The sequence below is a fragment of the Phodopus roborovskii genome, unplaced genomic scaffold (assembly GCF_943737965.1).
Source record: "Phodopus roborovskii unplaced genomic scaffold, PHOROB, whole genome shotgun sequence".
Taxonomy (NCBI): Eukaryota; Metazoa; Chordata; class Mammalia; order Rodentia; family Cricetidae; genus Phodopus; species Phodopus roborovskii.
In genome coordinates this window covers 1,017-72,634 of record NW_026126486.1, presented here as the reverse complement: position 1 = coordinate 72,634, position 71,618 = coordinate 1,017, and the positions used below count along the sequence as shown (strand labels likewise).

The 71,618-nt window shown below is 44.9% G+C and overlaps 1 protein-coding gene across 1 annotated transcript; it reads left to right on the top strand.

Moving 5' to 3' along the window:
* Window positions 1–21,171: 21,171 nt before the first annotated feature.
* LOC127229972 (NEDD4-binding protein 1) lies at window positions 21,172–64,228 on the top strand. The gene is made up of 7 exons (XM_051195066.1): window positions 21,172–21,606; window positions 45,312–47,005; window positions 56,099–56,229; window positions 57,739–57,835; window positions 60,749–60,856; window positions 62,302–62,410; window positions 64,195–64,228. Exons 1-6 carry the CDS (start codon window positions 21,409–21,411, stop codon window positions 62,408–62,410), a joined length of 2,337 nt encoding a protein of 778 aa, XP_051051023.1. The 5' UTR covers window positions 21,172–21,408; the 3' UTR covers window positions 64,195–64,228.
* Window positions 64,229–71,618: the final 7,390 nt, after the last annotated feature.

The following is a 71,618-nucleotide window of genomic DNA, read 5'->3' as shown; positions in this document are numbered from 1 at the left end:
TGTGTACATATGTGTGTGTGTTCCTGTGCGTGTGTATTCCTATGTGTGTGTATACATATCTGTGTGTTCGTGTGTGTGCACGTGTGTGTGTGTGTGTGTGTGTGTGTGTGTTCCTGTGTGTGTGTGTTGCTAGGGAACAAACCCAGAACCTTATGCTCCATGTACTGTGCTGCTAGGCTATACCCCTAGCCCTTGGCTTTTTGAAATAGGAACTCTATATATAGACCGGGCTACCCTTGAACTCACTATCCTTCTGCCTCAGCTTCTGGAATTCTGTGGTTCCAGACACATGTTAGCATGCCCATTTGCATTGCTTGTTTTTAACCTAATTTTTGTTTATCATTGAAGGACATCCTGCAATGGTTTGTTTTTAACCTAATTTTTGCTTATCATTGGAGAACATCCTGCAATGGTATACAGTTAGAGGTCAGAGGTTAACTTTATGGAGTGGTTCTCCTTCCCCCTTTCTGTAGGTTACAGGGATTGAGCACCAAGCTCTTTTCCCATGAGCTATCTCACAGGCCTTGGATTGCTCATCCTCAGAAAGAAATCTAAGTCTGGGCTGGTGAAATGGATCATCAGGAAAACACTTGCTGAGCAAGCCTGGTGACTCGAGTTCAAGACCCAGAAACCACAGTGAGGGAAGGCACTCTACTACAGAAAGTTGTCCTCTGACCCCCACATGTGAACTGTGGCATTCGCACACACTCACACACGCACACACTCATACATTTTATACACACACACACGCATATTAATAATAAATAAAAATTAAATGGAAATGTTAAATTCATTTTTCATAAATAATACATCCTTGATTTCTGCCTCCGTGAGTGGAAAGGGTGATGTTGGGAAGATGAGGATAGCGAAAGGGCAAAGAGTGGCAGTGAAGGGAAGAAAAATAGGACTCGGCAGGAGGGTGGGGGAAGGGGAGAAGGAGCAGTTTTGAAATCAGATTGGCATGGATAAAATTCTCCCCTTGTCCTTAGGAAAGTCAAATAGCTTCTCGAAGCTTTAGCCTCCCCTTTCTTTAAAACACACACACACACACACACACACACACACACACACACACACCTCTCAAGGACCTTCAAGCAACACCGATGAGTTTCAGACCTTAGACAGTTCGGCTGGAGGCTGCTTCCTACGATCTTGGACAGAGTTGAGGGAGGGGTGCTTCTAAGCCTGGGGATTCTTCCTCTCCTTTAGAGGCCCAGTCAATGGGTGAGGGTTACAAAGGCTGCCCAGGCCCCACCCTAAACCAGAATCTATTGAGTGAGGCTGGTCGTTAGCTGGGGCATAGTTGCCCCGAGCTCTGGGCTGCCTCAAAACAGAATTCTCCTCTGATACCCTGTCTCACAGCTCCACCAAGTCCTCTGTCACTGACGCGAAGTGAAGTTCCTCAAAGCTCTCCCCTCCCCCCAGGGTGTGGGGAAAGGAGAAATCACACTGACTCTGGTGGTCTTTTTGCTTGCAGCAGCAGAGTGCCACCTCTAAATTGGATCTACGGCGGAAGAGAGGGTGCCCGTGTAGACCAAAGGTGTCGAAAACCCTGAATCTGGAGTTAAAGGTGGTTGTATACTGCCTGGCATGCGTGCTGGGAATGAACTCGGTTCCTCTGCAAGGTCAGCAAGTACCCTTAGCTTCTGAGCCATTTCTTCAGCCTCCTACCTGGGCCAGCAACTCTCTTCATTCCCAAGAGAACAGTGAGGACCAGCCCCGGTGTGAGGAGCTGCAGGAAAGAAGGCATGGCTCACCAAATTTCTCCAGCTTGGCTCAGAAGCCAGGCCTGAGTTCTCAGGATCAGAGCTGCATTGGAGCGATGAGAACAGCAGGTGGCGCCAAGGGCGTAGGTGATTCCAAGCAGAAGCGTCTCGCTCAGTTGCCCTTCAGTAACTGTGACAAGTGAGCCACAGTGTACAAACACCCGTGAGAGGTTCTCTTTGTCCATGATCGCCGAATCTGAGCACCACATTCTCAGGAGGGAGAAAGAGGAAGGGGGCTGAAATATCCTCCTTGAAGAAATTGTCAGACAAACGTAGTAGCTCATGCCTGTAAACACACTTCTCCACCAGCATGAACTATCTAGTGAGTTCCAGTCCAGCCTGGACTATAGAAGAAAACCTAGCCTAAAGCGCGCGCGTGTGCGCGTGCACACACACACACACACACACACACACACACACACACACACACACACAGTAAAAAACAGAAATAAGAGGTTTAGCTTGGTCTGGCCCAACTACCCACACCACAGGATAGACAGAGCCAAGCCTCATACCATGCCAAGGCTTTGCCAGTGCAGGGTGGCATTTTCAAAGTTTGCACTATAAGCACAAGTGCTCATATTGCACAAGATATTGAAGCACCAAGCATGGTGCTTGTTCCCACATTTAAGCCATTTACATTCTTCTCTATGACGCTGGGCCTATCCACATGCCCCCTGAACACTTAACACAGTTCTTAAACTTATTGTAAGTTAAATATGATTACAAGGGAAATAGCTTCTTGCTATAATAGCTCTTCCCAAAACAGAAAAAAGCAAAAACTAAATACACAGTAGTTAGGACTTTTTTCAGTCTGTTTGCCTCTGACTTATCTGACTCATCATCAGCGATGTGTTTCCACACTGTAGGGCCAAGTGGAGTCTAGGAAGCCTTGTCTGAATAAAAAGAGGCCAGAGGTGATGAAGGTGAGACAGAGAGAGAGGTGGGAACACTCAACCCTATCCGTTGCAAAACAATCCCGGTGGTAGCCGGGAAGCTCCTAGCTTGGCCTTCCTGCTGCATGTGAATGATTCCGGAAGCAATGGTTATTTTTTACTAGGAAGCCAGAGGGGAAGGGTGGAGTCCCAGCTTCCTGTGAGCCTCCCTGACCCTGGAATCTTAGATCAAGTGTTCAAACATCTGCAGAAAGCCTGATCCTTACCACCACCCTCCCCCCAATGTCTGCCTCTCCCACATCCCCCCACCTCTCTGCGTGCTGCTGTGGAAATGGTCTGTGGGTGGAGCAGGGCCAGGACAACAGGAAAGACAGTGTCTTGGGAAGGAAGGAGGTGCCAGTGACCCTTCACTAAACAACCTCCTGAGCCTGTGTGTGCTTGGGGAGCCCCGGCCAAGCAAGGTTAGGTATAGGGAAAGGACCCCTGGGCTAGGAGAAGCTCACTTCACTCCAGTCTCGGTTTCTCAGCGGAACAGCGGTCAGATGAAATTCTGCAGTAAGTCCTAATGCAAGCTCCTCCACAGCCCCAGACTCAGGGCTACTGTAGGGAGACTACAGCCTCTTCCATGAACAGCTGGGTTCTGTTGTCTGTGTCTGGTGACCAAGGAATGTAGAAGGGCCGTGTGGCTCCTTGTCCTACAGATCACAGGTCTCGGAGTTCTAGGGAACAAAGGAACAGCTACCTCTCCAGTTCTGCAGGGAAGTCTTGAATATAGCTATATGACTTGCCAGTTCTGACCCTGTCATGTCCTAGTGGTGAAGGGTCTGTCCAGATGAGGTACTTGATCTCTTTAAGCCTTAATTTCTTTGTCTGTAAGATGGGCACAACCCCTCCTTCTAAGAGATGGTGGGACCAGATGAGCTCACTCAGATACGGTTATGGCTGCTGGTATATACTCAGCCCCTCCCCTTAGACAACGCCTCCTATCCAGAAGTGCCTTCCATTGCTGTGATAGACACCATGACGAAAAGCAAGTGGGGAGGAAAGGCTTTATTTCATCCTGAACCTCCCAAGTCGTACTCCATCACTGGGGAAGTCAGGGCAGGAACTGAGGCCGAGACCATGGAGGATGCTGCTTTTCCTCTTGCTCCCCTGGTTTGCTCAGCCCACATTACATCCATCCATCCTATACATCCCAGGACCACCTGCCCCATGGGTGACACTGCCCACACAGGCTGGGCCCTCCCTGTCAATCACTAATCAAGAAATTAACCCACAGACTTGTCCAATCTGATGGAGAAATTTTCCTCAACTGAAGTTCCCTCTTCCCAGATGACCCTGGCTTGTATCAAGTTAGGGGGGAAAAAAACAAAGAAATAAGCAAACAAAAAACTAAACAATGGTTGTCTCCCTATCTGGGGTGAACAGACAGGTGCAGCATTTGCTCAGGAAAAGCTTTGCCACACATCAGGCAAGCTTTCTGCACCTCCCACACCATATAGTGTGTTCTACCTTCTATTTTATGGACATTGTTCTCCTGCTCCCCTTCCAAGAAGGTAAGATCAAACAGTGCAGGTGCCCGTCCATCGTGAGCCATCTCACCTGTTGAGGTTTTTTTTTTTTTTTTTTTTTTTTTTTTTTTTTTTTTTTTTTTTTTTGTAGTTAAATAATTTGCAGTGGGGTGACCCACCCTAAATCCAGATCTTTTGAGGTAGGAAGAGCCACTTTAAATCCAGGCCAGACTTTCTTCTGTCTCAAAAACAAATCTTTAAGCCAGGAATGGTGGTGCACACCTTTAATTCCACCACTCAAGGGACAGAGGCAAGTGGATGTCTATTAGTTCAAGGTCATCCTGGTCTGCATAGCAAGTTCCAGGCCAGCTAAAGTTACATAAAGAGATCCTGTCTCAAAAACCAAACAAATAAGCAAAAAAAAAAAAAATAAATAAATAAAAAAATAAAAACTACATCAAAGCACAACCAAAAGCACAAATATTTTTAAAAATACATTGTTATGATTTTATCAACCATGTTGAAAAATCAGTCAACTTGGTGTCATACATAGGAACACAGGAACAAAGTGAAAGTAATTTTAACAAGGCTATTTCTCTTTTTGCAAAAAGAGTACACTACAACTCAAATGGAGCTAGTGAACTCTCTCACCTAAAAGACTGGCTTTTATCCCTGCCCTGGTTGGTGACTGTCTCATCCCACTGATGGGAGCCAGACATCACAATCTGATGTTACTGGGTAACTTGTGCACAGTGAGAGGGGAGAGGCTAACTACCTTTGATAGAATAGGAGAGAGAGAAAGAGAAAGAGAGAGAGAGAGAAGAAAAGAAAGTTATTCTCATAGGTAGCACCCCAAACAAGAAGTTTGTCTATAAAGACACAGTCCCTTACAGATCCATGACTTGGAGACCTGTGCTAGTTTGAATGTAATTGCCCCCCCACCCCCATCATCTCCTAGGGAGTGGCACTATTAGGAAGTATGGCTTTGTTGGAAGAAGTGTGTCACTGTGGGGGCAAGCTTTGAGTTTTCCTATGCTTAGGACACCTCCCAGTGTGTCAGTTGACTTCCTGTGGCCTGCATATCAAGACGTAGCAATAACCACACCTGCCTGAACCCTGCCACATTCTCCATCACATTGATAACAGACTGAACCTCTGAAACTGTAAGCTGACACCTCAAGTAAATATTTTCTTTATAAGAGCTGCCATGGTCATGGTGTCTCTTCACAGCAATAGAAACCCTAGGTAAGGCAAGACTCTTTTTATCAGTGAGTGACTGTCTATCCCAGGATGGTACCCAAGGCCCACGGCTCTGGTCTCTGCCCACCTCTCAATACCCCTTGCTCTCCTTCCTCTCTCACCCAGTGGCAGGTTCAGGCCTCCTTGCTGCTCTTCAAGCACACTTGGACCATCACACTCGTGCCAGTCTGCCTCACTGCTCCTCTCCAGATGTCCAGCCTGTCCACCAGCAGCACCATGAAGGTCCCTTTCCTGAACAAGATATGCCAGGAGCAGGTGAACAGTTTGTGTCTTCCCACAAAGTCAGAATTCCCTGACTAACAATCAATTTCCAAGGTGCCGTGGGTTTAACAGCAATTTGCCAGATAATCCCCCTACTTTGGTAATCTGTCCTGGTGAACACTTAATTCCTGATGTTAGCGTTCATATCACACAGCACACTGTAAATACATCTCCTTGTCTTTCTATGTGTATATGTGGTTGAAGAATAAATACAAATTAAAAAGGCTGCTGCAGAGTTCAAGACTTTTCAGAGGTCAGCTGATAGGAATGCAAATAGAGTCTGTATTGATTGGGCTAGGAATCCAAACAGGGCAGCTGGAAGAAAGTGTTGCTGTGGATTCAGACTGCAGGAGGGCTTGGCAGTAAAGTTATCCTTGCTGCAGGGACAAAAGGACACACCTAAGCTGCAGTAGGAACCCTAGGTCTGGGTCCAAATGATCAAGCAGGTAGTAGGCCTCAACAACAGCTGGGACCAAGCTGAGTAAAGCCCTGGGACAGTTCCCTCCCTATCAGTCCTTGTCAGGCGACAGATTTGTGGGGCTGTTGTCACCCCAGTGCTAGGTATTGTATGGGGTCCAGACCAGAGCTGCACCCTCTCCTCCAGCCAAGTGTCTGGTAAGTCCTTGGGCTTGTTTTCCCCCCCCCGATGTGATTGTAATATGCCCATGTCCCTGCAATCTTAGTTCACCCTGATGTTTGTACAGGTGGCACCTTTCTACTCATTTCTTAGTCTATACTGCATGGGTGGTGCCAGATAATGCTGTTTGTGGGTCCACCCTCAAAATGGAGGCAAAAGTTACTTATAAACTGGGCAAGGCACAGTCTGAAAAGCCACTGTTTGAACATGGTACACTGTGAGCACATAGAGTTCCAGGGGTAGGGCACAGCCAGGTTTTGGTGGTACCATCCGTTAAAGCTCTTATACTGTAAGCGTAGCCAGTCTCCCCGCATTTGGTCTGTGGAACAGCACCTAGCATGCCTCTGGTGGGCCCTCTCCTCTCCTGGCAGCACCCCCACTCCTGGGACGGCTGACATATTTAGTGCATGGGCTCCACAAAAGGATGACAGACTCAGCCGCCTCCCTCTGAGAAACCAGCCTGCCTGCACATAACAGACTCCTTTGCATTCTGTTCATTGAAGGGTTTAGGGTTTTCCCATTTGCCTAGGGGGACAGTGGGAAAGAAGAAGTCTGAGGGTATCCATCATTTCTCTCTCTGATTCACAAAGCCACTTTAAAGCCACGCCCTCTACCTTTACCAGTTAGATAGATGTTACCTGTCTGCGCTCTGTGTCAGTCTCTCAATATATGATGAGTTTGTGTTAAGTTTTTCTTTGTCATTTTCAAACAAAAGATCTTTGATAGTGCTGCCCATAACGGGCAGTGGTGGTCCTCGCCTTTAACCACAGCACTTAAGGGGCAGAGACAGGTGGACCTCTGTGAAGTCAAAGCCAGCCTGGTCTACAGAGAGAGTTCCAGGACAGACTCTAAAGCTACACAGAAAAACCCTGTCTGGAAAAACCAAAATGATAAGGAGAAGGAGGAAGAAGAGGAGGAGGATGGCCACAGCAAGGATCTGAATGCAGAGAGTTTCAGGCCCACCAGATAAAGGAAGCCCCCACTCTCAAACAGGGGATTTCCTATACCATAAGGGAGCAGGCTTAGCTAACATGTGACCTGTGCTACCTGGCCTTCATAAAAGGGGTCACAGAGATGCTGGGTAGGGGAGCAGGGCTATTAATGTGTGACCACAGTCAAACCACGTTGCACCTTGGTTGGCAGGGTGGTTGGGCTGCCCCATGAAAGGTCTCAGTTGGAGCTCAAGTGGGACAGGGCTGTCCTTTTGGGTAAGAGATTTAAGAAGATTTACTAATACCCAAGAGAGGTGGCATAGTAGAGGCCCTGAGGAGAATGTGAGGGCCCATGAGGCAGAGTGGGGTCCCCTCTTACAAGTTGCACAAGAGGGTGGGGTTTCTGTGCCATGGAGGTGATGGGTCCTTAGCACTGCTTGCAGTCAGACTGTCTCTGGTCCCTGGGTGGCAAAGGAACAGGAGTTCTTACATAGGAAGGAATCACACTAATGGTGACTTAGAGGCCTGGCTTGATGACACACAGGTATCTCTTTAGAATGTGTTCGTTCATTCTGCCAGGCAGGCCAGTAATGCTACTAGGGAATGTTAGCAACTTGATTATTACCACAGACCTAGTGAACACCTCTATTCTACTCAATTAGTTGCCATGGATACTTGGTCAGAGTATTCTCTACTCAAAGATGATTGAAGGGAATTATACTACCATACCAAAAATGAAGTCTAAGCAACCACGTAGAGGGAGATGAAGACCCACAGATGACAGGCTCCACTGAGCTCCTCTTCATGGTGGGAAGCATGGCAGAGTGAAGGCAGACATGGTGCTGGAGAGGCAGCTGAGAGTTCCACATCTGGATCAGCAGACCAGAAAGTGACACTGACACATGGGCCAGGCTTGAGCTGAGATCTCAAAGTCCACCCTAGTGGCACTTCCTCCAGCAAGGCCACACCTACTCCAGCAAAGCCATGCTTCCTAATAGTGTCAGGCTCTACGGGCCTATGGGGGCCTTTTCCTTTCAAATCACATTCCACTCCCTGGCCCCCACAGGCTTGAAGCTATATTATAATGCAGAAATAAAGCTAGTCCAACTTCAAATTTCCCTATAGTCTATAACAGGTTCAAACTTACTTAAAAGTCCAAAGTCTCTTCAGAGACTCATGCAATCTCTTAACTGTAACACCCTGTATAATCAAAATGAAAAGCAGATCACATACTTCCAACATACAAAGGCAGTTTATACTTTATCATTCCAAAAGGGGGCATAGTGAGGAAATACTGGATCAAAGCAAGTCCAAAAACCAGCTGGGCAGACTCCAAACTCTACATCTCATGTCTGATGTCAAAGCTCTCTTCAGATCTCCAATTCCTTTCAGCTTAGTGGATTGCAACACACTTCTTTCTCATGGGCAGGTTCTACTCTGTAATGAGCATAGTTATATATATAAAAAAATGCCTTTTAGACATGTAAAATTAGCTTAGTCAGGAAATCCACCATACCCAGGTGCACCCCAGAACCCTGTAATATCACTCACTTCTTAGAACCCCATGATGCCCACTGGGCAGTATGATGAGCAGATACCAAGAGCAATGCTTTGCTCTGCACATCTGGAGAGACACCACCCTGATCTTCCCTGCTGTAGGACAGTCTCCTCAGGGTCCTGATCCAGTCTTGAATCATAGACTTCTGACAGAGACTAGACCTGCCCTTCAGCTCCCAGAGATCCTGAAGCCATGTCCCATTTGAGCAGAACTGTAAATTACTTACTGTAATAATAATGATGGGTGGGTGGATACTCTGGTAAGCATTCCATCAGCCTCCTTGCCCCCTCCTGAAAAGGAAGGTCAAACAGTCAACAAGCCAAGTGATAGTGGTCATGGTAGTGTTCTTCAGTGGTGGAAGTGGTGGTGGTGGTGATCTTCATGGAACATTCTTAGTTGAACTCCTGAAGTTGGCAATAGCTTGGAGGATAGCCCATCTAACAGGCATTGTCAGGGAATCCTTTTTATTGTTGTCACACTAGGGGGCTGGTTGTTGCTTACATCTGGTAGGCCAGAGCAAGGCTGCTGCAAAACAATTCACAGGGTGGGCACACTTGCAACAGAGTGTTAACAGGCTCAAATCATCAGCAGTGCAACAGATGAGAAGTTTGTGGAGAGCATGCTGGGAAACTGCTGTGAACTGGAGGCATCTAGGAACTGGCAGGCAATCCCTGTGGGACACTTGTCTCAGTACCTATGTCCCCATGAGCATTTACAGCTTCAACAATATGGTTAATAAGGTGTAGAACTGTGATGAAATGCCTACCTAGCATGTGCAAGGCCAAGAAATTTGAGAGTCCCACCTGGGGTCCATATTTACTTGGGAAATTGGGCTCTCTTTGGGGATTCTTTCTTTTTTTCCTCTTAGGCAGGTTGCTCTGACTGTCCTGGAACTCGCTCTGTAGACCAGGCCTGAAACTCATGGAAATCCTCCTGACTCTGCCTCCCCACTGCTAACATCAAAGGCGTGGGCTAGCATCATCTGGCTCTTTTGGGAGTTCTTAGTCTTGTTAGTAAAATAATTTAAGAACAGACTCAGAAGGAAGCATAGGGATAATTTTATTAAAGTTAAAAAATAAAAAACAAAACAGAAACCAAACCAAAGCCTGCAGGGCAGTGAGCTGTCAATCTTGGCAGCTTCCCAGGAGGCACAGAAGGGTAAAGGCGTAGCTACGAGTGGCAACCACAGGGCATTAGTGGGCGGAATAACTTCCTAGAAAAGCATAGGTCAGAGTGTCGGGAAGAGTATGACCAAGCTTTGGCAAATATTCAAGAGAAGGAAAAAGAAGGAAAAAGGGGAAAGCCACATTTTATTGGGTTATTTAGGAAAGCAGGTGGCCTTAACCCAATCATCATCGTTTTCTGTTCCTTTTCTTTCTTTCTCTTCCTTCCTTCTTTCCTTTCTTTTTCTTTTCTTTAGACCAGGCTGACCATGAACTCACTAAGATCTGCCTGCCTCTGCTTCCCAAGTGCTGGGATTAAAGATGTGAGCACGCCACTGCCAGGCCATAAATGCCCGTGCTGGGGATTTCTGGGGGAAAAAATAGATTATCTCATTAAAGGGATTACTATCTCATAAAGAGGGAATTATTCCACCCTTCTCTTCAACATGGCATTGGTGAATCTGCCTTCACAAAGGGCAGTCTCTTAGCCAGGCAATTGCACGGCCCAGGGGACTCTTGTATTTTGGGTTCCTTGCAATGTTAGTGCTTTTATTGTTTTTCCTCTTTTACTCTTTTTTTGGGGGGTGCCATCAATTCCCAAATAAATTACACACATGGAGGCTTGTTATTACTTATAAACAGTTCAGCCTTAGTTTGGCTTGTTTCTAGCCAGCTTTTCTTAAATTACCCCATCTATCTTATACCTCTGGACTTTTATCTTTCTCTATTTCTGTATAACTTTCTTACTCTGCTGCTAGTTGTGTAGCTGGATGGCTGGCCCCTTCTTTTCTTGCTCCTTGGTCTCTCTTTCTTCCCCATCCCTCTTTTTTCTCTTCTATTTATTCTCTCTGCCTGCCAGCCCCACCTCTCCTTTCTCCTGCCTCGATATTGGCCATTCAGCTCTTTATTAAACCAATCAGGTGTTTTAGACAGGCCAAGTATCACAGCTTCACAGAGTTAAACCAACGCAACATAAAAGAATGCAACACATCTTTGCATCATTAAACAAATATTCCACAGCATAAACAAATGTAACACATCTTAAAACAATACTCTACAACATAGTACCCCACCTAGGGCAGACAGACAGCATTCCCTTGACCAGAAGGGAATATCTTTAACGGACCTCCAATGCTATTCCAATGTCTCCCCTCATTTAGGGAATGGGGTGATGCATAGAATCCACCTCCCTGTGAAAATCTAAAGGTCTATTTTAAAGCAGTTCTCCAGAAAGGATTAGTGTCTGGCCTGGATCTTCAGTCTCACTGTCACGTACCCTACCTAGGCAGCGCTGCTCACTGAACAGGAGAGTTCCCTGGCATGCCTGGATGGAGATGGACTTCAGGAACTGCCACTCTCAGGGGCCCTTCCCAAAGTGTGTCAGCCTAGCTTGCTTCTATTCCCTGCTTTCAATCCATAGCACTGAAAGGGAAAAGGAAAATGAAAGATGAGAGAGAGAGAGAGAGAGAGAGAGAGAGAGAGAGAGAGAGAGGGGAGAGAGGGCATTTTGCGTTTTAACACAGAGACACTGTCTGTCCCCTTTGGCTTCAGACCACTGAGACAATAGACACCAAGCATTGGACTTTCCCCAGGAAATTGTCAAACCTTACAGGAGAGCCTGGAGCTGAGACATTGCTAATGAGTGGGACCACACCTTAACTAGGACTGCTTGTTTATGCATACCTCTCTCTCTTTTTTTAAAAAAAAAATAAATAAGAGATTTTTATTGCTTTTTCTGGTATGGGAGTTTTGCCTGCTTGTGTGTTTACACACCACTTGTGTGCCTAGTACACTGGGAAGCCGCAATAAAATTGTCAGATCCCCTGGAACTGGAATCACAATTGTGAGCTGCCATGTGGCTGCTGGCAGTTAAACCTGGGTCCTCTGGAAGAATAGAGTTGTTTTTGTTTGTTTGTTAGTCTTGAGACAAGGTTTCTCTGTGTAGCTTTGGAGCCTGTGCTGGAACTGGCTCTTTAGACAAACTGAGTGATTAAAGGCATGTGCCACTCAGCTTGACTCCAGTTTTCCAGACAGATTAATTATTACAGGGATAAAGCTTTACCTAGCCACCTATGTGCTTAAGGCAGGTAACTAAGGACAAATTGTGTCTACTGAGATATACTAAACAGACAGACAGCCCTCAAATGCTCAGAGATCTAGAGAATATGGCATTTAAAATGTTTCATTAAAAAGCTTTTATAACAGAGAGACAGGCCAGCTGCTGGCACCACCCATTCCCTCCAAAAAAGACTGCACACTAAAACTCCACCCACGAAAGTGGCAACACTAGCCACTGAGCAATTCTGCCTTTTACCTCAGCTGCTGCAAAGGACTCTAAGGACTGTGGACAAGAGGGCAGTGGAATTGATTTTTCCATGTTCCTTGGGCCAACAGAAGGTAAGCCTTCCAAAAAGCTCCTAATCCACAGATCTCATGCTATCAGCAGAAGTCGGATGTCCTTAAAGCCTCTGACCTCAACAACCGTGGAGGACCTGGGGATGGCTGTCCAAGCTGCCAGCTAGTAAGTCCCTGTTACTCTCTAATCATTCATTCAGGTAAAATTTTATCCTTCTCAAGAACTCTGATGCCTTTGATGACTAGTACCTTTGCCAGCTTAAAGCAGCAGCCAAGGCTCCAACTATTACAAAACAGGTTTCAGGAACGGGTGTTTTAAGGTTTATCTATATAAGATAGGAAAGTGTAAGGTGTATGAAGGTCTAAGAATGTACATTATGAAGGTCTGAGAATGGGAAGGTCTAACAAGATGGATAAATGTCAGTTATGAAGGTCTGAGGATGGAAAGGTCTAAGGTGATTAAGTAAGGTATATGAATTCAAGTTATGAAGGTCTGAGGAGAAAAAGGCTTACGTGATGACAGAAAAGTGATTTGAGACATTCAAATGAATGAAGCATGTCCCAGATTTCTCTCTCTCTCATTATGCTACTGTTCATGTCTTAACATAGATCTGTAAATGCTTATTGAGCTAATAATCCAATGTACTAACACCATACTATGTCACTATAGATCTATAGAACTATAGATCTATAGAACTATAACTAGAAGCTCAAAATTAAGGTGCTTTTCATTGTCCTAAAGGTATCTGTCAGTTTTAAAAGTGTTAATTCTTTCAGCCAAGACATTTCTGACATGAGTATACTGCTAATGTGCCTAATATTTATGTTTTCACAAACTCAAAGGATTCTTGTAATTTCCAGGGAGACAAATTGGACCCACCCAAACAGGTCAGATTTACTCCAAATAAATATTATTCAACCTTTCCCTGGTCCTAGGACCCCTTTGGGGACCCCTCCCTCATCTTACAATTCTCCCCTCAAGTACCAGGACCTAAGAAAATTTTTTTTCTAAACTTAACCTTGTTCTCAGTTCTGCCAACATCTTGCCATGTCTAAGAGGTGCCAGAGAGTTCCATACAGTCTGGACTGAGAAAAAACTACCAGCTACCCCAGGACATGGCAGCACCCCAGCTTTCTCAGGTCCCCCAAAGATGACCAATGCCCCCCAGGTCAGCAGGAAGTAGTCTTGAGAACTCAATGTCCTTATTCCCTAATCTGCCATGCACAACTCCTCACTTTTTAATAATAGGTAAAGGTGGGAATGTAAGGATCCAGGCATTATGCTGGCCTGCCCCTGTTACCTGGCAGAGCACTCAGGCAGTACTCTGGTCAGCCCAGGGTTCCATGAGTACTAGTCTGCAGGTAGGTGTAAAGAACCCCTTTAAAAGACAGAGCCCCAACCACTTTCACTCTCTTTGCTCTCTTTCTGGCTCTTTTCTCTCTCTGTTCTCTCTCTCTCTCTCTCTCTCTCTCTCTCTCTCTCTCTCTCTCTCTCTCTCTCTCTCCTATTCCCGGGGTCTCTAAGCCTTTTTTTCTCTTCCCTTTCCCCTCACTCCCCTTTCTAAATAAACTCACTCAAGCTTTGTCTGCCTGGCGTGTTATTCCCTCCACCTCAGTCACCCTCACCTGCTGTGGAACCTGCTATGCTCTCCCACGAGGTCCCTTACCTTGGGATTCCCACTCAGGACACCCCCCCACCTCCAGCTTTATCTTATAACTGTAACAAAAGAACAACATTAACCACTGAGCTATGTTTCCAGCTCCTTTCTTTCTGTTTAAACTTAAACTTGGGGAATGGGGCTAGAGCGGTGGTTAAGAGTGTTGGCTTTGCTGGCAGGAGGCCTGAGTGGGCCACACTATAAGCCCAGCACTGGGGAAGAAGAGACAGGCAGGAGGATATTGCAGAGCTGGAAAAAGTATGAGCTCTTGGCTGAGTTCGTGAATGCTGCCTCAAAGAAACAAAGCCCCCCACGGACCTATGCCATGCTCTGCACAGCTTCGGGAATTGGCCTAACTGGGGCAATGAGGAAATGAGGAAGAAAGGACAGACACCCAGACACATATACAGAAAAACAGAGATTGTATGGACCATGCTCTGTGATGGAGACTAAACAACAACCCAGAAATTCAACATGTTTGTTTTACACACATGAATCAAGGAGACAGGTTTGTTACACAGGGCTGAACAGGGACACAGGTTTGTATGTGGACTTTTCTTTCCCACCCATCTGTTCCCAAATAACCGACACAGCCAATAGCTCAGGCTTGTTACTGGCTAACTCTTACATCGAAACTAACCTGTATTTCTTATCTATGCTCTGCCACATGGCTTGGCATCTTTCCTTAGAATGGCATGCTCATTTTGCTTTTCCCTGGCAACTCCTTGACTCCACTCTTCTTCATCCCAGCATTCTTAGTTTAGTTGTCCCACCTATACTTCCTACTTGGCTACCCACCAGTCAGTTCTTTATTTACCAATGAGAGTAATATGTATTCACAGTGTGCAGAGAATTATTCCACAGCACAGGTTTATGGTAGGTACACAGTTGAACAGCAGGGAGGTTTAGCCAGTCTCAGTAGGAGGTCTCTGTAGGAGAACAGTCTCAGGCTGCAGTCATCCCAAAGGAGGAAGCTGTGGTTGCTGGTTCCTGCATACACTGTCAACATTCTCACTCAGACCAGGGGAAGGCTTTGTCAGCATCCCTCTGAGCCTCACCCTGGGGAATTTTTTTTTTTTTTTTTTGCTACTCCTATGGGACTGTGGCATTGGGGTCCTTGACATGGCTGTGCTTATATCAGCAATACACATTCACTTACGACTTCCCCCAGCCCCCACGGGCCTATAACATATAAGCCAACCCACTTAAACCCCAAAGGACTTGGAGGGTATGTGTTGGGGTGGAGAAGTCACTGCACTCCATCATCCCTTTCCCAGGATGCCATATTTAGGAACTCTCCTCTGCTTTTAGCTACTACTTGTTTCTTTAGCTACTGAACCTGGTGGCTGAGCCTCACTTGCTGAGGCTGCCCAGGCTTTGCTCTGATCCTAACGATTTCAGTGACAAAAACCCAAGGCAAGGAGCCTGGCTGACCAGAATGTTAGCCAAACCCTAATTTGTTTTCACTCTGTGGTGGTTCCAGGGCTGGGGATTGAGCCCAAGGTCTGATGCCTGTTAGGCAAACATGCAAACCCTGAGCTACAGCCCATTTCAAAGGCCAACACTTCTCTTAAATAAAAGTGTCTATCTACCATTACAGATGCTGACCAGACGGGGACTGAGTCCAGGTTAAGTTCCTTAATTACTGGTAATAGATAGGGCCGGTGCAAGCTGGGTAAAGTTCTATCAGTGAGATATATCCCTGGGGCCAGATTGTTTTGTACAGCAGAAAGCTTCTTGGTGTGATAAAATTTGCCATAGAGCAGCCCATCCGCAGAAAGGATAATTCATGACAAAATCTGTCACCTTTCACCTTTCCAGTGAGTTCATCTTCCCTAGCTGATGAGTTTTCCTGGGGACAAGGAACATGACAACTAAGTTCCTTGTTTGAAGTTTATCTTTAGGCTGACAAACTTCAGAGAAAGTGCTTCTCTCAGATGGGAGGGGAATGAGCAGAGACCTAGGTCTATATCAGTGGTTGTCAACCTTCCTAATGCTGTGACCCTTTAGTACAGTTCCTCATGTTGTGATGACGCCCAACCATAATATTATTTTATTGCTACTTCATAACTGTAGTTCTGCTACTGTTATGAATTGTAATGTAAACATCTGTGTTTTCCAATGGTCTGAGGCAACACCTATGAAAGGGCCATTCAACCCCCACAGGGGTGGAGACCCACATGTTCAGAACCAGTGCTCTAAAGACTCCAGCATACTATATGCTATAGCTTAGGATACAGTTTTTCTGAACAATGAACAGGCAGGTTAATACCGTGTGTAGTTGAAACACAACTGTATTCTTGATTCCCAACCCACACTCCTGTGATTACAGTGGAAACAGAGTCCAGGAAAACACACTGAATAAACACTGGGCCAGCAGCATCTAAAATCTGTTAGCATCGTAAGTCAGACTGACTGGCAGAGGAGCAGCATTCCAAATGCAGTCTATTTTGAAAACACCCAAGGCCAAAAATGAGGGGTTTGTAAACGATGATAGCACATTATCTTTTCCTTTTTTTTTTAACATAAGGTTCATTTTTATTATTTTTAATTATGGGTATGGGTGTGTGTCCACACATGAAACAGATGACCAGAGGCTGGAAGTCTTGGTTTGATACCTCCCAACCTGGCGTTAGAGCCAAGTGAGCCATACATGGGTGCTGGGAACTGAACTCAGGTTCTTTGAAGAGCAGTATGCAGCACTTACTGCTGAGCCATCCCTCCAGCATGCATTATCTCTTCTTACTCTTTAGTTCAAGGGGAGAAAGGAAGGACTGGTTGTACATAAGGCTTGTCACTAAGGCATAGCACTCAGGATAAGCAGAGCCAGGCTACCTGAACACCAATGCCTATTCCTACTGACATACTTATCAACTCAGTGAAATGTTCTAGATCTCTATCCTCATCTCTAAGGTATCCACTATTGGAAGTTCAGGAGGTCAGGGCACATTCATTCTGAGCCTTCTGAGTTAGAAGCTAAGAAACAAAATCAATAGCCAGAGGCCAGAGATGTGACTCAGTGGCAAAACACCTAATGTGGGTGAAAGCTGAGGCTGAGTCCCCAGCTTTACTCGTCCGCACAGCTACTGCCACCAGAAATGGTACTAGAGAGTTTGGTAGGGATTAAGATGATATCTTTATCCAGGAGGTGGTGGTGGCACACGCCTTTAATCCCAGCACTCGGGAGGCAGAGGCAGATGGATCTCTGTAGATTCGAGGCCAGCCTGGACTAAACAGCTAATTCCAGGACAGCCAGAGCTACAAAATGTTATCATTGAGCCTGGAGAGATGGCTCAGTAGTTAGGAGTGTGTATTGTTACAATGTGAGCTTGGTTCCCAAAGTCCATGACCTTTCTACCTGTAATGTTCCTATCTACCTGTAATTCTAGATCCAGGGGATCTGCCATCTCTGGCTTCTAAGGGCACCTTCACTCACGTGCATATACCACACACAAATACATAATAAGATAGTTTTAATCTAGATATTTTTATGTGTATGGGTGTTTTGACTGAATGTAGCTGGTGCCCAAGGAAGGCATCAGATCAATCTCCTGGGACTGGAATCATGATTTATACATGTAAGCTGCCATGTAGATGCTAGGAGTCAAATGCTATTAATCTCCGAGCCAGCTCTTCAGCCTCTAAACCAGGTTTTATTTGTTTAGGATTTCACATTTATTATTGATAAAAGTGATATTGGAGGGTATGACTGAAGTGGGAACCCTCTAACCAGTCACTGGCACAAATAAGCAACCACAGGCAGCTACTAACAGTGTATGTCCTTTCTCCTAGGGGTACAATGCCTGACACAGCATGGAAGTCACAGCACAGAAGTCACCATCTGAGCTCTTTCCCCTACTCTGAGGAAGGATGAGTGGCAAGTGGAGGAAACCGAGAGAGCTAGGTTCCTCCAGATGTTACCTGTCTGAGGGCACAGAGGGAAACTACTTGTCCTCTTGAAAGAGAAGCTCAAGAAGTGATTCTCTTCAGTACTGTCACATGAGGTTGTTATAGAGGACAGAGAAAGACAGTGGAGTATGGAATGCAGACTCCAGAAAGATCTCGTCCATACCATCAATCCTGGGCTGGCAGGGCCAGTCAGGCAGGCAAGGCTAGTCAACTAAGGAAGTTGTGGTTTAAAGGCTGCATGAAGCAACGAAGCAAGGGAGTTGCTTGAATGTGCTCTCTCCTGTCTTCCTCATTCCTTGCTCTTTATACTCAAAAGCAAGATGGGTCCTCAAAGGCGAATGCTGAACAAATACAAACTGCAAAGAAGTCTAACTACCCCAAAGGTGTATATATTCGATGATGTACCAGTTCATTAACTCTGAATGCACTTTAGCATTTCCTTAACCTCACCTTGATCTTTGATCCTCAAGCATCATAAAAACGGGGATTACAGGGGTGCACTGTCACAATTAGCTGCACTACTTCTGTTGTTTTAGAGTCTAGAAAGGAGGGTGCTATTTTGTGCTTTTGAAGACAGTCCCTCTCCCCACCCCTTACATCTAATACAGAATCATTGGCAGGGAAGTTACTGGAAACACACAGGAACAGTGTTGGGGAAAGCCCTGCCCATTTGGTGAACAATAGTGATTCCATTGAGTACAACCAAGGAGATGACAAGTTGTGTTGATAACACTGGGTGCTGGGTACCATACATCAGCAAGGTCATACTAACCACCTGGTCTGCCGCAACCAATCCCAGATAATTGGTCTGATGGAGTAATACTGCAGGTTGTGTGGACACCAGGGAAAAGCCCAGAAGGAAGAGGAAGCTGGCCTGTGAGCCCAGGGTTTCTCTTCTCTGTACTGAGTCATCTTTTGGTAAGGCACCAGGAGAACACCTGCCCGAGTTTCTGAAGCATGGAAAACCCCAGCAGCCTGGCCCCCTGATAGATTTTAATGGGGTAATCCCTCTCACCAACACCCCTCCCCCCCCCATTGCCGTTAATGACTCCAATGGTTTAGATCCTTTTCTTTCTCTTTCTGGGAGGAGGCACACAGATGGTACAGACCCACACTTCAACGTGGCTGAAATAAACCTACACAGGGTTGTCATGAAACCTGAGGCGTTAAAAGTTTGCTAATTCCCGAACAGCCAGAATTGTTACAGAGAAACCCTGTTTCAAAAAACAAGCAAACAACAGTTTCCATATTCAGCAGTAATGGCCAGTTTGCATCCCTCCTGCTCCCGCCAAGAATGTTTTCATTAGTCAAGCAGAGTCAGGCGTGGTGCTGCATGCCTTTAATCTCAGCACTCATACCAGCCAGGTCTACATAGCAAGTTCCAGAGCAGCCAGAGCTATGCAGACAAGAAAAAAAGAAAAAAAAAAAAAAAAAAAAAAAAAAAAAAAAAAAGAAAAAGAAAAAAGAAAAAGAAAAAAGCTGGAGCTTTGAAGATGATCAGGTACTGTTATAGTCCAACATAAATCATGCTGACTGTTAATACTGCACTGTTCCCATGATGCACTGGACAACTACGAGAAAATCAGAGTCTTGGGGGGTGGGTGAGGGATCAGGGAGTATGCTTGCAAAGCTGAAACTTTAGGGAACTCACTGGAGCAGCATCAGTGTACAACCTGCAGCTCAGGAATCTCAGGCAGGATTGATTACCTCCCTCCCCCATTACATGTGGCTGTTCTTGGTAGAGGGACTTTTCTGGTTAATTTTGATAAGGAGTGAGAGCCTTACACTCTAGCTAGTGTTTAATGAGCATTTTGTGTTAGTATTAAACTGTCACAATAGGACTACTGTTTACTACATTGTACCAATGAAGAGTTAACAATACAGAGAAGCTAAGCAATATTCCCATTAGTTGTACTTACTGTGTTCACAATACTTAGCTCAGGAAGAAAACCAACACTTTACTTTTCATAGTTTGTTTTCAAGGATTCAAGAAAACTCATAGTGTGGGAAAAAACATTGGAGTCAAGTAGGTGACACCTTTGATTTTGCAGATGGAAAAAGACCTGAAGAGGATTTGGGCTTATTTGCCCTAGTCCCACTGAATGATCACGATCCAGCCCACCAATCCCTATTGTGTCTCTCACACATCTTTCTTGTATTTGAGGGGGTGCAGTAAAGAAACTGCCCACCTAGCCACTCCATTAGGGGGAAACTGTTTTTGTTGGTGGTAGTTTTTTTTTTGGGGGGGGGTAAGAGAGAGAGAGACTATCCAGAGACATCTGAAGATTCCAGAGCAGAGGGAAAAGAAAGCAGATTGGACATGGCCAGGGTAGGGAAGTGGGAGAGTAGGAAAGAATAATGGAGAATGCAAGGGACAGATCATAGGCTGAGAGCTGCAGACCTTTCTGAGGCTGGATCTGGCCCTTGTCAAAGTTTGTCTTGAAGTCTTGACACTCTAGGTTCAACTTCCTGAGCGCTGCCAGGATTGCAGACTTGTGACACCATGCCCAATTTTTAATGAATGGATTTATCTTGGAGTTATTTTATGTATGTATTTGCTGTGAGTGTATGGGCACAAGTATGTAATGGTTGGTAAACATGTCTCTCCAGGTAGAAGCCAGAGGGGCCTCGGGTCATCTCCTCTACCACTTCTCATCTACTCCTCCTTTGCCCTTTCTCAGCTAAACTGGAAATCAGCAAGCCCTGTTATCTCCCTCGGAGCTGAAGTTACAGGTTTAACATGTGACTGCTGGTATCCAAACTCCCAGTCCTTATGAGTACCCCCAAAGCACGCTTAATCACAGAGCCATCACTCACTTGGTTTTTGAGACAAGGTTTCACTTGGAACTATGTATCTCAGACTTGCCTTCAGCAGACGACTATTTGCCTACCTCACTCTTCAATCCCGCTGGGATCACAGGTAACTGACACTATGTACGCAATTTATTCAATTCATTTGGCCTTTCAATTATCCACTAGTAGTCCCATGTTCTTTTCCTGTTAGCATTTTTTTCCCTGAAAGAAGTTAAATAAGAGAAAGAAGTAAAGAGAGAGGAAAAGAAGAATCATCTGCCTACCTATGTAAAACCAGAAACTTCCATCTATCAGATGACCAAAGGTACCAGGCCCTCGTCAAATATGGCTACCCAGGCCTCGGCTGCCGACGCTTGCCCTTAACCAACATGGTGACCACGTGTGGCGTCGACTTCCGTCGCCCTCAGCCACCAACCCTCCCTTCGCGACGGGGGCGGCGATCTTCAATGACGGCGGCGGGCTGAGCGCATGCGTGGCGGCGGCTGTGGCGGCGGCGGGGCGGCGGGGAGTCACTGCCCACAGTTGCTAAGCTGCGGCGGCCGTGTCGTGATGGTGTAGCGGGGCCTGCGGGCGGGCGGGCGAGGCGGCCGGCGCGGCCCACGCCTCCTGAGCGGCTCGGTGCAGCGGCGGCACGCTGAGGGGGCGTCGCCGCCGCTGGCCCCCGGCGCCACGGGAGGCCGCGCCCGCCATGGCGGCCCGGGTGGTGCTGGACGAGTTCACGGCTCCAGCCGAGAAGGCGGCGCTGCTGGAGCGGAGCCGCGGTCGCATCGAGGCTCTGTTCGGCGTGGGCCTGGCGGTGCTCGGCGTCCTCGGGGCGGAGGAGCCGCTGCCCGCGCGCATCTGGCTGCAGCTCCGCGGCGCGCAGGAGGCGGTGCATAGCGCCAAGGTGAGTCCGGCCTGGATCGCCGGGCCGCGGGGCTTAGTTAGCGGTTTCATCCCGGGAGCCGCGGTGCCCCCATTTGTAAAGGTTGCTGCGAAAGCATCTCCCTCCCTGGTCCCTCGCGAAGATGAAAGTAGGCGAGGTGCGCAGAAGGCAGAGCGGTCGGGCCCGGAGCACGCGCGCTGTGCGGTCGCGCTGTCGCTCCTCCAGTCCCTTGGATGTGCGCAAGGCTCGAAGCTCCTGGCTGGTTTTCACCCTCCAGGCCGCCACGGCAGGGTTTCCTAACCCTTTGGAGTTCCTAGGCCCTCTTGGAAGTCGGGAGGGGGAAGCATAATGATAAGTAATGGCCAGACACTTCAGAGGTAGGATGTTTTGTGGCTGCGTTAAAAATAACATTATTCCTGTATTGTTGATGTTCTACGATTGTATGATGCGTGTACCACATCTGACATTCCGCCGAGTACCAGTACAAGGAATAACGCAGCCTTTAAAAATCCAGCGAGGACGCTGTGATAGGACTCTTTTCCTTCTATTAAACGAACAGCTGGAGAAACTGAAACTAAGCGGTGACTCACCTTGTGTCTGTCTATTCAGTATTTCAGACCTCATACCTACTCAACACCGCCATCAGCCCCTCCCCTTCGTCAGAAAACAGTAGCGAAATTTGAATGTGACGCCTTCTATGCCTACAAAATCTCATTGAGCCAGTGAAATAGCCAAGGAGTCGACAGGTTGCCTGGGGAAAGCGACATTTTAGTTAAGTTTCTATGCAAGAGAGTCCTACAAGACCTGCGTGGGAGAAAGGCATAATGGCTGAAGCTGTATGGTATAGCATCTTCAGCTACAGGGGAGGAGTAGAAAGTTGAGGGATAAGGTGGTGCTTCCTCTCCTGCGGTATTTGGAGGGTCAGATCTGGGAACTTTGGAGAAAGCCCCTCACTGCACCTCCCGGTTTGAAGCCACCAGCTTTACTTCCTGAACACCTTCAGGTACTCATGTTTCTCCAAACTTTCCCGTCTGTAAGGCACCAGAATTCATGGGTCAGGTATTTGTTTCTAGAACCCGAATGGGTGATGCTTGTCAAACAACTTAGCGCTGGGGAGACCTTTTTTACAGACTACATCACAAATTTCACATTACTCTTGAGTGATTGTAGCTCCTGATGTAGTTAGATTTAATTTTAAAAGAAGATGCTACTGCTTAATGTGAGTAGTCTGTAAGGCACTTGTATGATTCTTCCCAGTGTGGGCTGAAATCATTGATGTTGGATCCAGTTGGTTTTCTTGTGCTTAATTCCTTAAATGGGTTACTTGATTTTGAATAAATGGTATAACCCCTTACTGTTTCCCTCCTTTCTCCTCTGCACCCACTCTTTTACTATTCAGGGCTAAAAACATGCGTGAAGCCTGTCAGCTCTAAGTTTTCCTCCATGCACCCATTCCTCTCCTTACTCTGGCCTTTGCCTCCCGTTAGGGCTTTTTTCCCCAGTGGTGTTCCTTCTGGCTTCATTGCTTGGATTGCATTGTTCTCTTTCTCTCTTAGTTCACTTTATATTAGACTGTCATCTTCCTTCAGGAAGTCCTTGTCTTGTGTGCTGGGACCTGTAGGGCTTCCTATCAGTGTGAACTGCCCTCTTAAGAGAAAACTGTAAGACAGTCCTGCTGTGGTGACCGGCTGAATTAGTCCTTCTAGCCTTGCCTCCGAGCTCTGAGAGTTTGGCATGTGCCATCACTAACCATGTGCCATGTTGTTTTCTAGTGTGTTAGACTGATGTGTGTCTGCTCTGTTTCTACCCCAGAGGTAGAAGGTGCTTCCCTTCTACCTTGTCTATCCTGCCAAACCTAACCCCAGTTCGCTAGTGTGTCTGCTAGTGCCACACAATGTAGCACAGCCGATGGGAAAGGTGTGTCAAATTTTGGTAATGGTAATGTCACCTGCCCTGTTATCTTTTCAACATATATTACTCATAATGTAACCTTCCCACTTACAAGAGATCCTTTTTCCTCTCCCTTGAGGTTCAGGGTAAGAGTTGACCGCTACAGCTTGTTTTACTTTGTAACTTTTTTTTGGGGGGGTGGGGGAGGAAACTGCTAACTTGGTATGAGAAGAAATGGCTTTGAGGGGGAAACACAGCTAAGAAAAGTTTAGCCAGGTGACTGTGGTGAAACATACCTAGTCCCAGAACTCTGGAGGCTGAGGTGTGAGGTTGGTAGTCTGAGGTCAGCCTTATCTACACAGAGGAACCCAATCTCACAAACAGAAGTTTTTATTTTTGATGGTGCTGAGGATGAAAGCCAAGGCCTTGTATACACTAGGTAAGCTGGATGAGCACTCTTCCTTTGAGCTATACCCCAGCCCAAGAAGAGTTTTAAGCAGCTCCTGTGGGGTTAAGGGGCGCAGCTCAGTAGTAGAACACTTTGTAGCTTCAGTCCGTGTCTGTGCCAGGAGAGAGAATGAGAGTGGGGGAGGCCACCTGCTCTGGCTCTCAAGGTTGGATTTTCTGTTACAACTATGAGAGTGGACTGTGACTTAGTTAGGTCTCCAGCAGTCCAAGGGAGGCAAGTGGGAGCTGCTGTTTGAGCGAGGTAATGCCCTTGAGGGTTCAGGAAAGGCATGGACTCTAGTTCTGTGTGTTGGAGGAGGCAGCATTTTAGGTGGACTTTGAAAAGCCAGGCAGATTACCAGGTACTTCATTGTTGACAAAGATGTGGAAGCCAGAAAACCACATATGAGGTGGAATGTCATGACAGACTATGCCAAGGTCCCTTGTGAGATACGATGGCTGGGAAACATGATTGCTCAGCTCAAGACCTTGGATATTCAGGAGGGAGTCAGTGAGAGTTTTGGCAGGAAAAGAATTTGCCTGAAATTCCTGGATGGGTAATTTGAAGACAAGAAGGGATCCAATAGTGAAAGGAATACCATTTTAAGGTAGAGCTGGAGTTGGATAGGTTGGCAAGGGTTGTGGGACCTGAGTGGAAGTAGGGATTTAAGGTAGTAGGAATGGCTCATATTCTTTGACATGTTAGTGATGGGGCTTCCAGGGAGTCAATTTAAATTTTTTCTTACTTAGATTTTGCTGTGTAGCTCTGGCTGGCTTCCAACTGGAGATCCTCCTGCCTCTGCTCCTCAATGCTGGCAGTATGGGCATGAACCACTACGACTAGCTGGTGGTTAGCATGTGGGGAAAAGCTCACTTGTGAGGGAGTCAATATGTGGTTGTCCCTTATCCTCATGGATCACCTAGCCTGGTAGGAGAGGGACATGGACACAGGACAGTGTGATTCACGCAGCAGTTGACATGTGTTCAAAGTGTTGCAGAACAAGGAATGACATTTGTTCTCTGACCAGAAAGGCTCCAGAGGGTGAAGGAGGGGAACATGGGCGAAATCACAGGTATCTGAAAAGTGCACTTTTACTCAGTTCCTTGAGTGAAGAGAATATGAAGGAAATTTTGAGAGGTGGGGAGGGTATCTGGCCCTGCTGAAGTCTTTAGTGTGAATGATGGAGCTACGAAATGCCCCAGCATTTATTCTCTGGACTAGATGCTGCTGCTGGTTTGTATGATGCAAGTACAGATATGTGAATGATGTCCAGCAACTTGACATTACTCTGGGGGCTTAAGAGGTAAGGTGTGTCTTGGCTAGTTTTATGTCAACTTGATGTGCTAGAAAATGCCTCCATAAGATCAGGCTGTAGGCAAGCCTGTAGAGCATATTCTTAGTGATTGATGGGGTAGGGCCCTTTCCATTGTGGGTGTGGTAAACCCTGGGCTAGTGGCTCTGTGTTCTTTAAGAAAACAGGTGGAGGGAGCCATGGGACGACAGCCAGTAAGCAGCACCCCTCCGTGGTTAAGCATCAGTCCTGCCTCCAGCTTCCCACCTTGTTTGAGTTTTTGCCATGGCTGCCCCGGGTAGACTGTGATTGCATGTATATATAAACCAAATAAACACTTTTCTCCCCACGTTGCTTTTGGTCATGTTGTTTCGTCACAGCAGTATTAATCCTAACTAAGACAGTATGAGAAGATAGATAATCTGGAGAGGACTTACCCATGGAGGAGAGGGGGAGAGGCTCAAGTTTATATTTTTTAATTCTGGTACAAGTATCAACAACAATTCTGTGTTAATACTCACACCACACCACACATATCCCCCCCCCCCCCCCCCCCCTTTTGATCTTAAGGCTGTGTAGCTCAAAATAGCTTGGAGCCTTCAGTTTTCCTGCCTCAGCCTCTCACATGCTGGGATTAACAGGCCACATCTGGCCACATTGATACTCTTTGTAAAGTCACCCACACAAAACACAGCTGTCAAAGGAAACAAGAGGTCATTCAAATATGAATGACTGTGGCCTAGGAACATACATCTGGTTGCCCTGAATAACATGTCTATTTTTGTTGTTTGTTTGCTTGCCTGTCTTTGAGACACGGTTTCTCTGTGTAGCTCTGGCCATCCTGGACCAAGCTGGCCTTGAACTCAGTAATTCGCCTGCCTCTGCCTCCCAAGTGCTGGGTTTAAAGGGGTGTGCCGCCATCACCAGTATGAATAACATGCCTTAATATGGAAATAGTTACATAAACTTTCATTGTCAGAACAAAAGACAGTCATAAATCATCTAGGTCTGGCAGCACACACCTGCAATCCCAGCATTCTGAGGCAGAGGCAAGGAAGAGCACCACACATTCACAACCAGCCTGGACTACATGGCAAGTTCTAACCCAGCCAGAGCTATCTGGCCACTGTCTCAAAAAAAAAAAAAAAAAAAAAAAAAAAGGTCAAGATTCAAGGAAGTGTGCCAGTATGTTGCCTGGAACTTGAGGTGGCTAGCTACAGCAGGTGGGGGAAATCTGTAGGTCTCAGATGTTGTTTGATAATGGTCTTGGCTTTTGGGGTAATGGGAGCTAGTGTCCTGCTAAGTTAATGCACCCCAGAAGCTTTATCTGTAAAGGATGTCGGTCAGATGGGTGGACAGCCACCGAAGGGACTAAAGATTATCCAAGATAGTTTGCCTGGGTCCACACTGTCAGTTCTCAAAGTCAAGCTGAAATCAACCAGCCTTTTTGATTCTTCAGTATAGCCATCCCCAGGAGGGATGACAGCTTCAGTTTATAAGATACACATTTTAATAAAATCTAACCACACATATTGAAGAAAACATATCAGTGGTCCAGATGGATGTTTTGAACTGCCCTTCTAACCTCTACTTTAGAAAGTATTAGTAATTACTACAGGATTAAAAATTAACACACTTCCTTCTCGGAGAGGAAAGCAGCAGAGGCCTGGTAGCCCAGAGCACTGTCTCAGAAAAACAGCAAGTGGTTCTTGTGTGTGTGTCTGAGTTTCTGTGTATGAGAGAGAGAGAGAGAACTTGAGACTGCTTTCAGAAGAAACTGTAAGGGACTTACTTCCATGGGACAGAAGTAGGGACCAGAAGACGGAACAGTGAACTCACAGTGTCAATAGACCTTGGAACTGGTAGGTGATGTTTCCCTGGTGGAATAGTGAGTTCCACACAGGGCATCACGGTTAAAAGGATCTCAGTGCAGTTGAACCAGGCAGAGTGTGGCCCAGAAGTTGTATCTAAAGAGTCCCTTTGTTTGAGTGAGGACAAGGAGGTAGGCTAAGTGAAAGCAGAAGGGGGAAAAGTGGAGGTTAGACTAGACCTTCATGCCAGTGGTTTCTTCTGGAAGTACTGGAGAATTCTGGTACAGGGATTTCAGGTCCTTTTGCTCAGAAGAGTGATTCCTGGTTCATGAATGAACAATAGACTTGTTCATGGAGGAAGTAATTTAGAACTCTATGGCTGAGTAGTATGGTGGAGCTTTTGTGTTGATTTTACCAGAAAGGAATGTGGTAGCTTTTTTGCATTTCCTAGAATGATAACTTTTTTTTTTTTTTCCTGCATAGTTGTGAAAATCATCTTAAGAAACAGTGAGTGGTTGGCTCAGTGTCTTTTATGGCTAATACTTTGGGGTTATTCCAGAGTGTTGAAATGGGAGGTAGTCATTGCTAATGCTGCAGCTTCCCCTTCCCTGTTCTGTTCCCAGCCTAAATTGTAGGATTTGCTTTAAAATTATATTTACCTATTTTGTCAGAGCTGTTTATGCTGTATGCTGCATGGGGGTCAGAGTCAACTTGTTAAAGTTGGTTTTCTACTTCTACCATGTAGGTCCCAGAGATTGAACTCAGGACATCAGGCAGGTAACTTTACTTGCTGAGGTATTTTGCAGGTCCTATTGTAGGATTTTTGTTTTTCAAAGATGTATTTATTTTTCAAAGATGCTATGTGTATGGATGTTTTGCCATTGTGTATGCTGGAGTGCAATGTGCATGCCTGGCACCCGTGGAGGTCAGAGGTCATCAGCACCCCTGGAACTGGTGTAACTGGTAATTGTAAACTGCCATGTAGGAAAATCAAGGTTCAGTATCTTGTTTGTTTGTTTATTTATTTTGCTAACATTTTACTAAATTAATATTGTATAAAAATTAGTATTCTTAAATTTCAAATGAAATTATGGGGGAAATCTTTGTAATAATTAAGGAGCTGCTGTGTTGTTGTTCTTGTTAAACTCATAGAAAAATTATTACAATTTTTGGTGTGTGTGTGAACACATGCACAGTGTGCATATGGAGGTCAGAGGATAGCTTAGTGAGATGGATTCTTTTCTTTTTACCTTAATTCTGGGGATTAGATTTAGGTCATCATGGTTGTTCTACAAGTGCCTTTACCCTCTAAGCCGTCACCCTAGCCCTGTTGTTATTATTTAGACAGTGTCACTATGTAGACCAAGCTGACTGAGACCTGAGCTGAGTGTGCTGTACAGTCTCTCTCTCTCTCTCTCTCTCTCTCTCTCTCTCTCTCTCTCTCTCTCTCTCTCATAGGAGATTAAAGGCTCCTAACCCTGGTTTTGTTTGTTTGTTTATTTATTTTTAAGATAAAGTCTCACCATGTGCCCTAGCTGACCTGGGACTCTGCCTGCCTCTGCCTTCTTAGTGCTAGGATTAAAGGGATGCACCATTACACACAGTACTGCTGGCATTTTTTTTAATTTAGAGAATAAAATTTCTATTTTGTTGCTGTAGGTAGACTAATGCATGTAGGTAGACTAATCTTTATTGTTAATAAAATTCCTGCAGTAATAGATACTTCTACAAATAGGGACTTAGTATTTTTTCCACTTAAGAAGTCTAAAGATTGCCAGCCATTTCTGATGCACACCCATAATACCATATACTCAGGAGGCTGATGCAGGAGTGATGCAAATTTGAGATCTCCTTGGGCTGTGTGTGACTTGGAGGCTAGCATGGGTAACTAAAAAACATTGTAAAGGAGTTTGTAGGGGGCTTGCCTAGCATGTACAAGAGGACCATGTGTTTAATCCTGAGCACCACAAGGGGTAAAGCCTGAAGATAAGCAAGCAGTAATGGTTAGGAGATGGTCTCTCATCATCACAGAGTGACTCACTGCTCCCGCTATCAGGGCTCTGTCTTAAGAAAAAAATATAGAAGTAACACCTTTCCAGGAAACCTTAATATATTCTTTGCTTGCCTCTAATCGGCTAGGACTATGTTATGTGATCACTGCTAGTATTGAACTAGAACATTTTCATTTATGACCCAGGTATACTGCTGCCCTGAACAGAATCTGGATTTTGTAATTAAGGAAGCAGAAAATGGATATTGGTAGATGGTAGCTTGGCTGTCACATCTTATTACCTGCTTTTTAACAGGTACCCTCCCTCCTGTCAACTGTTTTAACTCATCAGGGGATCACCTGGATAGGAAAGGTGTCTCTGAGAGTATCCAGTACAAATACCAAGGGAGTAAGGCTACACATTGAATACTAGCTGGTTCAGGTCTCACAGGGCAGTGCTTGTGTCTAAATATAGATAACATGTCAAAAAGAACATTCTTCTAGATATACAGGGCCTCTTGCATATTTTTGTTCCTTCCTTTCCATCCTTCTTTCTTTCCATCCATCCATCCATCCTAGCACAAGCCTTTAATCACAGCAGGCAGATCTCTGTGACAGCCTGGGCTACAACAGAAACTGTCTCAAGCGCACCTCCCCCCTCCCCAAAAAAGAAAGAGAAAGAAGAAAGAAGAAAAGGGTTTTCTATAGCCCAAGCTAACCTAGAACTTTATGTAGTCGAGAATATACCCTCAGGATCCTTGAACTCCTAACCTTTCTACCTTCATCCTTAGTGCTGGGATTTCCAGCATGCAGCACCATACTTGGCCCTTTTTTTCTTTGTGTGATGTTGGGGATGGAATGTGGGGTCTATTTCTTATTAGTGAGCACTATGACACTGAGCTCCATCCCAGCCACAAACCAGTTTCTTGATCACATCTGAAAGTATACCTAATGTCTGCTAGTCAGATAACTACATGATTGTACCTTAGAGGTCAGATTTCTGGCAGAGGTGCTTAGAACACACTCATGCACATAGAGGTGCATTTGAGACTGGCAGGGGGACAGGTGCAGCTGGGCACAGTGGAATATACACCTGTAATCGTCAGCATGCAGGAAGCTGCAAGAGGATCCTCCGAGACCAGTAGCCATCTCAAGGAAAGGGCCAGGAGTGATGAGACACAAACACAGCAGCAGAAGAGAGAGAAGCAACAGAGAGGCAGAGACGTGAAGACTTCTTGCTGCTGAGGACTTACTCTGGGACCTAAGTGAGACAAGCTTATATTTAAACAGGTGATCAGATGCCTTTTGGGGGCCACTTAGACTAGTTCTTCCAACAGGTGAGTACACTTGGGCATCTTAGTGGGTCCAACAAATTCCCAAAGGGTAAATAAAAGACCTTTTAAAGTTACAAGTGAACTTTCAGACAGGCAGGTAACTCATGAGCAAGGCCATAAATGTAGTTCAAAGAACTTTTGAGGATCTGAGGGCCTGGATGAAAAAAAGTATTGGAACTAGGTGTGGTGGCCCATGACTTTAATCCAGCAGTTCTCAACTTGGGTGTCCTGAACTATCCTTTTTATAAGGTCACCTAAGACCTTCAGAAAACAAAGATGCCTACGTTACAATTAATAACAATAACAAAATTGGTTGTAAAGTAGCAACAAAAATAATTCTGTGGGGGGTCACTGCAACATGAGGAACTGTATTAAAAGGTCGAAGCACTGCTCTAATCCCAGTTTAATCCCAGCACGCAGGAACCAGAGGCTGGCAGATCACTTCAAGGCCAAACCTGGTCTACGTAGTGTATTCCAGGTCTACATAGTGAGACCGATCTGGTCTCAAACAAAACAAACAAACTAAAAAAGAATGTTGCTAAGTTGGAGAAGAAATTGGATACTTAATATCTCACAACAGAAAGAAATTGTACTCTTCAGGGCTATCTCTTCTCCCAACTCAGAGAGTTATCTTGATTGGCAGAGCTCCACATTTCAAAATTAATTGATTAATTAATTTTCAAAACAGGGTGCCATGTATACAAGGATGACCTGGAATTTATGTAGCTAAGAATGACTTTGAACTTTTTTTCTTTTCTTTTCTTTTTTTTTTTTTTTTTTTTTCAGGGCAGTGGCACATGCCTTTAATTCCAGGACTAGGGAGGCAAAAGCAGGTTGATCTCTATGAGTTCAAGGCCAGTCTGGTCTACAAAACGAGTTCCAGGACAGCCTCCAAAGCTCCACAGAGAAACTCTGTCTAGAAACACCAAAACAAACAAACAAAATTTCTTTTAATTTTAATGAGCATTTTGTGTGTGTGTGTGTGTGTGTGTGTGTGTGTGTGTGTGTGTGTGTGTGTATGAATGTACGTGTGTGTGCCTTTGGGCTTTTTGAGGTACCCACCACCAAGCTCCCAAATAAATCACACATGGAGGCTTATTATTACTTAGGAATGCCACATTTCCCCCTTTTTGTCTAAATAAAAAGTTTAACTTTAACCTAGTAAAACTATATACAACAAAATCAGTTATCAAATAAGAATTTACAATATTTTGTCCATTTGTAGTTAGCACATTTAAAGAAAATGTATTATCTATCTTAGTGAATTTAAAGTTTTATACCCAGCTTATTCTCTCTTGTAACTAAGGAAAACTGTAATTATAACTATCTAGTCTTTAACTCCATCAAAGACACCAGAAGGATGTAATGTTGTTTAAGTTAACAAAAAGTGAATTTTAAACAATTTTCAACATTTTAGAAATGACAGAGATATCCAATTGGACAGTCATCCAAAATTCCTTTGCAACTTTGGGGCATCCATCTTCAGCCCACAGGCCCATAGTATGTGGAAGACTTTTCAATGAAGCAGGAAATTTGAAGGACTGTCCCATCTGTATTGGCAGTTTGTCAGTCACAGTCACTTTATTCTGTGTTCTGTAGAATGTCTGCCAGGTTTTTTTTTTTTTTTGTTTGTTTGTTTTTTGTTTTTGCTTTTGTTTTAAGTAGAAATTTTGAAGGACTGCTCTGCCTTGTTTTGTCAAAGTTCAGTCTTTTTTTTGTGTGTCCTGCAGAAATGTCTGCACAACACACTGTCATCAGTCAAAGGCAAGAGCAGTTTCTTTGCTCAGTGGCTAACCTTGCCACAATGAAAATAAACTCCATAAGCAGTTTCATCAGTTCCCATTATCTCTCTGTGGTAAATTGGAAATGCCAGGAGCAGATGTGTCTCATTATCATGAAAAGCCCTAAATTACCAAAACATTTTAAATGCCATATTCTGTAGGTCTTTGAAAAGTTTGAAGATCATCTATCCAAAATACATCTCTATATGATCTGGAAAACATACCTAACATATCTACAAATTTGATTGCTATAAATGACTAACTACTGACGTGTGTGTGTGTGTGTGTGTGTGTGTGTGTGTGTGTGTTTTAATTGCCTTAAATAGTCTGTAATAATAGCTTTTAAAAATTAGAATTTTACCTTACTTTTTAATATGAACTGCCTAGGTACAATACCTTAAAGAATAGCAGAAACTTATACACAATATGTTGTAACAAAAATAACCTTAAATTGGTATCAATATACAAAAATCCCTTAAACAAGTAGAAACATATATACAGTGTGTTTTAACAAAAAGGACCTTATGTTTGTATCAATATTAAAAAGTGCTTTAAACAGGAGTAAAAACATGTATACAATGTAACAAAATTGACTTTGAATTTGTCCCCATATACCAAATCCATGCCAAGGCAAAATAGCTGAGATTAATAGCTTTTTTAATCCTATATTCCCCCAAATTATAGAAAACATCTATAACTCACAAAATAACTAAAGCCTCCCACACCATTTATTGGAATGTGGGTGTAGCGTTCTCCAAACTGCTTCCTTTGAATGTGGGTGAAGGCATCTTTAGGGGTCCCAGAGAGAAAATTTGAGATAATGGTCAAGTCCTGGAAGACCAGTTATAAACTTTGTTGGTAGATATCACCTGTCAATTTTTAGGTCTCCCTTGATCAGACCAGATCCATACCACCCTGGAACAAATTCACACCTCTTTTCTCCTGTGGAAACAGAAGTAAAACCATTTCTTCACAGCATTTTTTATTTTCATTTGACTAATACAGTTTTTTACTTTTTTAAAGTTAAGGCATTTTTAAAATATCTAGGCTGGCTAATTTCCACAGTCCCTTTTTTAATTCTAGGTCTCTTAGAAGCTGTCCTTTGCTTTTTAGCAATCATAAAATTTAAAATCAACACAATAGCATATAGGATCCAGACTCCCTGTGTGTTTTCCATCATTACACGGTTCTTTTCTTTTACTTTTACTGTCTCTTTAAAGACTTTATTATTTTTAATTATTTATTTTTCTTTATAACTATTCATACCCTTTTTCTTTCTTAAGCCTACGCACATTATGAAAAGAAACTGTTTAGACTTCTTTCAGCCTTTTTGACAGCATGGGCAAACTTTAGACTGTTAAGCTATACCTGATCCTCTGTGTGTGCTCTCTTAGCTGGCTCTACCCACTCTCAGGTCAGCTTGTAAAAGCCAAGCCTAAAGCTTGCGTCCCAAGAGCCATCGCATAATCAAAGATAGCATTGAATTTCCAGTCTTCTTTCCTCTGCTTCCAGGTGTTGGGATTATAGGCATGCACCACTAGAGTCAGTTTTATGCTGCTGAAATGAAAACACACACACACACTTTTTTTTTTTTTTTGTCACTTAGCCACTCTTTCTTAATTAATGTTTTGGCACATCATTGTTGCAGGGTGTTGGTTCATGTTTTCAAACCACCTATAGTTAGTAGTTAGACATTAATTGATTTATTCAGGGTTTCTGTGCAGTGATGCATTTGGGTCAAATAATTTGGGTGTGTGGGGAGGCGTGTACTAGGTCTGTAGGATGATTAGCAGCATCTGTCTTCCACCCTCTAGATGCCAGAGATGCCAGGAGCATCTCCTCAAGCTGTAACAGCTAGGTATATCTTCCGATGTTCCAGATGCCTGGAGAATTATGCCTATTTGAGAATCACTGAATTTGATGTCTAAGGGCATTTCCTCTAGAAATGTGCAGTCTATTAGACTTGTGATAAATGTTACAATTTAATAAGGCACTCCTGTATATATAAAGCAGAGGTTAATATCCATACTCCCTGTTTTCTCAGATGATGTTTTTTAGACAAAAGTAGAGGAAGGAAAGGTTAAAGTTTGTAACAAAAGTAAGTGTTCATGTTAATGCAAACTAGAGGTTTTGAACAAGACTCCTTGGAGCTTGAACATTAGTCCTGTATAGTTGGACTTTCCTGGGCCACCAGCTCACAAATGATGACACAAAGACTTATTAACTATGAAAGCTCAGTCTATATCTTAGGCTTGTTAAATTAACCCATTTCTATTAGTCTATATCTTGCCATGTGTCATTACTTCTCTTCCATCTTGCATCTTCTGTTTCCTCTCCATGTTTCCCAGCATTTCTTGCAAGCCCAGTTTCCTCCTCCTCTTCCTTTTTCTCCCCAGAAATTCCCACCTATACCTCCAGCGTAGCTATGGGCTGTTCAGCTTTTATTAACAATCCCAGCAATACATCTTCACACAGTGTATAAATATCCCACAGCAGGCCTGCCCATCAGGATGCTTTCTAGAGTGTGCTTTCAGAAGCACCTCTTATACCGTAAAAAGGGGTATACAAGTTATTGTATGGAGGACCTAATAAAATTGATGGGTAGAAAAAAAGTTTGGTTTGTAGTTGATTACAGTGTATACATTGACTCTAAGCTACTGTTCATTAAAAGAGAACTTGGATCAAAGATGGGTTGGAGGAGAGTTGTCAGCTCCAATTCAGACCAAATTTGAGGCACTTTGGGGGTAAAATGTCTGCATGGAAATACTAAGGGGTGAATAGTCTTGTGGCTGAACAGTGTTGAGGCTAGAGGCAAAAATTTGAGTTTATTACCAGGACAATGAAAGTTAGGATTGGCACTTGGGGAAGCTAGGCGTGTAATTGAGAGATAGCTACCTGGAGATAATTTTGAGAACTACCCTTTTTAAGGGCAATAGGAAACCATAGCAAAGGATTTGGGACATAGTCGGGAGAGGAAGAGACACTCAGTGGTACCCTGGACAAACCTGGCTCTCCTATATGAGGAGCAGCACTCCATTCCTGGGAATCCAGAGAGGCTTTCTGGGGACGCTTGCTGGCAGAGGTAAGGTCCTAGTGGTACAGCAAGACCAGTTGTATTTCCACAGTCTGGGTCAGAAAGAGGCATATGTATAGGTTAAGTGATTTCTGCTTTGCTGGAATGTACCTGATTTATCTGAAAATAATATCCATTTTCCATGCACATCCCAGAGCCAGGGTCTGACTAAAAGCCCAGAGCATGGTTAATGATTTGATCATTTATTGTTCACTGGGAAAGTGAAGGAAAAGCCAACTTGGGTTACTGGAGAGCCTTTGTAGCAATGACTTAATATGGCTGCACCCATGTCAGGCTGTATCCATTCATAGCATGTACATACAACTGTGAAGAGGGAAGTACTTAACAAAAACAGATTGCTTGCAAGTGTCATGTTCTGTTACCCAAATTGGAATACTTTGGTTCAGTTGTCACGGTCTGCGTTCAAGAGATTCCGTTTGAATAGGAACAGAACCCAGCTTTCAAGGGGTTGACTCTAAAAATGGGGGCACAAGCTACTATTTTCATAGACTGTGAAGATAGAAGGACCAAGATGGGGACCATACATTCACACATGGTAGTTAAGCTGAAGGAAACCATTAATGAAGGATCGAGAACCCCAGGAGGAGTAAAGAGGACCTGGTGTGGGCTAGAGAGCAGCTCAGAGGTTAAGAGCACTTGCTGTTCTTGCTGAGGACCTGAGTCTGGTTTCCAGCTTCCAAGTTAGGTGACTCACAGCTGCATTCCCTGTGAAGATCTGATGCCCTTTTCTCATCTTAGTAGGCACCTGTACACTCATTGTGAACTTACATAGAAATCTGGATGCACGCGCGCACACCCACCCACCCACTACTTTGTTGTTGTTTTGAGACAGAGTCTATGTGGCCATGTCTGTCCTGAAACTCACTGTGTAGACCAGGCTGGCCTCATATCACAAAGGACCACCTGCCTCTGCCTCCTGAGTGTTGGGATTAAAGGTGTACACCACCACATACATTCTCTTTCCTACTTTTGATAAGAGTCTGGTGCCTGGGGAAAGGTGACCGGAGACGGATAATTTTTTTGTTTGTTTTTAATATTTATTTATTATTTTGCTTTGAAACAAGATTTCATTCTGTAGCCCAGGCCAGACTTGTGATAAATGTAGCTGTCTTCCTGCCTCAGCTGTGATTATATAAAAAAATCCACCAAACTTGGTATAACTATTTTTCTTTCTTTTCAGATGGGCCCTGGTAAGTTGTCCAGCTGGTCTTGAACACAGTTCTCCTGCCTCAGGCTGTCGAGTAGCTGGGACACAGACATGCAGATTGTTCACACATTGGCCTACAGTCTCTGATATCATTTGTATATTTTCCACGAAGAGCAAAGAAGATGATAGTAAAAATAGTTGGGGTCTTGAAAAAACTTTGGGGATAAAAGAATGAAAGCTTGGAAAGCTTTAATTTTAGAGGTTGTCAAATTACAGAGATTGACAGTTGTTTTTTTTATTTTTTTTATTTTTTTGTGTTTGTTTGTTTGTTTGTTTTTACACACAGGAACATGTCAGGGTAGGTCCTGAGTATGACTTTGTTGTTGTTTTTTTCCCTCCAAGTGTTTGATAGTGGAGAGAGGTGATGGAAAAAAGGTGAATGGGAAAGGTGGCAGAATGCATTCCTAACTCGTCTATTATTAATATAGACAAGAGATGGAGATATAATGTAGACCTGTTGGAAATTTGTAGATTATTGGTGCTGAGGAATTTGTGTTTTCTAAGACTACGAGTTATTTTTAATTTGTGTATATGATTTTGGATTTACGTTAGTGCCTAAAAGTAGAAGTCTTACTGATTTTCCTATGAAAAGAACATTTTCTTCCCTTTTTGTTTTGTTTTTGAGACAGGGTATCGTGTAGCCCAAGCAGACTTGAAGTACTGGGTGACAAGTGTTTGCCACAGTGCTCAGCCCTGACATCTTCAGAGCTCCCTTGCCTTCGTAGTTTCTCCTACCTCAGTGATGGTTGGTAGACTTGAACCTCTGTCTGTCTGTGTGGTGATGACTCTGGTAGCTAGCAGAGCTACTCAGTTCTCCACACTGGTGTTTGCTTCCCGGTTGCTTGGTCATCACTCAGTTTGATATGCTTTGTAGGCTGTACTTTTCTCTATTTATAGTCAAAACCACCTAGCTATGTTTCCAAGAGGAGGTTGTAATGGTGAACAGTGCTGTAGGAAAGCTTCCCCAGGCGCTGGCCTGCTTGGTAGCTGCTTTACCCTCTTCTGGTTTGAGCTGCTTTTGGAATAGCACAAGTTGCCAGGAACACTTCTCTTGGCTTGTGACAGGAGACTGGATGCTGATGTGGTGGCCCATGCTTGTGATCCCAGCATTCCAGAGACTGATGCAGGAGGATTGCAAGTTTCAGGCCAGCCCAATCAACCTGGTAAGAAGACCCTGTCTCAAAAGGGGGAATGTTAGCGCAGTGATAGTAACACCTGCCTAACATGTATGAGACCTTGGGAAGGAGGGAGGGAAATAAATCATGGTTATTCACTGGTCTCAACATCTAGGCCAGTTTTACATTTTCTCTTGGTTGCATGATATTGAGAACATACAAAGTCACTTAAATGTAATAAAGTTAAGACAAAAAAAGTTTTTTTAACCTTTTTTGGTTGAAGAAAAAATTTTTATACAATATATTCTGATTACTGTTTCCCCTTCCCAAGTTCTCCCAGATCCTCCCAAATCCATACCCTTTCTTGCTTCCTCTTATTAGAAAACAAATGGGCTCCTTTTGCATTGCTAGTCCCTGGCATATGCTAGGTGCTGTAGTAGCTGTGTGAGTAACTGGATGAACAAGTGAATGCATAAAGCAAGTTCTTCCATGCTTTGAGCAGAATTACACTTAATACAGTCTGGACCTTTTTTGCATGTTCCTCCAAATCCCTTTTTTTCTGGCATATGTGATCATGGTGAGGGAATCTACCCCTAAAAGGCCCTGTCTTTATTTTTGTTTTACTTCATTTTTGTCTGTTGAGACAGGCTCTCACTGTGTAGCTCTGGCTGGACTGAAACTCACTATTGTAGATCAGGCTGGCCTTGAACTCACAGAGTTCCTTCTGCTTCTGCCTCCTAGGCACTGGGACTAAAGGCACGCATCATTATGCTGTATTCTAGTTTTTAAAATTGTATTAGAAATGAAAGTATAAAGCTTGTTTATGAATTCTTCTTATAGAAAATTTTTAATACTTTGATTTATGTGAATAAAGTATTTTTGAAACTTAAAATAACTAGAAAAGGCTGGGCATGTTGGCTGTTTCCCTTTAACCCTGGCACTGGGTCCCTGGAGCTGCAATTATAGGTAGTAGTTTTGGAGTTGCTCAACATAGATCCTCACGGTACTGCTGAGCTGCTCTCCAGTCTTCCTCTTCCTCTTCCTCCTCTAATTCCTCTTCCTTATTTATTTATTTATTTACTTATTTATTTTATTTGGTGTTTTGAGACCCGGTCTCACTCTCTATCTCAGGCTGCATTGAACTTGGGGCAATCCTCCTGCCTCAGTCTTTCTTAGTGATGGGATTATAGCCATAGGTACCATGCTTCACATCATATTATTAACTTACCAGCACTCTTAACTCTGATCTCTTTCCTTTTCCTTCTTTTGACATCCTGATTTCTGTTCATAAATTGAGTATCACTTTGTATTTGTTAGAAAGTGCAAACTTTTTTCTGCTCTGAGGATCTATGGTGGCTCATTTTAATTGTTAGCTGGCCACTGTGTGGAATCTCTTGGGAGAGTCTCAGCGAGGGACTGTGTGCATCAGGGTGGCCTGTGGGGGCGTTGTCTCCATTTCATTTGTTGATGAGAGAAAGTCAAGCCTGAGGCCTGAGGTTCCATTGGGTGGGTTTAGGTCCTGGACGATAAAAGAGAGAGTGTGAACTGAGTACCTGTAAGCACACATGCGTTCATTTCTGGTGCATGCGATGTGACAGCTGATAAAGGCCCTGCCTGCTACCTTGACTTTTCTGCTGTGAATGACTGTCAGCTATGATTGTAACTAAAATAAACCCTTTCACCCAAGGGGTGCTTTTTATAAGGGTATTATCGTAGCCACAGAAATGAAACTAAAACAGGATTGAAACTAGGGACTCCTGCTACCAATGCTCTACCCAGAACACTGTCTGAGTCTAGAAGTTGTCTTAAGAATTCTGATGTATTGTCTTGGTCTCATAGCCAAGCCTTATATGTGTTTGTTTTTTTTTTTTTTTTTTTTTTTTTAAGCCAGTTTCAAGTTCTGGGTTCGGGTAGAATTTGTTCTTATGTGGGCTTTGTAGTGATCAATTAGAAAAATAACCCTTTAAAGAAAGTATTTAGAAACGACCTCTCCCCTTCAGCTTGACTAATTGCTGCTGGCAGCCTGCTGAAGAGATCTGATCAACTTTTCCTTATTCAAGTGGCTGTAGATTTCCTCTATATACTTGATTTGGTGCAGGTGAACTGAGCCACACTCCTTGCCTGACAGCAGCTTTCCTTACACAAATAGATATATATATAAGGTGATTCTCTGTCCTGGGACTGCAGGGTAAGCATCTTGATAGTGCTGCTAATACAGCTGTCAAACCTGGACACGGTGCCTAGGATAGCTACTGGGAAAAGGTTTGGTAGACTTGGAAGAGCAAATAGGAACAGATAAATTAAAGGAGACCCAAATTTAGAAGATTAACATGCCCTTGGTAGTGAGTTTCCTGTCTTACACCCCCTGTCCCGTCCCCCCCTAGCCCACCCCCAGCCTCCATCACCATTTTGTTGGATTGCTTTTACATTTACTGGTTTGAGAGTGTGGGCATGCATACCACAGGGAACTGTAGAGGTCAGAGGACAGTTTGCAGGGGTCCAGTTCCTTGTCCTACCATGTAGGTCCTAGAACTTGAACTTAGACTTGCTGCACTGCCCCCCCCCCCAATTTGTTGTGTTTGTTGGTTGGAGGCAAAGTTTCACTCTTTAGCCCAAATTGGCCTTGAACTCAAGACAGTTCTGTTTTTGCCTCTCTACTGTCTTTAATTTTCCATTATCGTCAGCCCATATATAACAGCTCAACTTGGAAGAGGGACTGTAGGGCACACAATACTGAGAGGAGCCCATGGTTCTGACTGGAGGGGGCAGGAAGGGGACACCTGGTACTTGACGTTTACCAAATCTCCATCCTTTTTCTTTTCTCTATTTTCAGGCAGCGTCAGTTCTGTGGTGGTGGCAACCATTTATAGACTGTAGACTTAGCCCCAATTTGCCATGTCACACCTGCTCCCAGATGCCTTAAGAAATGCTTTTAAGGGAAGCTGGGCTTGATGGTGCAGGCCTTTAATCTCAGCACTGGGAAACAGAGGCAGGCAGGTAGATCTCTGTGCATTTGAGTCTAGCCTGGTCTACAAAACAAGTTCCAGGACAGCCAGGGCTACGTAGCGAGATGCTGTCTCAGACAAACTAAAAACAAAAATAAAGGGCTTTTTAAACAACCATCCTGTTGCATGAACATTCCAAACCATAGGGCATTCGAACCACAGCTCATGACAGATCTGTTACCTGTCAAACATGCCAGCATTCTTAGGACTTAAGGCTCAGCAGGTAGTTAATATCTTAGAAGTCAAGGTTCTTTTTCCATATCCTCAACATAAAGTTGCTTTCTGTTCCCCCCCTACATACAGTATGTGTAAATGAGGCAGTCCACTTAAAATAACTGGGTGGCCTTAGACATGGGCACTTGTGCTGGATCTTAATCGTCATTTAGTCATAAAGTACTCAGTTCTCTGTAGAAATGAGAACATGTACCATCCAGACTGCTCATGGAAGAGAGGCCGCTTAGATTTTCTTTGTCAAAGCATCATACAATTACTTAATTTGAAAAAAGTTCAATAGTTTATATATAAATAATATGTATTGGTTATATGTCAATGAGAATAGACCTCTTAAATTTTTTTTTTTTTTTCCCTTTTGTGGACTAGAGAGATGACTCAGTGGTTAAGAGCACTGGCTGCTCTTTCAAAGGACCTTCCTGGGTTCAATTCCCAGCACCCACATGGCAGTTCACAACTGTCTTTAACTCCAGTTCCAGGGGATCTGACATCTTCACACCAATACACATAAAGCTAAATAAATTATTTTTAAAAATGATTTTTTTGTCTACAGTTAGAATGATATTTCCCCCTGTTTTTATTTATTTATTTGAGATTTATTCCCCCTTTTGCACATCAGAATATTTTGCCTGTATGTATATCTGTGTACATGTACATACAGTGCCCATGAAGGCCAGAAGAGTCTTCCTGGAACTAAAGTTGCAGAGTGTTGTGAGCCACCGTGTGGATGCTGGGAATTGATGTGGGTCATCTCAAAGAGCAGCCAGTGCTCTTAATCTCTGAAATGCCTCTCCAGCCCCAAACATTTTTAAAAAGCAGTATATGAAATTAGCTATGGGGGCACAAACTTTAATAACTGCATTTTTTTTTTTTTTAAATCAGGAGTTAGTTTAAGGGCAGTTGTATCACAGGGGACCTGTCTCACAAAGCAGATACACAATTTTAGTTCTTTTTCAAGCTTGAGTTGTGGGTCATGGTCACAAAGAATGTAAATAGTATGTCCTCCTCAGCTAGTCTTGTGATGGAGAAATGAGTGTTTTATGAACTGGCTGCTCTTCAAGGCTCTCGCTGTGGAACCCTGGCTGACCTGTAACTCATAGCGAGCTCCTGCCTCAATCTCACGAGTGTTAGGATTAAAATTGGTGCCATCATGCACAGTAAGAACCTTTATGGAGAATTCCCTATCAAAGGATCATTTAAGAGTAAAATAGAGCATTCTCAGTTAAAGAAAAAGTAAAGGGAAACCATTGCAAACAGTTATTGCATAACAATTGCTTAAGTTGAAGGCTGGAGACATGGGTCAGCAGGTAAGGTATGGACCCAAGTCCAACACCGGTGACTCCAGCTCCAGGGGATCAGATACCCCTGACCTCTGTAGACACCTACACTTAGGTGTACATCCTCCCTACCCCATAATTAAAAATGACAAAAAATAATTTTTTACAAGTTCCTGAAGTTCTAAATTACTAAAGTTTACATGGAAGTAGTGAATTCCTGAGTAAATGCAATTGATTACTTTCTCCTTTGTGATGTTTTGTTTGTTATGTAAAGTGTCATAGTGTAGCCTAGAACTTAGACTTCTGTTTTAGCCTTTTCAGTGCTAGGATTATAGACTAGGATTATACTACCACACTTTGAGTTTGATTGCTAAACACAAAAAGTATGCATTGTATGCTGCCTTTTTAATGCATGTACTTGGAATGTGAGGCAGCTGCTATTGTAAAGAGTGGGAAAAGAAAGGATGAAAGAATAAATGAACTTGTCTGGGAATGTAGCTCAGTGGTAGAGCACTTGTCTAATGCATACAAGTTTCACACTTTGATTGCCAGCATAGGAAGAAAACAAAGCATGGGCCTTTACCCTGGTATGTTAAAATCATACACGTGGGGGATGGAAAGGTTGCTCAGTGGATAAAGCACTAGTTACAGAAGTTTGGGGACCATGAGGGCAGGTTTGGAGACCATCTGCAACCCTAGCACCCAAGAGGCAGACAGGGTTCATGCTTTGTAGCCTTGCTGTCCTTGAACTGGTATCTGTCCCCCACCTATCCCTCCTAAATGCTAAGGTTAAGGTAGGTTACAGGTTTGAGTTGCCATACCCATTTTTTTGTTGTTTTCCGATATGTGCATTTATGTCATACATTTCCTTTTCAAGCTAGGCATGACTGTCTGCCCATAACCCCAGCACAGGGGGAGGCAGAGGTGCAAGAATCACAGAGTTCAAGGCTCACTTGGTGATCCACATAGTGAGTTCTAGGTCAGTCAGGGTTGTATTGAGACTGTTGGAAAAGCCAATAAAAGTATAAACAAACATTGGTGCTGCTTCAGTTGTGTGGGATATCTCGTATTATTTTCACTTAGTTCAGTGTACTCCTGAAAGCAGTTCCCTAGAGGAGGTGTGGTGCAGCTCCTCAGAACAACACTTACCCTCATGACCAAGGCCTTGGGTTCATCCTCAGCACTGTAAAGAGAGAGCTCAGGTGGGGAAGATCCGTACCCTTCCAAAGAAAGGAACAGAAACAGGAGAATTCCCCTGACCTGTGAGTTACTTAGAAGTGTGCTGTTTAGTTTCTAACTTCCAATCATTTGGAAATTTTTCTTATCTGTAACTGATTTATTTGATTCATTTGTGGTCAGATCATTCTACATAATTTCAGTTCTTTAAATTTGTTGAGATTTGTTTCATGGTCAGCATAAGGTTTATCTTGATGGTTCTGTGGGTTCTCGAGAAGAACATATTTTGGCTGTTGGGTGGAGCATTCTATAAAGACAACCAGTAACATGGTAGTGTTGGTGGCGGTGGCTGGAAGCCACCATGTGTGGTCTTTACGGTGTTTTGCTTTGTTTGTTTGAGACAGGTCTCCCTCTATAGCCAACGCTGACCTGAAACAACAGTCTTGCTTTGCTGTCCCTTCTTTACAGTTGCTAGTATGAGCCACCACTTCCAGATGCAGCAGTTTTAACAGCATCGTGCTGAGTGAAAAAGTTAACATCACTACACTCCCGCGTTCATGCTTATTGGAGCACCATGTCCAATAACTAAGTTATGGAACCAGCCTAGATGCCCATCAACAGAAGATGAATGGATAGAGGAAAGGTGGTGCATCTACCCAATGAAGTTTTATTCAACCTTAAGATATAAAAGTAAGCCAGGCATTGGTGGTGCACACCTTTAATCCCAGCACTTGGGAGGCAGAGGCAGGCAGAACTCTGAGTTCAAGACCAGTCTGGTCTACAAGAGCTAGTTCCAGGACAGGCTCCAAAGCTACACACAGAAACCCTGCCTTGGGAAGGAGGAGGAAAAAAAAAGATACGAAAGGCAAGTAGAAAAGTCCTAGGACTGTGGGGTGGGAGGAGAGTAAGGGACTTAAGGGAGCTGTGTGGGAGAGAAAGGCAAATATTATATATTCTCACGTAGAACCTGGATTTAAATGTGTGAGCATGATAGAGTAACAGTCTCACAGTGTGCCCAGGTCTTTTAAGTCCCCTAACCCTCTATGACTGCACTATTCTTACCTCTGCTGTTGAAGAACCTGGGCTTTGCTTGCATAATTTGAGCAAGACTACACCAGTAGTATTTCTGCAATTGGAGACCAACACATTCCAGAGCTAAAGTTGGTGGGTGTATTAACAAATGTGTTTCAGAGAGAGAGAGAAGAGAGAGAATTGCTTGACTCATTTTTTTTAAATTCCAATAGCAGCCCACTTGCTAAATAAACTAGTTCCCTTAAGTTTTTTTTTTTTTTTTTTCTATTATTTATTCTTTGAGAGACAGAGAGAGAGAGGAAGGGGAGGGAGGGAGGGCGAGAGAGAGTATGTGTGTGTGTGGCCGCAGCATGTGTGTAGAGGTCAGAGAGTTGATTCATTCCTCCTACCGTGTGGGTTCCTCAGGTCATTGTCACACTTAGCAGCAAGTTCATTCACTGCTGATCCATCTCTCTAGTGCCTTTTCTTAACCTTATCAAAGCCTTCTTCAGTAGCAGCCAATAGAAGTCCTATTAGTATTCTCTGATTATGCTTGAGTCTTTTTGTTTCTAAATGTCTTCAAGAAACCTGGAAGGCCGATGATCATGTTTGTTGAATCCGCAAACCAAAGGCTGTGCCTTTGTTCTCTCATAATTAACTATATGATTATCTCATCTCGGGAATATGTCCCCATTGTGAGAAAAGACTGGGTGCAAGGAGATGTTCTTTAGATGTAAATGAATCTAGCATTGGGATTATCCACTGTGTAGGCAGGCAAGCCCCTAAGATCACAGAAGAAGACACAGTGAAAAGGTTATGCATTCTCACTTTGTAGAGTTTCAATTCCTCTAAAGATGATTAAATAGTTTAGAGTGAAACAAACAAACAGCCCCCCATACACAAAAGTCCAAAGATGTAATTCTTTATTTTTCTTGAAGTCAAGGAATTTTACTCCAAATTATAAATATGTTTCATGATTTAAAAAAAAAAAAATCAGCCTGGCTGTTACAGGTTTATGTACTAAGGAATCTGGTAAATTGGTCTGATTTTGTCTTCTTTTTACAGGAATATATCAAAGGGATCTGTGAGCCTGAACTGGAAGAAAGAGAGTGCTACCCCAAGGCCATGCACTGCATTTTTGTCGGGGCACAGAGCCTATTTTTAAAGAGCCTAATTCAGGATACTTGTGCTGACCTCTGCATTTTAGACACGGGGCTTCTTGGCATCAGAGGAAGCGCTGAGGCTGTGGTCATGGCCAGGAGTCATATTCAGCAGTTTGTGAAGCTCTTTGAGAATAATGAGAATCTGCCCAGCAGTCAGAAAGAGTCGGAAATCAAACGGGAATTCAGACAGTTTGTTGAAGCTCATGCAGACAATTATACAATGGATTTGTTGATTTTGCCTACTTCCTTGAAGAAAGAACTACTGAGTCTCACCCAAGGTGAAGGGAATCTGTTTGAAACAGGAGATGATGATGTCATTAAAATTGGAGATGTGCAGCCATCAGAGTTGACACAGAATGCTGCCACAGGACCTAGTATTGCTAGAGATGAAATTGTTTTACAGGAAGATTCCAGAAATAAAGCCAGGACCCCTGTTTCTGAGCTTACAAAGCAAATGGACGCAGTCTTTTCTAGCTCGGCAGATGTGCTCTTTGTTCCAGTAAATGGTCTAAGTCCAGATGAAGATGCACTTTCCAAAGACAGAGTTTGTCACAAGAGGAGGTCTTCTGATACAGAAGAAAGGCATACCAAGAAGCAATTTTCTTTGGAGAATGTTCCAGAGGGAGAGCTTGTGCATGATGGTAAGGCTTCGGCTGGAAATGAAGTCATTGACCTATCTGATGATGCTTCTAACTCTACAAACCTGAGCCCCGATGGGAAAGACACTACAGAAGAAATGGAATACAACATCCTTGTGAACTTCTTTAAAACCATGGGTTATTCCCAAGAGATTGTTGAAAAGGTCATTAGGGAGTATGGGCCTTCTACAGAACCATTATTGCTCTTGGAGGAAATTGAAAAAGAGAACAAAAGGCTCCAAGAGGACCGAGCACTTCCACCTAGCACCATGTATCCAGATGCTGCTCATAGTCGAAGTGCGGGTGTTGGGAGCAGCACAAATGAGCTCACGACAGATTCTACTCCAAAGAAAACACAGAGTCACACAGAGCAAAATATGGTGGAAAAGTTTTCCCAGTTACCGTTCAAAGACTCTAAACCATGTACCTCAAATTGCAGAATTAATTCTTTCAGAACAGTGCCAGTAGGACAGAAACATGAAATGTGGGGCTCACCCCAGAACTACGGTTGTAATGTAGGCCTTGAGACCGACAGCCTCTCACCCTCTGTAGCCCCTTCCAGTCCTAAAGAAGTCAGCTTTATTTCAAGGGGGCCTGCAGGTCACCAGCAGAGAAGCCCAGCTTTTCCTGAAAATGGCTTTCAACAGCAAGCGGAACCCTCACTTCCAAATAATATGAAGCCTGCCTGTGAGAAACGTTCTGCCTGTTGTAACTCTCCTCAGCCTAAGCCAAATTATCCCCCCCTTTCTCCGCCGATGCCGCTGCCCCAGCCCCAGCTGTTACCTTCAGTTACTGATACACGGTTGGCAGGATCCTCTGATCATATTGATTCCTCAGTTACAGGGGTTCAAAGATTTCGAGATACCCTGAAAATACCATACAAGCTGGAATTAAAAAATGAACCAGGGAGAGCAGATTTGAAGCATATTGTTATAGATGGGAGTAATGTTGCAATTACGTAAGTTCACTCTGCAAATTATTCTTGCCTAGTTCTCTAAGCAATGTCTGAGAAGTGGGTGTGGGTGTGTGTGGGTGTGTGGGCATGTGCGCATTTGTGTATGTGTAGACTGGTTGGAAAGGTTTTTGCATTTGATCTTCTAGAGTTCTGAGCTTTGGCTTCACCCTGTTCCTGTTGGCAGATGGTACACTGAGATTATATTTTCCCATTCCACCTTGCTCTGACACAAAGGGTACAGCTGTAAATGAATCTGTGTCATCGTTAGATTCCCAGTACAAAAGTGCAGCTGTGGCTTGCTGCTGCCTCTAGTTTGTGAGATAATTTCTTGTAGCCCAGGCTAGCTACTAATTTGTAGTACTTCTTGCCTCAGCTTCCCCCAAGAAAATCTTTAAAAAAAAAAAAAAAAAAAAAAAAGTAATGTGTGTGTGTGTGTGTGTGTGTGTGTGTGTGTTTTAAAGACAGTTTCTCTGTGTAGCCTTGGCAGTGTAGACCAAGCTTGCCTCGAACTCGCAGAGATCCGATTGCCTCTGCCTCCTGAGTGCTGACATTTGTTTTCACTTTTAATTGAGTGTTTATGTGTGTCTGAAAGTCAGTTTGTATACATGAATGCAGTACCCGAGGGGGCCAGAAAAGCATGTCAGTTCTCCTGGAGCTGGAGTTCCAGGTGGATTTGAGTTACCTGATATGGGTGCTTAAAACTGAATTCAAGCCTTTCTTAACTGCTGAGCCATCATTCCCAGCTCCCTTAGACACTAAATCATAAGAATAACACTCTGTTGTTGAATGTCTGTATGACCTCTTTCTAGGAATTCTAAAAGGTCAACTCATGTCTTGAAGTTTTAGGAATGCCTTCTCTTTCCAGAACTAATGTTTGGACAGGGCCTTATATGAGTGAGGCTAACACTCCGCCCCTGTATTGTCCCCAGTACTCTTTTTAGTTTTCATTTTGATAGTCTTTCTAAGTTGCCCAGGCTGGCTGGCTAGGCTATATTCAGGCATGAAAAATTAAGTACTGGCGCATATGTTTATTTTATTTTATGTGTATGGGAGTTTTGCCTACATGTTTGTGTGTCTTCCACATATATGCCTGGTGTCCATGGAGGCCAGAAGAGGATATTGGATCCCCTGAGACTAGAGTTACAGTTGTAAGCCACTGTGTGGGTTCTGGGAACTGAACCCAAGTCCTCTGCAAGAATAGCAAGCTCTCTTAACTGCTAAGCCATCTTTCCAACCACTTAACATTTGTTGTTGTTCTTTTTTTTAATGTATATGCATGTATGTTTATGTGAGTGTACCCCACGTGTTTGTGGGTATCTGAAGAAGCCAGACAAGTGCATTGAACTCTCTGGAACCAGAGTTACAGGCAGTTGTGATCCTCCCTCTGTTGATGTGGGAACTGAACTCAGCTTTACTTAATCATTTATTCTGCTTTTTTTTTTTTCTATTAAAATTTACAAAGAAGTATAACAAGAAGCTGTGGTGACACTCTATGGGTTTACTTACTCATCCTCAACGATTGCTAGTTCATGACCAGTCTTGTTCCATCTGCACGCTTAACTACCACTTTAAACCCACTTTTCCGTGATTGGACTTTTCTTTGTTTTATTCTGTTGATTTTCCCTGTGGTATCGGGGGTGGAGGCTCTTCAGAGTGTTGGGCAAGTGCTCTGCTGCTGAGCTCCCTCTAGCCCTTTGTGTACTTGAAAGGAAATCTCAGATACATTCCAATGTTTCTGAGAGTATTTACTGCTCAGAGGAAGGAAGGGACTTTGTTGGCAACTGCCTTCCTCGTGGTGGTGTGGCGAGGACTCTGGCTCAGTTCCTCTCTCTTCCTTGTTTCCTCTCCCTTCCTTCCTCTCACCCACCCTTCCTCCCTCCTTCCCTTCCTCCCTCTGTCCCTCCTCTCTCCCTTCTTCCCTCCCTGTGTGGGTGTATGTGTGTCTGGCTTTTTCTTGATGAACTCTGGGACCTACTTGTCCTTGGCTACACTGAGCAGCTGTAGAGCTCACTGCTGATGGGAGCAAAGCCACACACCTCTTAGGTCATGTCCCATATGAATTTGGTGTGCTTGGTAAGATGTCTCCAGCAGCAACTGTGCCTAGTTTGCCCATGTTAAAATCCTCAGCCATGGGGTAGCACAGAACCATGGCTGCTGACTGCAGGCGTGGAAGTCAGGAGCACTTTGGGCTTCTCTGGGACCTTAAGCTTGCTTGCTGTTCTCCAGCTCACCCTTTAAGTCTGCCCTGACAGCTTTTGGTGTATATCTTTTGTTTTGGAATAGGGCCTCGCCATTAGCCCTTGTCTAGGATTTGCTGTGAAGAGCAGGCTGCCCTTAAACTCACAAAAGGTCCAGTCTGCCTCCTAAGTGCTGAGATTATAGACATGCGCCTCCACAGCTGGCCTGTTTGTTTTGAGGCATGGCCTTACTATGTAGCCCTTGTTGGCCTGCTATGTCAACTAGGCAGGTTCCAAAGTCATGAAGATCCTCCTCTCTGTATCTTCATACAAGTGCAGGGCTTTAAAGGTGTGTGCTACCATGCTTGGCAGTGCAGATTTTTATAAGTGTAAGCATCATTTTGCTTTTCTTTTTTAAAAATAAATTATTGATTATATGTTTACATTTTGCTGTTAAAATTGAAAAAAAAAAGAAGTGCCACCATTTTACATATTACAGATTTGGCAATTTGGGCTGGGGCTGGCTGCTTACCTAGCATTCATGAAGGCCAGGGTTTTACTCCATGCACTATATAAACAGGGCTTGGTAGCCCCTTCCTGAATTCCAGCCCTGGGAAGGTCAAGGCAGGAGGATCAAAGGTTGAACAGTGTAAAGGCAGGCAGTAAAACTATTGTGGCTGTATCCTCATTTCCAGGCAGTTCTGCCTGTTATCATCTTACTTTGGCTTTTGGCAGCTCTGTTAGGGGAAATCCAGCAAATGCCCCACGGCTACATAGATTTATCTAAGTAAAACTGTAAGAGCCGTTCAGGTACCTGTAGTCCAAGACTGGCTCCAGTTCCTCCTTGTTAGTTCCTAAACTAAGTGATAACAGCATTTAAGTAGTAATTTTGAGGAATGCTAATTTTACAAGAAAACCTTTCTATATGTGAAAAGATTTCTCAATTTGACATTCAAGTAATAAGAACATGGATGAACCAAGGCTGAGCATGATAGTGTTTGTCTGCGCATGCTGTATGTTCATGTGTGTATGTGTGTTCGTATGGAGAACAGAGGTTAATATTGGATGCCTTCCTCTATTGCTTTCGACCTTGGGTTTTTGTTTGTTTTAGCTTTGTTTTGGTTTGTGTTGTGTTTGTTAGGGTCTTTCACTGAACCTGGAGCTCACCAGCTTGGCTAGATTAGCTGGCTAGGGAGCACCAGGATTCTTCCTGTCTCTTCGCTAGTACAAGTGTGTGCCACCACCTTCACTTTTTACATGGGATCTGGGGATCTGAGACATCTGTTCAACTAAGTCCTCATGCACTTTACCAACTGATCCATCCACTCTTGATGTGGTAACTAGTATCCTTTATGTTTTTGGTTGTGAGCCCAGCCTTTAACTGCCAAGCCATCTCTCCAGCCCACTAGTATCTCTCACAGTGGTCATTATTAGAATGTACAGTGGTGCTGTTTGAACATGGCAGGATATGATACATATCTGATCCTTTCCACTTTGCCCATAGTGTACCTTCCCAGACACGTAACAGCCCAAGACATTAACACATATTTCCTGACACTCTTGGACATAGTGTGGTTGCTTTTGAAAAACAGTAACTATCACTTAAAGTGAATATGCAAGATTTTAGTAGTATGTACTTTTAATTGTTTTCTTTTATTGTGTATTTTTGTCTGGATATATATATATATATATATATATATATATATATATATATATGAATGAATGACAAACAGCTGTGAACCCCTTGGGTTCTGGGAACTGAACTTGGTTAAGAACAGCAAACACTCTTAACTGCTGAGACAAATTATTATTATCCTTATTATTTTAAACATTATTTTTATTTGTGTATGGGTAGGGATATAGGGAGGTTGTGCACATGCATTCTGGTGCCTGTCGAGGTCAGAAGAGTGTGTTGGACCCCTGGAGCTGTGGTTGTAGATGGTTGTGAATTGCCTGACCATGGTGCTGGTAGCTGAACCCCAGCCTTCTGGAAGAGCAGTTAGTGCTTCTAACCACTGAGCCAGCTCTCCAGCCCACTCACTAGTTTTGAAAACTGATTATTTCTGGAGGATTTGACTTTTCTTTAAATGTACTAATGTTTGTGTTTAAGAACAACACTTTAAAAAGGGATGTACTTAATTAGATGTAGATTCACCCGCATGTTAGTGTCTTAGTTAGGGTTGCTATTGCTATGAAGAGACATCATGTTGTGACCATGGCAACTCATAAAAGAAAACTTGTAATTGGGGCTAGCCTACAGTTCAGAGGTTTAGTCCATTATTATCATGCAGGCAGACATGGTGCTGGAGGAGTTCTACATCTTGATCCATAGGAAGCATGAAGAGAAACTAACTTGAGCTTCTGGGATCTCAAAGCCCATTCCCTAGTCACACACCTACTCCAAGGCAACAAGTGCCACTCCCCTGTGGACCTACGGGGCCATTTTTATTCAGTCACAGTAGCTCTGAATTGGCAAGCCCTGTGGGTTGTACAGCACCAGGGACTGGGTCCTCTGAGGACTCGCCTCAGAAAGTCCCAAGGGTGGGGAGAACTGACTCCTGCACAGGCCATCTGTTTCACTCCATCTTGAGTGAGTTCGGGTAGACTGTTCCACTGAACTACCCTCAACTATGGCTCTGGAAGAAGTGGCAGGCTTCCATAAAGAACTGCTGAGTAAAAGGCTAGGACTTTTTCACTGGCTTTTTACCACCACCTGCAACTCCATGACACCATTGCCATTCTGATCACCAATCTGGATTATATCTTAACTGAAACCAAATATTTCCTAAGTTTTTTGGCAGTAAGAATTGAACTTTGGTTCTCAGACATACGAAGCTGAGCTTCATTCTCAGCTTGGTACGTCATCATCATTATATTTTGTAATTCAATCTTCATACTAGTTTCTTGGAGCAAGAACTGGGTATAACTTACATGACATGAAATGACATGAACCTTACCCAGAGTCACACCTAGACTTGGGACTGCCTATATCTCTCACAGAAGTTGAACTTGCAATGTTCAGACCTTGTTGTCATTGGACACATTAGTGCTTCTGAGTGACTCTCACCTACATGGCACAGCTGAGTGCTATGGTAGTTTAGAAGGAAATCCAAGGCCTGAAGAGTAGGGTCTGTTGGTGTCAACTACCGTGAAGCAGCCCCCTCCCACTCTTCCCTGGATTGCTGTCTGTTTGGTCCAGGATGATGTCTGCAGCTCATATACCACAAAAAGTACCAAATACCTGCCTTATGCTGCTGTTATGTGTGTTTTCGGTTCGTTTTCCCCCTTGTCACCATGAATGAGTCAAGTGATGAGTCAGTGGAAATATTTGCGGTGTCTGGCTCACCATCACAGTGTTGGCTGAAACTCCAGTGTAAGAGCACCTGACTGGCCTCCTTTGGTGATTTTCTGAGTAGGTGGGGTTTGCCGGTTCCCTTGTCAGAACTGTGCACTCTATCCATTTTGTTTGCCGGTCTTTCTATATCAGGTTCCATGACTATTTTTCTTAACTTAGAAGCTAGAAGGAAGCCATGCTTTCCTGATTAATTAAGAAAGGGCTTTCCACAATATTTCCTTACATGGTCCTGCCTGGTTTGATGACCACTGATAGCTAGCTATTGTCACCCAGCTCTCCTCTCTTTTAAACATGTTGACTGGCTGCTATAATGTGGAAGGGGGGAAAATAGCCAGGTAATTTAACTTGTGCAGCATGGAATAGGAGTTCAGATCTTCATGGAGAGCTAACACACTTACCCTCCAGGCTCAGTGTTTTCCTGAATGTGGAGCCAGGGTCTATTTGGAGTCCCAAAGTAGAAAGGTTTTATAGTCTGTGCACTTTGAATATATGTTCTCTAGAGCAGGGCAGACCATTGTTGTACTTCTTGTCCACCAGCCTCTCTATTGCAGAGGCCTTCTGGTGGGCAGAGGCACACTTTATCCAGTCAGAGTATTAGCCCCAAAAGTAGAGTTCTTACTAGACTAATATTATGACAACAGCTTGGCTCCCTCTCCCCCCCCCCTCCCCGTCCCTGGGACTGAGAGTTAAAACTCAGACCACACACATGCTATATTGGTCACACCCCAGCCCTCATTTCCTTTTTCTGTAGTTTTATTTTCTAGATAAATCTATATTCTCTAATCTGAACCTTGAGCTCTGTTTTTTTGTTTTTTGTTTTTTGTTTTTTGTTTTTTTTAAACTCTGGAGTTTTCAGAGTGGAAAATGCTATAATTTTACCATAGAAAACACTGAAAACTGGTGCAACATTGGTGCTTCTAGACTTTATTTGTTTTACTATTGCTTTAAACTATTTGCCCCCACCCCCACCCCAAGCTTGCAAGAAGCCCAGGGTAGCAGAATTCCTCCCATCTGTGTCGTCTCCTTTTCTTCATTGACCTGGCAAGCGGAACTTGGTGTTCTGTCCACATCCACTCCTGCTGTTGTGGTCAGCAGGAGACATTTAAGGAGAGGAGGATAAGCCAGTTATCTGAAGTGGGCTGACTTGGGTGCGTGCTCTGGATTTGGGATCTTTATGTTAGAACTGACTGTCTTAACTCCAGGCCTGCCCTTTGGATCAAACAGAGTGATACTTACTCTTTAAAAACATCAAGAAACTCAGTTACCCCTTGTTTTCACACAGTACAGGTGTCTTGCTGGTACATCCTTGCCATATCAGCAGTGGGGTTATCGCTTGCATGTGTTTTCTGGGTTAATGACCTGATGGTTTCTTGTCTTTTTTTCTTTTTGGTTTTTCGAAACAGGATTTCTCTGTGTAACACTGGCTGTCCTGGAACTTGATCTATATAGACTAGGTTTGCCTCTTGAACTCACAGAGACTGAGACCTGCCTCTGCCTCCTAAGTGCTGGGATTACAGGCGTGTGCTGTCACTACCTGGCTGATAGTTTTCTTTTTTATGAGTCTCTGAAAAAGAGTAGGTTTTATATCCTCTAGCAAAGAGAACTTGTGAGCTACTCTTTGCCACTTCTTGACAACTTAGCTGCTTATATCCAGCACTTCCTACTCTCAAGGATCAGGGATGCAAATGGGGTTTTGTTGTACTGTGGGATAATGGAAAGGCATTGGCCAAGAATGGGGGCCACTGTCTGGCTGCACACCCCGGACAGGCCACTCTGTCATGTTCTGCACAGTAGAATGTAGGAGGTGAGAAGACAGGAAGGCTGAACTTCACAGGAGACTGGACTGAGCCCTCAGAAGACCTGGTGTGGAAGGTACACAAGGAGCCTTAGCAACCAGACCACCCAAGAGCAAGGGCTGGCTGGGATGTGTGTTATGGAAAGTTTGCCTTGGCTTGCTCTCCCTGACCTGTCAAATGTGGAGGGGGCTTGGAAGCCAGTCCTATCAAAGGATGTGTGTGTGGAAGGACCTCTGTCCTCCACCTCTATTCAACTACCTGAGACAAAGATGAAGGGTTATTTATGTTTTACTTATTCATTTATGTGGGGTGGGGAGGGTGGGAAACACACACCATGGTACATTGTGGCACTTTTGCCTGTGGAGCCATATAGCCAGCTGGGTTGTTTTGTTTTGTTTTTTATTTATAGTATTTTTCCTAGGTATATGTATAGTATATACATGCCTGGTCAGAAAAGGGCTGCTTTCCTGGGACTGGAGTTACAGATGGTTTGAGCCACCATGTGAGTGCTGAGGGTCGAATCCATGCCCTTTTGCAAGAGTGGCAAGTGCTCTTAAGCATGAGCCATCTCTCCAGGAAGTTTCTGTTTTTGTATTTTAAAATGCACTGCCAGACTTGAGAATGCAGTGTGTGTGTGTGTGTGTGTGTGTGTGTGTGTGTGTGTGTGTGTGTGTGTGTGAGAGAGAGAGAGAGTGAGAGTGTGTGTGTGTGTGTTCTGTAGCAGGAAGTCACACACTGGACTGAGTGTGGCCCCATTTCTGTCTTATGAGTAGGAACTCAGCCATGTTTGTCATCTACAGCTGTGTGTGGCTGCTGTCACATTTCTGTGGCAGAGTGAGTGGTGAGACAGTGACCACGGTGACCTTTGCAGATTGACAGGTTCTAGCCTGTTTCTTACATACTTAGCTTTTTCTTCCGCTTCATTCAGTACAGTCCCCATAGTCCTAGTTAGTTTCATTTGAATCTTATTTTCAGTTTGTTTTTTATAAGTTTGTAGACTTGGGAGCTTCTCAGTTCCCTAGAAAGCGGGTGGTGCACCCACCCACCCTCCAGAACTAGCAGTGACATTGGGCACTTTGGTAGTGGCAGTAGAGTCACATTTTTATTCCTGCCTCAACCATAGGCAGGCGCATGCACAGGCATTATCACAGCTACTGACTGTGATAAGATTCACAAGGAATTCTCAGAAGCACACTGGCAATGGAGCTCAATGTAGAATGCTAGCCTAGCATGTGTAAGGACCCAGACTTGATCCATAACACAGCAAACAAGCAAAAAGCCAAACTCCACCAGGATAGTCACTCCATAATTAGGCTAGCTGTGGAGGTATACAGCAGTGATGTTGATGTCTGGAGTCTGAGGCAGAGGGTCACATGCTCTAGTCAGCCTCAATGGTGTACACATCTCAAAAAAGGAAGATAAAATTCTTAGAGGCCAATGATTAGACAGAACTTAGAAACAATAGTAGTTTTTCCCAGTAGAATATAGTTTAAACTCCCATGATAATAAACAGATACTACAGCAAGCCTGCCAGCCTCCACCAAAACAGTATGCCCAATTTGCCAAACACAAAGATCTAAGACTCTTAAGACACAGGAAGACTCTGCCAGCAGATCTAACTTGCCTTCGTAAAGTAGCAGACTGTACAACTTCGAAAAGTAAAAGCAGTTTGTATTGTTTCTGTTGTGTGTGATTGTTCTTTTCTGTGGTAAAACTTAGGCTTTACATAGGCTTTAACCTGAATGAAATTGTCCTTGTTTCCTTCCAGCCATGGTCTAAAGAAGTTCTTTAGTTGTCGTGGAATAGCAATTGCAGTTGAGTATTTTTGGAAGCTTGGCAACCGAAACATCACTGTGTTTGTCCCACAGTGGAGAACGAGGCGCGATCCTAATGTCACAGGTGAGGCCCAGTGACTTTTCTATACTTCTGGCTAGATAATTAATGAACTGGCTTCAGATTGTAGCACAGGGTACCTAGAGTAGAATCACACACATGGGCAACAGTTTGAATGACAACACTCTAAATTGGTTCTGTCTGGTAAAATATCAATTGAAAACTCAGTGTGGTGGTGCACACCTGTAAGACCAGTACTCAGGACGAAGCAAGAAGATCAGAGACATCCTTAGCTACTCAGCAGGATTTTTAGGCACGCCTCTCAGTTGAGGGGTATTGTAGTGTAAAAGGGAGTGATAAGGAAGGATAGAGTAGCTGTTAGAAAGTACATGCCTCTACTAGTTTGGGCTTTTGAGTATTTAAATAATATTTTTTCTTAATAATATTTTTAGAATACTTGCTTGGTCAGTTTTGTACCTTCAGACACGTCTTCTTAGTAGCCTGATGGCTTACAGGAATCACTTCTGTTTGCCATATGGTACTTGGTGTGTAACCTACAGGCCCCACACAAAAGGTCAGAACTCCTATATTGTGAAGTAGTCCAGAGAAGCAGAAGGTTGCTGCAGGCATAGTACATGAGCAAGTGCACCGAGAAAGGAAAGGTAGAAAGGGGGGTGGGGGACATCTCTTATAGATTTGTCCAGTCCAGAACAGGAAGTGAGAGTTAGTTCCTAGGGAGGGGGAAGTGCTGCGGCTGCTCCACTCCAGAGTAGCTTCCTTTTTCTGGGAGAAGGTGTTACAACAGAAGAGCCATAGGAGCGAGGCACACTCACTCTTTTCTTGCTGTCTCAGTGCATATGCACTGGGCAGCTCTGAGGTGGGGAACCCCTAATGTGGGCAGGTCAGCTCAGGTCACTGGCAGCTTTGGTAGGAAATGCAAACACAGGAATCTGACTTCAGCTCAGCTTCTCCTGCCTGTGAGTGCTTCTCCACAGGACAGCATAGGCCCTCCATTCTGTCACTACTTGTGCCTGGGAAATTGAGTAAACGCTTACACAGACAGCTAGGAGTGATTAGGACAGGAGGAGGCTACAGGCAGGCTGGAGAGCACACAGCCTTTCTTGACTGGAACGAAGTGGTTTGTTCCTGCTACTGCCTCTGCTTCAGAGGGCTTGTCCCCTCCCCACTCCCACCCTTTTGGGAACTCTTGTCATTTCTCTTTTTGTATTCTACTTGTAATATATACCTTTGGAAATGTTCTTGGGGGCAGGGTTAATTAATTACAGGCTATGGTTTAGTCTCAAGAGGCAAATGCTTTTAACATTGGTTGGTCAGTTGTTTTAAAAACTACCAGTCATTTCATATATAGACTTTGCCTGAGTATAAATCTTACTTGGTTTCTTTTTTTTTTTTTTTTTCCCCCTTCTTCATCTGGTTGAGTTAGTAAAATTGAGTCAGTAGGAAAAAGAGGTTTCTGCAAGTCCCCAAGTGAAATATTTGGGTTTGCATTCATTTATTTACACATCTGGGAAGATAGCCTTTGCTGAATACATATCAACTTCTTCCCACGAACAGAACAGCACTTCTTAACCCAGCTCCAAGAGCTTGGAATATTATCTTTAACTCCTGCCCGGATGGTCTTTGGAGAAAGAATTGCTTCTCATGATGACAGGTATGAAGGGCTATTTTCCTTCCCAAGGTGGGAGTGGGGTGGTGAGGAGCCAGCTAGCTACCTTCCACCAATCAGGTGTAGACTCTGAAGGGACCTGCTTGGCTCAGCTTGAAAACATGAGATCAAGGTCACTACTAAGCTTATATACCCTATGAAGTTAGGAATGGCACAGAAGACACTATTGTGTTAGGTTTGGTTTTGTTTAAAATTTAGTAAAGCATGTCTGAGGTGAGAAAATGTAGATATATGTAGTGGTTTGTTTTGTTTTGGAGACAGGGTATCACTGTGCAGCTCTGGCCTAGCATTCACTATGTAGAGCATAGGTCTGAGTAGATGTCTGCCCCCCCCCCCCTGCAGAAGGAGAAATTTGATTCCAAGCTTACCCAGTGATATATAGTTTTTACAGCTCTACTCTGGTGCTGTCCTGTAAGTAGTAGCAGGCATGGTGTGTGGGACCCTCAGGCTGTCTATTCCTTCTCTGCATTACTCTGTCCTTGTCCCAGTGAAGAGAGTTGCTTACGCTGGCATGTGGTTGAATGGGAAAGAGGTGATTTAGGGCCACTGCTGACATTCACTCTCATAGACGGGAAAGAGACGGGGTTGGATGGGGTGGATCCAAGGTGCTGTCAGACAATGAGAAGACCTGAGAGAGGGCAGCACATGGGTCAGGGTCAGTCCTGGGAATCTGTCCTGGAGGGGCAGTTCTTGTCAGCACCGTCACAGGCTCAGGAACCCTGAATTGCTCAGGTGAAAAAGTAGTTAGGCCAGTAGGTCCAGGGAAGCCTTCAGGTCTCTACCACCACAGATTTCTTCTCACAGCCAGGGGACTCAAATACAGAAACAGACATGCAGAAGCTTTTGCTTGGTCTATATAGCTCTCTGGGCTTCAGAGAACACAGGTGTGTGTCCTGGTGGGTAGGATGAGACGCCTCACCATCTGCTTTTATTGACTTCTGGGCAAATAGCACCATTGACAGTCAAGCTCTTTAGAAGAAACCTAAATGTTCATTAATAAGAAACTCAGCCCAGTGTGGTGGCTCAAACCCATAATCTCAGCGTTTTAGAGGTAGCCGCAGAAGGATCAGAAGAGCCATGTTCAGCTGCATAGTGGATTCTAAACTAGCCTGGGGTATGTAGGTTCCTGGGGCGGGGGTTGGGGCTAATAAACAAAACAAAACCAACTTTCCAAGGTTCCAAAAGCCTGGGAAACTGTTGAGTTGTTTTAAGTCCCACTTTCTGAGTCACTGTCACTGCTAAGAGCAGCCATTTCACCTGTGAGTACAGTGACTTGTTTGTTTCACTATCTTTGTTCTTATTCAAGAAATAACGTGTCCATTATCTTTGCAGTTTTTGTTCTGTTTTTTTGTTTGTTTGTTTTGTTGTTGTTGTTTTTTATGATAGGTTCTTACTATGTAGCCCTGGCTGTTCCTGGAACTCACTATGTAAACTAGGCTGGCCTCCAACTCACCAGCCTCTGCCTCCCAAATGCTGGTATTAAAGGTGTGCAGTACCATGCCTTTCTACTCACAAAGATTTTAAGAGGATTTAAACGGATAATTTTCAGCAATAAAACAAAATTATTTAATTCTTGCTCCCTTTTATCACCATGTCCGAGAGGCTTTGTGTATCCCCAGCACCCTATAAGCCAAGCATAATGGCACACACCTGTAATCCCAGCACCAGAAGGTCAAGGTCATCTTCAGGCTATTTAGTTCAAGGCCAACCTAGGAGACTTAAGCCTCAATCTCTCAAACACAGAGCTGGGAGTTTAGTGATAGAGTTCAAAGAGATCCCCAGTTCTCCAGAAGGCAGTGGGTGACCCCAAAAATGACAGTCTTGGCTCCGCTCAAGCCGAACTACAGAGGGACTGCTGTCCTCCAGAGAGATGAAAGTTCACACACGTCACATTCCTGCCCACCAGAAAGGGTCGCTTCCCTTGGTTATACCTGTGGTTACATAGCAAGCCTGAAGCTAACTCCAGGCTCCTCCAGTGCCTAGTAACATGTGTATGCTATGAATATCAAAGCCCCCATGCTAACCTCAATGGTCTCCCTCCCCTCCAGTGTGCAAGCTCCCAGGCCACTCTCTTCAGAATGGCACCCACCCCCATATTCATTCTTTCCAGCTTCTCCAGCTGCTCACTATGGCCATGTCCCCATTGACCCCCACCACAGAAATAGCCCTGGCCATATCCATTCTGCTTCTTTCTCTCTCTGCTCTGGACTCTTCCAGATGCCTCCCGCTGTTCTCTGTCTCCTATCTACATCATAAATAAATAAATAAATAAATAAATAAATAAATAAAATGCGAGAGACTTCCCCCCAGCCATCCAATCCAGCCATAGTGGTTTCTTGGCTGTGCCCTCTCGTACACTTGCCTAGTATGCCAGGCCCTTAGTTTGATGCCAGCACCACTAAAACTGTTTTTTAAAATGCAAAAACCACTTCATCACCATGTGTCCTTTCATAGTTGAGTGAATCTGTCTATATTTAGGCTAAAATGATGATGTCTTCTTAAAGCAAAGCAGAAAATGGATTGGTGTTTTGTTTTGTTTTAATTGCAAACCTGTCAACTAACATTGAAGTAAACTCAGCTGAAAGCTGAGTTACCTATAACTTGTCCTCTGCTTAAGTCTTCATGCATTGCTATCATGGTTTATTGGTGGATCTTTTCTAGAAAATGTAGGAATCATAGTTAAAATCAGTTTTGTAGAATTAGATTGCATGGGGGAAAAAAAGTTGTTTTATAATCACACTAGTAATTCCAGAGATACTCGACATTTTATCCATCTTCAGTTGACAGGGACCAAACTTCCTTGTGTCCAGCCTTTTTTAAACTGGCTATTTCCTTATAGCACAGCTTTTCTGAGCCAGACATGCTATTTGCTTATTTTGAACCCTCTTGTTACCATAGGTTCCTACTACACTTAGCGGACAAGACTGGGGGTATAATTGTAACAAATGATAACTTCAGAGAATTTGTGACCGAGTCAGTGTCCTGGAGAGAAATTATTACAAAAAGGTAATCTTTTTCTTCTTTGCTTTGATTGCAAGTTTGTTGTTCGAGTTTTATCTGACAGTGCTGCTTGCCATGGTGGGCCCAGGAAAGGGTGAGGGCAGGCTTCCTAAGAGTACCTGCAGTATTGGACCCCTGCCCCATGCCATCTGAAGTGTCAGCTTTGGAATACTGTGACTCCAGCAAGAGCATGGGACAAAAGCAATATGCTGAGGGAGGGGGCACCTAACTGGGGATACTGGAGTAAGTCTAGCTTCATTGTCTGGTGTTTTCCATGAGTTCAGTGCACAGCTTTTCTTGCTGGTGCTGTGAATGTGTTCAGTTGCTGAGCTACTGAAGAGCAGTGGATACCTGGCTTCCGTGAGCCCCCAGAAGACTTGCCCCCTTGAGCAGCTGCGTCACACAAGAAGCAAAAGTGCTGTGCTGTGGTTCCAGGGATAAGACGGATATGCCATAGATCTGAACCATAAAGGGACTGTGCAGGGGCAGTGTGGGTAGATGTCTAGCACATCTGGATGTCTATTTCTGGACTTGACAGTTGGCCCTTGTCTGATACTTCTAACTTGCTACATCCTAATGGAATTTTTGAAAGAGCCTGGCTTGGGCTGATGAGATGTGTCAAGCCTGAGGACCTGAGGTCATTCCCCAGAACCACACCTTTACATTTTTAGAGAACACTTGGCTGCACACTCTTGGATGAAAGTGAATACATTTTGAGCTCTATGTTGCTAAAAGGGTATTGGTGATAGGTGGGAGAGAGTTGATCTTTGACCTAGTAGGCACAGTTGATGAATCCTTTAAGCTTCTTGGACACTGGTGTGTGTTAATACAAGTATGCACACGAAGGAGGCTCAAACCAACCCACTGCTCTCAGACCTCACAGAAGCAACTCGGAAACCAGAATATGCACTGCAGGTAGACACTAGTTGTATTTATTCATTTATTTGCAATAGGAACCCATTATGTAGCTCTGGCAGGGCTCCACCTCTCCTGCCTCTGGCATGCCAGAGTTAAAAAGCATATACCACCATGCCCGGTGAGTTCTTTATTTCTTGTGTGTAGATGCTAGACCCCCATGGCCTCTGGTATGCCCTTTTAAAAATCACAGGTTTGCCCATGAACACATTTATTTCCACTTTCACTTTGTGGCACACCTGCTTTGTCCCTAGCAGAATGCCTTTAGTTATGTTTTTTTCATATGTTAGAAAATACCTGGCTGGCGTCTGGATGAAATTTGTGGCCGCTGAGAAAAGCTTCTTGCATGACTGTCCACAACAAAAGTTAAAACAGTTTCACTCGCAAGTGGGGGGTTGCTTCCCCCTTCGGGCAGTTAGCTGGCAGGATTTTTAGACAGACCATTGTCCCAAAATGGGTGGCTTCCTTTGAGAAATGTTTCATTTCCTCCAGCAGTGAAGAGTACTGATTGTCAGCACTGTGACTTTGTGTTGTAGACTGCTTCAGTACACGTTCGTGGGGGACATATTTATGGTTCCTGATGACCCCCTGGGGAAGAAACGGACCTCGGCTAGAAGAATTTCTCCGAAAGGAGGTCTTTCTTAGGTATTTCTGTGTATTTCCTCGTATGTTAAATTTTTTTATTTTAACCAAATGCTTTTCTTTGGAACAAATGCTGTCCTTGAAAATTAGAAATGGCATTTGATTTTTTTTTTTAAGCCTTAATTAGACTTAGCAATATGTGACCGATGTAGAAGCCAGTCAATAAGTACCCAAGGCTAATCTTCACTGTGATCTTTTTTAGCTTTGTTTTGCCTGCCTACCTGCCTGCCTTAGACCGTTTCCTCTGTGTCAGCAGGCTAAGCTCAAACTCGGACCCTTCTGCCTCTGCCTCCTGTGCTGGGGTCTAGGCCCGCCCTGTATGGGGTCCTTTTCATTTAATCCTAAGAGAGCAGACAGCCCTGAGTCACTCTCTCAGAAGAAGCCAGTTTTCAAGCTGCTGGTAGCTTGTCAGTCACTTGGGCCCAGGTTCTCTTTGTGGGATACTTTTCCATGTACTTTCTGCAGTTTGTTTTAACTGTGCAGTGCTAAGTGAACTCGTGCCCTACTAAGGGATCATTGCAAGGTAGGGTGGGGGTGGAGGCTGATAGCTACTGTTTACCATCACTAAATGGGAAAGCTGTCTGACATTGACTGACAAGTAGAGGTTATTTCTTTGCTGACCTGCAGCCTCCTCTATGCTAACCCAGTGGCAGACCTTCTCTGTTTTAAAATCAAAATAAACTCTATTTCTGTGGCGCTCCTGGCAGGTTTTTGCGTGGGGTTGGTCTGGGTACCCAAAAGAAGAAGGCATATTCTCTCCCATCTTTCAAGGCTGCTAACCAGTCATTTATAGCATGAGCCTGTGGGACCATCAGTTTGAGCCTGGCTGTGCACCAGCTCACTCGAGGAGCTTCTCTAATGGAGACCAGCATACTTTGAGCTTCCTCATCTTGTGATCATCTCTCTGTGTGTGAGCTTTTGAGGTTTTATGACTCACAGAAGGTGTTGACTAAGACAGGGTTATCTGTCCACACCGACGAAACATTGGCCTGCTGTACACTTGTCCAGCTCACCTCCAAATCCCTCATCTTATATTGGAAATCCTCATAGCATTTCAGGCCTCAAGGCATGTGTTTGAGGCTGTATGTGGGCTCCATGCTGAGCCAATGCCCAGGTCAAGCTAGAGGTGGATTCTTTGCTACCTTTCCACTCCCTCAGTAGCCTGATGGGCAGAATCAGCCCTCCTGGTCATTTTTCCCTCTCACCTAGTGTCATCGTCAAAGAGCTTGGTGGCTGCTTGGATCCTCTTAAGGATAATGGAGCTTTGGCAGGCTGTTGGACTTCTGAAGTTGGTGGTAGTATTAGCACCATTTCTCAGCTGCGGCTAGAATCAGTTTGAGTGCTTAAGCAGGACAGGTGTCCCCTGGACGCACATACAACACCATGTGCGTATGCATCAAGAGTACACATGCCCCGCTCCAGACCTCACTGGAGACAGGGATTCCCTGAGCCTGTTGGAGTTGCCTTTTTGCCCAGAGGGATGCCTCTCCCTGGTTCTGACAGCTGACACTGCCCAGAATAAAAGCCTCTAAAAGAGCAGGAACCTTGCAGAACCAGTGATTGTAGCCTGCCCTCAGACAGCACCTGGGGATGGGACTGTCTATCCCAGGGGTGCTCGTTCTCGCATGTGTCTGGAAATGGTGCTGGGTGCATCGGAGCTGATTTCACCACCCCATGGCCTTCAGAAACCATGGAACTAGCTAGCATCTAGACCCTCAGTGTTAGCCATGTGTGCTTTAATAGGGTTTCTTACTGCCCCCTCTCACCATGACTCACTTCATCCACAGAGACATGCAGCCGCTACTCAATGTCCTCCCCAAATGTGGGCACGTTTGACCCTGGCTTCCGCGGAGCCCCAACACCCAGATAGCCAACACCAGCCACCAGCCTCCATCCCGGAACCAGGGAGCCTCTTCAGGCTCTTGGCTTTCTCAGCAGCCCCACTTCACACCCCCTGGCCACCCTTCCCAGTATACAGCAGAACCTTCCCATGCCAGCACAGAGATCTTCTGCAGAGACCAGCGAGCTGAGGGAGGCCCTGCTGAAGATCTTCCCTGACTCTGAACAAAAACTGAAGATTGACCAGATCCTGATGGCTCATCCATACATGAAAGACCTGAACGCCCTTTCCGCCCTGGTATTGGACTGAAGGCTGGGCTAAAAGCCCACTGCTGGTGGGGACCAGAGGGAACTGCCAACCGTGGGAAGTTCCTAATGGGAAGACGCTGTCCCAGAGTGAACATTGTATGCTGGGTAGGAAAAGGAGGAAGACAGGTGTTTTGTACATACAAAAATCTGGATTTTCAAAGCCAGCTTTTTCTATATATAAATTATGCTGCTATTACAGATTTAACATTTTCTGTAAAAGGGAAAGTACATTTCTGCCTGTTCAGAACTGTTTAATAGCAGTTACTCTTGAGTGTATTTACAATTTTATGTTTTTTAAACTATTTTCCTTAAAGCAGAAGAAAAATTGACAAATGAATATGGTTAGCCTTTCTAAATAAAATTTAAAAGAAAAAAAAATGGGGGGGTTGCTTCCTTAAGGAAAGCAAGACCTTTTAAAGTATATTTTCTTGAGGTGATCTGTCCTGTCACTCACATGGTGTGTGTCCCCTGCCTCCTCCTTGGAGCTGACCTGCTCTGATCTTGTGGGTCTTCTCAGCAGGTCATTTGCCAGAGTGGAAAAGAGCCACTAGATGGCACTTGGTGCCTGGCTGTCCTCAGTGACAAGAAAAAGTCAGACTCAGAAGAGCAGGGGAGAAGTCTCCGAGTCCATTCAGCCCTACCCTTCTTCCCCTCCACCAGACAGAGAAGGGAGCTGAATCCCAACATTCTCCCTGACTGGCCTAGCTCCTTAATGCACTCACCAGCCAAGGCCGCCATGCTCCCAGCCTGACTCCGCAGCTACCAGCCTCAGAAGGTGAGGTAGGATTGGAGAGTCTGTTGAGGAGTCCCTTACTGTGGCCAGCATGAGTCCACAGCCCACAAGTATGGGAAAGACCCCCCCATGTGGAGTTTGTACAGCTTTGCCAAAAAGTTTTCTATTCTCAAGGATGACCTAAGCCAATAAATAGCATTAGTAGTTTCAGAAGGGGTCTCAAATGACCCCTCCCCATTTCCCCTCTTTTGTCTTTTTAGAGATTTCTTAGCAGCTCTTCTTGAGTCTTTCAGAACCAGTTATCTCAGTATTGTCTCTTCTCAGTGTAGCTTGAATTCTGTATCTGTGAAACTTTTCCTGGTCATCTTAGTATTTTGACTCTCACCTGGACCTTTAAAGGGCTTTGTGTTTCCCATCTGTGCTGTCTCCTAGGCCTCATGGTAAGTTCTGCTGCCCTGTGGATTGTCTTTCTCCTGGTCCCACGAGTAGTAACTGAGGACTTGGTGCTGGTTTGTTCTCTTGGTGCAGGGACTGTGTAGATCACAGGATGCTGTCACCATGCGTGTGTCTTGGTTTCATTTGATTCCTGCATCCCTCAGGAGATGAACACAGAGCTTTCTAGGTGGCCACACACTTGTACTTCAGTCATGTTCTCCTGAATTCTTTGATGATGCAACCTGCTGGGAGCTGTTTCTCATCTGTCACTTGGGGTTTGAGACCTGCAGGCTGTGCAAATAGAAAACAAAGACTTTTGTTCAGGTCCAGGAGTAGACCCACCACAGCCCCCCACCCTGTGCCCCAGCTTCGAGCATAGCAAAAGTGCCAAGGTGGAGCTTTGCCCAGGGCCTCCTGATCTCCTCAGTCCCAGTCCAGCATTCCTGGGAACCAGGAGAACCAGGGTGCTCCACAGTTCACCCTGACCAGGAAGGAGCCTGGGCTTTCTAAGGTTCTGCAGGCAGCCTGTCTTTTGAGTTGTGGGAGCCTCTGTGTTCTTTCTTAGCATTGTTTCTGGGATACATGCCCATTTTCCCTTTCTCCATATACGAGAGAAGAAAAGATTAGAGGAAACTGAGAGGCACAATTACTTTGTAGATTATAATGTGAAATGTAATTCTCGATTCTTTGTGAAATTTATCACATTTAGGTGTAGCATTTAAAGCCCAGTTATCCAGCCACTGAAGGAAGCTCACAACCTGCTTCTCTGCCTCATCCCAAGCTCTGTTGCTGCTGGTGCTTATAGATGCTTAACCTCCATCCCTCAGTGCCTCCACAGTGAAGTTTGGAGTGTCTGGAATTCTTCCCAGAGTGGAGTGTCTCTGCCTCCTGACATTTTGGGGAGGTGGCCAGCACAACTTTTGGTCATTGGTCAAAGTGTCTGATGCCTACAGAGGTTGAAAGGATAGGTAACTAGTGTAGCTGATGGGCATCCAGCTCTGTGCACATGCATGTGTGTTGCCATAGCTGTACCAGTACAGTTGTGGCAGCATTGTTTCTGGGACTTGCTGTGAGGCAGGATGGAGTTGTGTTTATATAGGCTTGTAAATGTGGGAAGGCAAGAAAGAGGACTCTGCCTTCTTGCCACTGCCTAGCCCCTCCTGGCTATGGGGCAACTACTGCAAACTGTGCCCTCTGCAGCAGACTCACCCAGGTCCTAGCCTGCCTCCCACATCTCTTCTATGCTGCCCCATCCTCAACATTCTGAGCCATCTCAGCTGGGTCCATCAGTGCACTGTTCCCCAGCATTACCACCTCCCTGTTGCTCCCCCAGGTACCTTTGATCCTTGAAGTTAAACCCCCTGCATTTTGTTGCTAATGCTTTGCTCCAACCCCTGCTTTTTCCTCCCCGGTGTGCAAACCTGGCATCTATCCACTACTGGGAGTAGCCTGGGAAATCACTGGGTTGCTGTTTTCATTGTTAAGGTAGTAGCTACCGATAGTGAGGCCAATGGCCTTATTTCTTCTATTTTCCTTCTAGAGGTTCTTTATTCCTTTCTCCTCCTTGAAGGCCAATCCTTAATATGGTTTCTCAACAGGTGATTCTCAGAGTGGGCCACCCTTGGGCCTCATATCAGAAAGGGCAGCCCTTGCTAAAATAAAATGCAGGCTGTCAGGCACCACCCCGAGGTGTGGCCTCTGCTCTAGAGGGACGCCCAGAGGCTCTTCACTTCCAGTTAGTCTGGAACTACATTTTGAGTGACTACTCTTATTCTAGGAGCCACCACTCTTTCCTAATACCACCATCTACTATGGTGACACCAGTCCTGTTACTAGCCTTGTGGGGCCTTAGTTCCCAGAAACTCAGCCCACATTCTGTCATCTTCTCTCATCTAACCCCGAGAGGTCCCTTATATACTTCTTGGCCCTTGGATTACTACTGCCCACCATTTCCACCCATGACACTGGTCCCTCAACACTAGGCCACTTTACAGCTCTCCTCTCCTAGACTCCACAGGGCTTCAAGTTCATCTAGAAGGTCATTTTGCATCATCATTTTCTTCTTCTGTGATCTTCTACAGCTGCAACCAGAGCATCCAGTTCCTACCCTCTGAGCCTAGTGTCCGTGACTGTGTCCCGTGGCCGCCCCTTGACTGTCCACTCTCTGTCCCCTGCCATAATTCCACCCAGCCACCCAGACCTGAGCTCCCAGTGGGCCCTATCCACGCTTACTTTTTTTTTTCTAGAATGCCCCTCTGCCCTACAGCACTCTCACCTTCTCCTAGGCCCAGCCCTGAGTCGTCTTTGCGCTCTGAACAGAAGCAACCCTGTGGTGTCTGTGACCCCACAGCACTTGGTGTCTTGCTTCTGGCTCTGCCACTTGGCAGGTGTAGCTGCAGCCAACTGTGTACTGTGTTGCCTCCCTCTAGACTGTGAGCTCCTCAAGGGCAGGGACCATATGGTCACTCTGTATCTCTTTATGGCACCTAACAGTGCCTTGCACCTGTAGGTGCTCAATAAATGTCTGTTCAAGTGAACTGGAGGACGGTGTCTTCTTGACTGTGGCTTTAACGACAGGTCCTTGGCAGAAACCTTAGTGGAACCTTGCTGATCATGTTTTACAGGCATGACCCACCTCTGTTAGGGGGTTAGGGTGGCTTGCTTGCCCTAATTCATTCCGTCCCCCTTCCCTTGGGGCTTCCGCACATGCCATCCTGGGCAAAGTTGCCCACACCTGGAACCCTGACCAGATGGAAACATCCAAAGCCGACAGTTGGCTTAGGCCACCCTCACCAGTCTTCCTCAGGGATTTTCCCCATTGTGGGTGGGAGCCATGAGGTGATCCACCCACTGCCATTAACACTACGTTATGCCATGGGAAAGAAAGATGAGCAAGAGATCCTGGCCCTGAGTTCTGAGCTCCTTTTTGTCAGGGAAGGGCTCTCGTGTCACCAGGCCAGTGTTCCCTAACTGTGCCCTGTTGCTGAAGCAGTTTCATGGTGGACTTAATCCCTTGGAGTCAGGCCTCTACTCCAAGTGAGGTGCCTCCACTGCCGCTAGAGCGAGTGCAGATTGGATGTGAGATAGCCAGCTTAATGCCAGGGGTTACGGGTGAGGCAAAGCCACCACACTTTGCTCCCATGGGTTGTGAAATTGAAAGCAATTCTGGCTCCCAATCTCCAGACATGTGGTCCTGCCAGAACCAGGCATGTCTTCTGGGGAAGCAGTTGAGCCAGAGTCCTCCAGCCAGTGCCAGAAATGCAGCCCAGGGGTTGGACTGCCCTCTCCTGTTTGGTGGCATTTGCTCCAAATCACAGACAGGACTACACTGCAGACCCGAATTTCTAGGGTTTTGCTTTCCATCTCCTTCCAGGTCCCTAACTTGCCCTGCTCAGCCACTAGTCTGGAACCCAGTCTGGGGGCAGACTCATCCTTCATCACTTCTGTCTAACAAAGGAATCAGACCTGCCTGCCACGTGTCCTGGATCAGGCTCAAGTGCAGCCATCAAAAGTGGCAGCAGAAAGAAGGGTCCTCCCTGAGTGGCCCAACAGGAGCTCAAGACAAGGCTGCATGTTCACGGCGTCCCCATCCACCAGGGGCTATCCCAGCAAGTCACCTTGGGCCTCTGAAAAGGTCCACGGGAAACAGCCCCAATACCACCCTCCCCTCCTAATACTTCTCGAGTCCCTTCCACCCAAAAGAAACCAGAGGCAATGCTGGGGGAAGGAAGGAAGGAAGGAAGGAAGGAAGGAAGGAAGGAAGGAAGGAAGGAAGGGGAAGGAGACAGTCAGAATGGCTCTAAGGTGAGTGTGTGGGCTCTGTCCTAGCACACCTAGTACTGTGTGACCTTGAGAAAGTTCTCCAGGCTCTTTGGAAGGCTTGATGCTGCTGTCTGTGGAGAAACTTTATGACATGGATACTGTGTCCACCCCACATGCCCTCAGAGCAGAACACCACTGTCCTACTGACATCGTTACCGTAAGCTGCTGTGGCTGTGCATAGCTGAGAGCATGTACTTGGGCAGCTGAGGCAGGGGGATTGCCTCAAGTTTTGAGGCCAGGCTGGACTATTGTGTGAGACTGTCTCAAAAGAATGGGGGGAGTGGGTGATACAAGGGAATTAGTGCCAAGCCTTGCTGCTGGCCCTCTTCACCTGTTTTGACTGCCTACCACTGAATGCTCTTTCGGACCCAAGTGTCCCCCCTGATCCTCACTTCTGGAAGAAACAACCAATCAGTCACATCTAGGACAATTCCTGAAGAAGGGAACAAGGGAAAGGAACAGCTGGATCTTTCCACCCTAATTAGCCTAAATTTACCTTCTACAACCATCATTCAGTGTGTGGAGCCCTGGCTGGCTCTGGCTGTCCACAACCACCCAGCCATTAGGTGAGGCAAGGCTTGAACTCCTATTTTATCCCCATTTGTTCATAAGATGAGAGTGGCTTTTGCTTTAGAGTGTTCTGCGTTGTCTGACACCTTGAGGACCCTCCAAGACCAGTAAACCAGCCAGAACCCCTTCTAGATGGATAGTAGAGAGCAATGCTGAGTTCCTTTGTACTCTGGGGAGCCCCTAACTCTCTGTGGGCACTGGGGAATGCTGATGGGAGAGGCCCTGGGCTGCTGTAGAAATGGCCTTGGCCAATGGTTGTTTAGCTCCCATCCTGACCCAAGCTTGCATCTGTTTGCTATCCTAGTAGTCTTAGCGTGAACTACCTCAGGCATGGCAGCCTGTCACACATAACCAAGGAATCAGCATCATTGGTCCAGGGTCTGGAGAGCAAGCTCCAGCCCAGATGGCTGTGAGACATTCTGCTTCCCACACAGCTGCTCTCCAGATCGATAGCCCAGCCCCCTGTGCCCTAACCCTAACCCCTCCCCATGCCCAGCCAGCCTGCCCATCATGTCATGGTGACCCCATTCTGCAGTAACCAGAAGACTAGGGTTAACAGTAATAGCTCTCAGTACAGGTGAGAAAAACAGGACAGCAGAGCTGAGACCCACGCCACCATCTCCATGCTCCAAGAGCAACATTAGTGTCTACCCATTGAATGGGCCAGAAGTCATAGCCAGGTGTTCATAGCCAGCAGTCAGTCATTCCATGATGTCAGCAACCCTCCACAAATGCCTACGCCTAGACATTCATGATGGGTATCAAGGCAAGGAAAATGTGGGAAGGAGCCAGCGAGGCAAGGCAGGCACTACTTAGAGATCTGTCCTGCCAAGGAAGAGGAACCATGGGGGAGGTTCAAAGAGCTCAAGCTCCAAGGCTGGAGAAATCAGGGCAAGGGGCCTTCTTCAGCTGGAGGCCTGTGGGAAGTCAGCAGGCTCTGAGCTCTGGTGTTTGGAAAGCCCTTCCAGGCCCCTGTTCTGCACCTCAGAGACATCCAATGTAGGAATAGGAACATGGCCTCAGTCTCTGGCCAAGCCACCTCCATTATGCTGGCTAGGGATCAGAGAGGGTGCCACAAATGGACCTGGAATGTAGGACTTGTTGGATGTGATTCTTTAAGGTTCCCGAAATTTGCTCTTCCCTCTGTCCCTCCCAAGCTCTGTAATTGTCACCATCTGTCCCAGAGGAAACCTCCTGCTTCCAGAGCCCGGGAGGTGCCTTCTGATCCACTAAATGGCTTGGGTCACCAGCAGTAGAAATCTCTGCCTGTCGCATTCCCACAAGCCATCTCACTCTTTGGTCAAGGACACCCCAGTCCCTGGCTCCTGCTACGACTGTGGATTCCTTTGGCTCATTCTTCCCCCTCTGTGGGTGCCAGTGCCTCAGAATGTGACACATGAGAGTGTCCACTTGGCTGCTGGACTGGTGACTATGGGGCTCCAGGGGCAAAGTCACTGCCCTTTTTGCTTCAGCCATGGGTTTGGCAGCATGCAAGACAGGCAC

Coding starts and splice junctions, on each gene's coding strand:
- LOC127229972 (XM_051195066.1), top strand. CDS start 21,409: ATGGCGGCCCGGGTGGTGCTGGACGAGTTCACGGCTCCAGCCGAGAAG. Junction 47,006..56,098: donor GGGAGTAATGTTGCAATTAC/GTAAGTTCACTC, acceptor GTTTCCTTCCAG/CCATGGTCTAAAGAAGTTCT. Junction 56,230..57,738: donor GCGCGATCCTAATGTCACAG/GTGAGGCCCAGT, acceptor TCCCACGAACAG/AACAGCACTTCTTAACCCAG.